The sequence below is a fragment of the Rhea pennata genome, chromosome 4 (assembly GCF_028389875.1).
Source record: "Rhea pennata isolate bPtePen1 chromosome 4, bPtePen1.pri, whole genome shotgun sequence".
In the NCBI taxonomy this organism is placed as follows: domain Eukaryota; kingdom Metazoa; phylum Chordata; class Aves; order Rheiformes; family Rheidae; genus Rhea; species Rhea pennata.
Window position 1 is genome coordinate 43,005,104 of NC_084666.1, and position 72,089 is coordinate 43,077,192.

The 72,089-nt window shown below is 36.8% G+C and overlaps 1 protein-coding gene across 1 annotated transcript; it reads left to right on the top strand.

The window, feature by feature from the left end:
* Positions 1–19,605: 19,605 nt before the first annotated feature.
* NAF1 (nuclear assembly factor 1 ribonucleoprotein) lies at positions 19,606–40,782 on the top strand. Its single transcript, XM_062574717.1, has 8 exons — positions 19,606–20,802; positions 22,637–22,778; positions 26,163–26,256; positions 29,986–30,068; positions 31,131–31,291; positions 33,197–33,248; positions 36,914–37,019; positions 40,066–40,782. The coding sequence occupies exons 1-8, from the start codon at positions 19,637–19,639 to the stop codon at positions 40,494–40,496; spliced, it is 2,235 nt and encodes a 744-aa protein (XP_062430701.1). The 5' UTR covers positions 19,606–19,636; the 3' UTR covers positions 40,497–40,782.
* Positions 40,783–72,089: the final 31,307 nt, after the last annotated feature.

Below are 72,089 nucleotides of genomic sequence, written 5' to 3' on the forward strand. Positions count from 1 at the left end.
CATACATGAATGAACATGTGGGTGAATCGTGGTGAATTTTCATGTCAGCAGTAGGATGCTAAGTCAAATAAGCAGCAGTAGAAAATGATATTTAGGTAAGTATAATAAAGGAAAGCACGTTAAAGTCAGTGATCCCTTCTGTGATGCAAGTGAGACAGATGTTTGACAGAAGGAAAGGTCTTCTGGTATATTTGAAAAGGACATTCTAGAATTAAATTAAATTGCCAGAACTTAAGTTCTCTCTGGAACTCTAACTCTTCAAAATCTTCCTCTTGATATGCTTTTGTATATATGAGACTCTGGTTATGTTTTTTAAATAATACTTATTTAGAACCTTAGATTTATTTATGAAGTATTTTACAGGGATATTTTCATTTATTCTTTTATTGCCATTTATTAACATTGTTATTAATGTAATTATTTAATGTGACACTTAAACAAAGTTAATGACTGTAACTGCAATAAATTCCCTGAATCTAGCAAGCTTCATCACTGCCAAGCTATTTTTGTTTTTTAACCTCTGAACTTTGACAGTGCTAGTTTGTAGGATTTACAAACATACACATGAATATTTTAAAACCTAGATAATGATAATCCACTATTGTAAAGACATTTACACATATAAAATGAGTATTACCATAATTTGATTTCAGAGATGGGGAATATTTAGGACATATCTCCAGAGAGCCCACTATGCCTGGAATTTAAGTAATGATAAAACCAGTATTAATACAAATTCTTATTATGTTGAACATTTATTGCATTGAACACTTCTCCATTTTTGTCTACTTTCACCTACTTAAATAATTCTAATAAATCAGAACAACATGGGTTTCCTTCTTACAGCAAACTTTTTTTTTCTCTTTTGAAGAATTCTCATTAAACCTTTCTGTAATTTTAGTTGAATTTTCTGATTCTGAAAACTTCCCCTTCTGCCTTCTCTTCCCCTTCTTTCACTCTTATCTTTCCCTTTTCCAAAGAAAACTCAGCGGATTGCAATTTCTTTTTAAAACATATTATTTACAAATCTCTTTATTTCTGACTGTATGTGGTGTTAAGACTTCTGTAAAGTACGGCCTTTGTATTTCTTAAAGAAGTCTCTGGATTTCTTAAGAGCATAACAATAATGTCTCAATTCTACTTCTTATTTTAATATGAAAAAATTGCTCACAGGGAGGTAAACCTATTTTCAGGGGCCAAGGCTGCACAAAGAAATCATATTTCAGGTGCACAATACATACTTGTATACTGTGTTTGACAATAGAGCTCTCAGATGGGAACTGAAGCAGTCAATTAATTTCATTTCTTATTAATACCAAATTGATATCAAATACAAATAAGTTAGGAATATTTCTAATTCTTCTATGATTGCTAATCTCCACACTTTTCTGCTGCAGCTAGCACATAAATGGAAGAATATGACAGTATTCAGCTTTTTCTTTTCCTCTGTGAGTAGGGTATTCCTTTCAATACAGACCTTAGTCTCACAAATGTAATTTCTGGCAGTTTGAAGTACATGATCAACATGGCACAGTGTATGTAGTTAGCCAGTTTTCTAAAATGTTTTCAGTGCAATATGGTTTGAACTTCTAACTGGCAGAAGGTAGAAGATTTGTTAATATTATGCATGATATATAGCTATAAAACACCAATAACATGATTAAGGTACTGATGCCTCATATTATTTTATTTTAATAAGATATTTTTGAGAATCTGACATCCCAAAATGTTCTTGATGTTCTGACGTATGACTGCAGTAAGCAGAATTTTCAAGACTGTGATCTTTCATACCTTACCATGCATGTAAGCTATCCAAAGGACATCCACCTTTTAGAGATAGTGTAAGAAAAATGGTTTGATGTTACGCTACAATGCACTGGGAGAGTATATGTAGTCAAAATATGAGACTTTGGCATAGTAATAATAATCTCCATATAGAGAAGAACTTACTGAGCTACACTTGTTTGGTTCCTTGTCCTTATCTAATAATTTCATTAGTTCTAGAAGAGAGGTTAAGGTACTTCAACAGTGGTTTTACTATAATCATCTGAATTCCAGAACTGGAAGTAGTTGTTACCTATTTACACCACTACCCCTCTCTCAAGTTTTACCTAGACATTCACCTTTTCTGTTTCTTATGTCCATGGTATAACACATAGCAACAAAAGCACAGCATATAAAACAGAACAACAAATTATAGCCTAACTGACAGAAAACATGCCAAGAAATTGTTAATGAATATTCCAGAAAAAAACTATATACACAGTTTGTTGTAGCAAGCTAACTTGCTATTCAGAAAAGTTTGTTTTTCCTCTTTCTGCTTCTATCAAAGATATGGACTTTTTTTCCAAATTATCTGTGCAACCTTTGGAGATATTAATCTCTCTGTTTGTATCTCTTAAAAAGAAAATAGACCCTGTTTTTTGATAGTCTCACTTGTTATTTTACAGTCTTTATAAGAACTGATAACATGTACATGAGACTGTGTCATATAAATCACAAATGTCATGTAATGAGATGCTTTTTTTTTCTTAAATATCACAGAAATGTTGTGTATAGAATGCCACTCATTTTTTCTTTTCTCTGATTTGACCATAAACAAAAACATTTTCAAGAATCTCTGTGCACAGTGCAGTGTTAAAATGTTAACAGATATTTTTTCATCTTGAACAAGCTAATTCTCACAGGACACAGTTCCATCAGCAAGACTTTCTTTAAGACCTTGAACATTTGAATTTCATAATGAAAGCTTAAAAAGGTACATTGTGGCAACTACACAAAAACTAGCATGTTATGTTGTTTCTATGTTTTCCACAATTGTTTTCCAGTGGGCCAGAGCAAGGGCAACTCGTGAACGCTGTGCTTGGCTCACTGGGCCTTGCCCTGCCCTCCCCAGCCCAGTACCACAGCTGTTTGCCATCCCCACCCACAGACACCTTGGCTGCAAGTTGCCCCTTTTTAGTCCTCCCTGGCAGCACCCCTAAATCAGCACTCTGACACCAAGCACAAGATAAGCAGCATCAGGCATAAGGTAACCCATCTGCTGGGAGGCCTCTGGGAGGGACCCTACTCCCCTGCCTCCACCTGCCCCAAAATAGGCATGATTTGCTCCCCACCCCCTCAGGCCTCCCACCCCCCCCCCCAGAACCAGTGCCCCCTAGCTGCCCACACCACCTTCTCCACCTGAGAGACAGAACAGCCCTCTGCTTGCCAGCATCAGCTGCTAAGTCCCCAAGCTGGGCCACCGCCTTTCAACTGGGGATGAAGCAGGCAGATCAGGTCTGGGACTCTGGGCCCAGATTCTAGGGCTGGGAGGTAGAAGCAGCATGAGCAGGGGCAGGAAAAAGCAGCTTCTCCCCTATATACAGCGTCTTCTTCCTTTGATTTCACTCCCTAAAACAGTCAAAACCAAAGCTGAGGATGGGACACACCTCACCCTAAAATACAGGGCTGTCCACACTGTTCCATCCATCCAAGGGCTCCCCAGTCCTCTCGGAAGGTGCAGGGAAGTATATCCCTCTTTGAGGGATGTTCCTATGGGACCTGAGGCCTGCTCAGAGCACCTGTCCTTCTCCTCCTTCTTTCTTTTTGTATTATGTAATAAATAACATAATATTATACATTTATATGTATTATATATATGTTATTATGTTCCTTGTTTCATAAACATTGTCTTGTTGGCTCTTTCTTTTTTTTTGCAGGTGCTAGAGAGACATAGAAAATGTTGTTATGAGTAGCATTATTCTTATGCTGGGAAACCTTGTTGTTAAAATACTCTTTTTGTAAAATGGTGAAAAAAAACATGTCCCAAATCCTAGACGGAGTCTGTTTTTGTGTAATTTATTTGGTCTGCTGGTATCATTCATTTGGCTGTGTTTGTTGCTGTGTGTTAACTATCTCTTTCCTTTCTGTCCTTTCTAAGAGCTACTTCACTGTTTTCCAGCTCAGCCTTCCTGTCTCACTGTCCACTGTGTGTTTAATCTGAGGCACCTCAACAGTTTTTCACAAAGCTACTTTATTTCAGTATCTCCCACATGAAAGTCTGCTATCCACTCCAAGAATCTAGTCATTTTCCACCAAAAACTCACTGCCATCATTTCTGAGGTACTTTTATCTATCCACTCAGTCCTTCTGCTGTCCCTTTGAGGATATATATCTGCTCCTCGCTGAAAACCTTTAACTTTCACCTTTCAGATACCTCAGCATTTCCCACTCAGGGCGGCTTTAGATGTCTCAGCACTCCCCCACCCTGAATCTACAATGCCCTCTCTGAGATACTTCATCTTTTCTCACTCACACTGGTCTACTCTCACCGTGAGGAACCTCAGGATTTCCCGCCCTAAATTCTCTGCTGCCCACTTCAGACACATCGAGATCTGCTCCCCCTCTGCTTCACTCTGCCCTCTGAGGAAAATTAGCTTTTCCTGCCCACAGCACTCCACCGCCCTCTTCAGATATCTCTGTTCAAAGTCGCCATGTCCCCTCTGACGGACTTCGGTCTTTCCCGGCCCGAGCCCTCCCGTGTCACAGTCGAGGGGCCGCAGCGCTCCCCTCACGGGGCTGCGCCGCCTCTTGCAGAGGCGCGAGCGCTGCCCCGCCCCGCCCCAACCGCCCCAACGGTCAAGTCTCCCGGTCCGCGGAGGTAGAGCGCCTTTTCCCGCCTGCGGCTCTGCACTGCCTCCTTCAGACACCTCTGCGTCGCCTCACCCCCTCCAAGTCCCCCCTGTCCCCTCGCAGTCACCTCAGCATTTCCCTCCCGGATCCTCTACTGCCGTACCAACTTTTCCTCAACTCTCCCTCCTGAGTTGCTTCAGCATTTTCCACCCAAATAACTTGCACTACCACCTCTGAAGGACCTCAGCATTCCCGCACATAAACTTGTACTGCCCTTCTACTTTCTCCTTAGAGGTATCACAGTATTTCTTGCTCAAATCCTCTGCTCTCCTCTCTGAGATACCTCAACACTTCCCACAAAATAATCTCTGCTTTCCCTTTGACATACTTCATTTTTTTTCTGGCCCAAACCCTGCCACTTGTCGCCTCTAAGATACCTTTGCCTTTCCTACCCCAAACCCTCTGCAGTTCGCTTGGATGTATACCATCTTCCTGCCAAAATCCTGGCACTGTCTCCTCTGAAGTACCTCAGCACTTCTTTAGAAAACTGTGGCACTTTTCCTTCTGAGGCACATTAGTATTTCAGTGCACAAAACTCTGCTCTGCCCTCTGAGCTATCACGGTGCTTCTGCCTGATAACCCAGCACTGTGCCCTCTACAGTACCTTACCACTTTCTGCCTGGATACTTCCTCTATCCCTTCTGAGAAACCTCAAAGTATTGTAGACTTGCTGAATTTTGATTACTAGAATATTAATGAAATTCTGCCTGCAGCGTTGCAAAAGAACATGTGCCCAAATGTACTCTTGTACCCTCTCTGAGATACTTCAGCATTTTCCAGCCAAACACCTGCACTGCCTTCACTGAGGTATGTCAGAGGTACTTGAGAACCTTATCTACATAAAATATAATGAAGAAGCCTAGAGAAAGGCCAGAACAGTAAATATACTAAATATTAGCAGGGATTCTTTTAATAACTTATCTCCACATGCTAGAAATTTTAACAAAGGCAAATGCCAGACCTGGGTGAGCCTGTCAATGCAGAAAACCACCAGCATTCTAAAAAGTAATTCAAGATTTAATTGTCAGTTTGCTAAAAAGAACGTTTTCTCTGGGTGGATTGACACTGTGTATTGTACATTAACAAGAAATCAATTGAAGCCTGCATATAATTCATAGTTAAGGTATATCGTTACTCAGACGACATTATTATAAAAATACTTTTGAAAGGATATAAAGAAAACAGGTGAGAACTGCCATCATACAGTTTGTTCGCTATAGCCTGCCCCTAACAACAGAAAGTAATAAAGGGATATGAACTCGTATTTTTCACCAGTCTTTTAGGGATGGGCAATAGATGGGCAACTATATAGAAAAAATTTGCCTCTCACTTCATAATTTCTTGTGGGAAGGCTGGAACAGAAAATACACAGACATGCAGACTTGTGCAATGCTCTCTGATGTTTCAATTTACATAGCCCAGTGGTATAGTAACAGTACTTTACATTATGATTTCTGCATTTGTAATAGCAAATTGTGGCAAATGGCAAACCAAGAAGCAGAGCTGTTTCTCTACCAAAGAGGAGGGAGAACCTGCCATGGATAAGGCACAGTATTGATCAGGTTCAATATTCTTGACTGAGGAGACATGCTGGAGCAATTCCTCTCTCTTGATTCTTCCTTTGTTGTTATTCTTGTGGGAGCTGTGACCATCTTTTGTACTTTCTTGTTATTTCCTTTGTGTTTTTATCATATATAGGATGTTTTATATATGTCAGGTACATATTCTTTTTTTTTTTTCTTTGTTACACCCTAAAATCATTCCTACCAGCTTTCAAAGTTGCCTTCTTTTTCTCTATAGAAATAATTGCCCTAACACTGCTGCTTCATTTCTATCTTTTTAAATCAGTGTATTCACCAGTCTGTCACATAGGATGACTTGTGCCTTGACAGCAATTCCTCTTATTTTCGGTGAATCCAATCAGTTCTATGTGGCACTAAAGGAACTGATTCCCTGGTGACAGTGTGACCTCTGATCAGATATCATTTCTATTTACTGTCTGTGCTTTCCCACTCTTGTATTAAACTCTTCAAAATACAATGATACTCCTTCCTCACTGACAGAGAGAAAAGGTATTAGTACTACTATTAATTTAAGGTACTATATTTTTGGTTCTAAAGGATGGAAAGTTGGGAAACCAGAGCAGAATCAGAAATGAATAAGATGAAGGCTGAAGATACCACGAAGTGAGTCTAGTGAAAGGGCTCCACTTATATACTTGCAGCACATGCCCTCTGCAGTTTCTTTTCTTCTTCATGAACTCCTCTGCAACTAAACTCTTTCCTCTACTCTGAAACTGAACAGAGTGGTTATGTAGGAAAGCTAAAATGCAGGGATACTCAGCTGCCTTTTCTTTGTTTGTGCGTGTAGCCATTTTGCATATACATGATTTGAGCTTTGTGGAAATAAGGAGCTAACTGATTCAAAATAAACAGACATTCCCAGATGAATAGAAAACAAATGAGTAGCTCTGGATTGTATTTCCTTTGAATATATTGAGTTACCTAAGTAAGTGAATCAATTAAGGAAATTATAGGTATCTTAGTTTTAGCAGAGACAGCCATGTTTTTTTAAAGTTCAAGAGTGTCACTTTCTGGCCACAAGATGAATGATGCCTTTTTCAGTGACAGAATTAAAATCTAATTATTTGTGAAAGAGTTCATCACAAGAGTGAGATCAGATGACATGTTACTACATGTCCGCTAACATTTTGTTTTTCTACTGAAAACTTCTGGTTTCTTAAAGTGACCTGTTTTGGGAATGCCTTACTGCCTTCTCTTCTTGCCCCCAAAGAAAACAGGACAAAACAAATTAAATATCAATATCCATCAAAGTATGATCTTGGATAGGGGCAGTCCACATCAGATAGCAATGGACACAACACTTCTAAGCTGGAAGGACTTAACTTCTAGTGAGTTTTGCTTCATTGTCCACACTGTCCCAAAGTTATGTTTCTTATGGAAGTGTATTAGTTTATATGGAGGATTTTATCCATAAAATAAGGTAATCTTTAAAGAAATACTTAAATATATAAGAAGATAATAAACTATGAGATATGATCAGCCTTAAATATGGTCACATAAGGCAAATGATTTTTTCAGCTCCACAGCAGAAAAGGAAGTCCAGAGTGTTTTTATTGCAATTAAAACAGATACCGTGCTTCTATTCTTAATTATGATTTTGTAAATGTCTTAAAAGAATGGCCACGCTGATGCAAGTGAATGCAAGTAACAAGGCTCAATTTGTATCTTTGTAGCAAGTTTTCAGAAATCACTATCATGCTTTTATTTCTATTATGAACATACTTCTTAACTGTATCCTAGTAAATATCTTTTTAAACTATCCTGTTTTTACATTAGCTAAGGGGCAAAGAGCACAGTAACTATAATTCAGACTATAATTCAGACAATTCACCCTGAGATATGCTACTAATTGGAATGGCGAATATGTATGGTAACTAACCAAACTGGCAAAAACAAGTGGTTAGAGATTTATTAGACTTCTGTTCCTAAATCAATTATAGAAAGAAAATGCAGAAATTGTCCAGACTGGAGGTAGAGACAACACAACGTTAAGTGTGATATTTATAGACACAGTCTTGAGAACCAAATATGTAAATAACTATTTTAAAACACACTGGTTACGCATTTAAAATGTGCAGTATGAGCAAAACCTTAAAATGATATCTTATAGTGCAAGTCCCTTCAAATCCCACAAACATAGTCTTCCCATTCACCTCACAAGCTGCCTACTGAGAAACAACAAAGGATGAAACTCAGTTATGCTTAAAATGCAATGGCACCTGAAGATACCATTTTGGAAAAAAGAAGAATAACTGCAAGTATTTCAAAGTCCTAGTACACTTAAATTCACAGTAACTGCTGGATAGAAAATAGAAGCTGAAGAAAAAGCCATGGCCCAAAAATACGAAGCCTCTCAGCTGAAGAGCCTTAATAAATACAGATGTAAATGAAAATAAATCTGTTCAATCATAACTCCTACTACAATATGACCATTTTTTAGCTTAACCAATAAAGCAACCAATACTTCTTTAGTTTCCCCTGAATCTATCTTCAACAGCAAAAGCAATATAAGTCTACTGTGTATCTCCCTAATTCAGAAAGTAAGCCCTAAATACTGACTAATAAATGGAATTCTGAGACATTTTGTTTTAATTAACGTAAGCAATAAGAGAAGTAAGACTATTAAGAGACACAAGCCATTTCCTGAAACAAACTAAAATCCAATCTTAATATAAGTGATGCATCTGGTAGTATACTCAATTTTTTTTGTGAGAGCATCTACTAATTATTATAGGTAAAACACAACATACAGTGTAGATGTTATACTCCTTTTTTCAATAAAAATGCTTTGTGCTTTAGAGTGCTGTATTGTGATTGAAATTAACCTTCTAAGCAGAAATAGTAAACAAACATACAGTGTAGGAAATTGATTAATATAGACAGTGTATGAAATTTATTATTTTTTTATTGTTGGGGGAAATTCTGCACAGAAATATGAGTGAATACGCCATGTAGCACATATGTAGTATGTCTGCCTCTGAGGCAATGTCAGATCAACTCTATGTACAGTAGTACATAGATTGATCTACATACGTACAATAACTCAGTACAATTTTTTATATCTGACTTACCATACATAAGCAGATTTATAGCTCTGAATAGATTTCCCCTATTGTCCTTGGAAACTTCTAGTATCAATCACATTCTGTGGAAGGCAGTTCCAAAGCTCAATTATGTGTGTTGTGTGAAGAAGCATCTTTCTCTTTTTTTCATTTTGTCCTGCCTCATGTAGTTTGTAATGTTTTAACGTCACAATGTTTTTATTGTATTGCTTTAATGCCTCTTTTTATTGTATTGTTTCTTATTCGTATCACTCATAAAGCTCTCTGACAGTACATTTTGATTATGTTTTTGCAATTTAGTACAGAACCCTTTTCATACCTTTGATCACGCTTGTCATTCTTCTCTACACGTGTTCCAGTTCCACTATATCCTCTCTGAGCTGAGGGACTGCATATAGTATTCAAGATGCAGAAATATAGTGGATTTATTCTGTGGTATAATAAAGGTTTCTGCTTTGTTCTCTGTTACATCCTTTTCCTTTTCCTTTTTCTTTTTTCCTTTTCTCTCCTTTCTTCTTTTTTCTTTCTTTTCCTGTTTCTTTTTTCCTTTTCCTTTTCTTTTTTCCTTTTCTCTCTTTTTCTTTCTTCTTTTTTTCTGTTTTTTTCCTTTTTTCTTTTCTCTATCTTTTCTTTTTTCTTTTCCTTTTCTTTTTATTTTCTCTTTTCTTTCCCTTTGTTTTTACCTTTTCCTTTTCCTTTTTCAAATTCTTACCAAGTACTCAGCTAATTATTTAATAGAACTATTTATTATAATCCTAATGTCTTTTTTGAGATTTGTAGTAGATAGGTCAGAGCCCATTACTGTAAATGTAAAATTGGGATTTTTTTTCTCGTGTGTATTATTTTACAGACTTTCATTCATTTCATGAAATTCACCTGCCATTTTATCACGCAGCCACCCAGCCTCTCAATATTCTGTGATCCTTCATAGTTGATTGTATCTTTAATATCCTCATTGATGTACTATTGTTAGCAAATGTTGCCATTTCATTATTTATACTTATGAAAATAAGTAAAGCAAAATTTTCATATATTGGCCATCTAGTGCTTCAGGCTGAGAAACATCACAGGTAGCTTAAACAGTCCAGTTCTTTTTTGTATTCAAATTCCATCTGCTAAAATAATCAGCAAACAGACCAGAGATCAGAATTCAGATCTTGAAAAGTTTCAGGAAACATAGTTCATCACTAAAATAGTAATAATAATAATAATAATAATTCAGATTATGTTTTACCAGAAGATATTGGCTTAAATTATAGGATATTGGATATTGGCAATTTTGTCCCATTTGCACTGTACCTCTCTCTCTCTCTGCCTATTCAAAACTGAGGTAACTTATATAAACAATGTCCACTTAGTACTATAGGGAGAGAGGATGTGATCATTTCATCTCGTCTGCTTTACTTTCTTTCTGAGGTACTGCAGTGACATTGCTTTTGATCTTATTGTACAGTCCATAAAACAAAATGAAATATTTTCTATTTCATAATGCAGAAAGTGGATGTTTCTCCAGTCCTAGATGAAATATGGATCACATGCTTGTCTGAGATTGCAGAACACTGGATTACGTGAGCCAGGTCTCTTCCAGATCTCTGTTCCTTGTTTCTCAAAGTGCCTTGTACCTTCAACCACAAATTACTACTATCAAAAAGGGAAAGGATTAAGTCAGACAAACAAGAAAGGAAAGTAACATGTTATGATGGGAGAAGACAGTAGAGGACAAATAAAACTCAGAAGATAGATGCAGGGGTAATGTAAAATGCAGATCCTCTGGAGAGGAGACTGAAGCTTGGGAGGGAAAGCAGATGGAGGGAATCTGAGGAAGTCCATGAAGGACAAAGAAAGCATAAATGTGTCATAAAGATAGTTTATGTGTGTGTTTCTTGAAAGAAATGGAAGCATAAAATCTGTTCCTGTGCTTTCCATAGGGAAGCAAAGTATATGATCCCTGCTGCACAAACATTCAAATTCATAATGTGGATATCAACCTCCTTCTGGCTTCTCTTGAACTAATGATATTGGATATTATTTCATATAGTAGAATCAATATCCTATGTAATATACTCAGTCTAATTTCTCTTTTCACTTTCTTTAGGTCCCTGTGGCATCCTGGGTACAACTTCTATATCTAATATGAAATGTGCTTTCTTGTTCTCTTTCTGACTCTGTTATTTCTGAATAATCTTTAGCAAGTGCTCTGAATTGTGTTTACTTCCATATGCGTCTTACTGGTGTTTATAGAAGAAGATTCTATCTAAAGGATTTCTCATTTTGTCTGAAGGTACTGGGCTCACACGTGTCCTAATCTCTCTCAATAATGAATTTAATATTTCATTAGGTGGGTTCTAGCAAAGCGACTTCTTACAGACAGAAATTTTACTCAGGAGTTTGATAATTTACTCATAGCTCTCATATGAGGGACAGTGTGATGCAGATCTTATCTATCCAGTAGCTTGGATCAGTCCAGGGTAGCTCTTTGAAGAAAAGGATTCAAATTTTGTGTTTGATCTGATGTTCAGTGAGGACTCAGTGATGAGATTTGAGCACAAAGGCAATGTGATTTCAGTAGCCATTTTTGCTAGGCAGAATAACTTCTGTGTTCTGAGATATTTTCATTTTTTGTGAAGTTTTATAATATTTTTGTAGGTATAGAGAATTATAATAATTGAGCCAAAGGCTAAACATACATTGGTTCCCTGTAGTTAAATCTGAATGCAATACAAAGATCATTGTGTTCCAGCCAAACAGATGGAAAAATCAGTATGTTTTGTGGACAGAACTCCCTGAATACCAAGAAGTATGAAGCTCATATGAAGTGTAAGTTTTGACAAAAGATTATTGCATACATATTCAAAATATATAACCAGATCATATATGGGATATGAGTTAACACTATGACTTTTGGATTACTTAAAGCAGGAACTACATTTCAGATACTACTTAAAGAGCAACCAAATATTGGTAGCAATGTATGCTTTTGATCTAGTTTAGCTTGGTGGCATAGCCATTTACAGGAACATTAGTGAAGAACATAACATACTGAGATTGTTTTGACAAAGCTGAAACGAATCGAAGATATATTATTATGATAGGAGTATCCAAGCACTACAACGACCTGGCAAGGTATTTCATCATTCTCATCTACCACTGTATGACGGTACTCCTTGAAGAGTGGTTTTGAGGGTTTAATTATCTTTGACCTGTTTTCATCTTGAATTGATTGATCACCTTCATATTAGTTCTCCAGCAATGTCAGTATGGAGGTATGAGCAAATATATTATTTAAATGCCTGTATGAAGATGTTTATTTATATCAAACTTTATAATGATACAATGGTTTTGTGAAGCAAGGCCTTAAGCAACAGTATCTGTTTAAATAGACCCTGTCTCCCTCCTACTTCTAGACGTCCCTTAATATATTCCTCTTGCTACTCATCACACCCTCAGACATACAGACACAAATGTTTGTGAAATTTCATTATGAACTAGACCAGGGTACTTTCATCCAAGATGAAAGTAGTCATTATTTTGACAGCAGGACAGAACTACCTAGCAAAACTATCTCCTGAATAAATAAGTTCTGAGGAAAAGACTGACTGTGACTGTCCTCACTGAAAAATACCAAATGATGGGACTGGTTTCAGGAACTAGCCTCTGCTGCCCAGGTAGTGTCCTCTCATCCCATGATCCCACAAGCAGTTAAATCTAGCACAGATTTGTACTTGCACCAGATGTCACAGACTTGCCTTTGCCTCTCTCCCAACTACACATTTCACATTGCCCAGCCTCCTTATGCTAGTTATAGCATCTGTAAGACTACATAGTGAAACTGGAGATCTGAGACTGACCTGGCTGAAAAAAACTAACCTGGGGGGACATAGTTTAATTTTTATTGGATAATTTTCCTGTTCACTCATGGCTGCATGAACACAAGGCACAGGCAAAAAGAACAGGAGAGAAGATGAGAACGAGGGGAAGGGCAAGACCACCCATTTTGCTGGCGGCATCAGTTTACACTGCATTAAAATGATTATGAAAGTATGGTGTAAGAAATACAACATGCAATGGGAGGTCTACAGAAATCTACAACAAATCCTATGAACACAGAGAGAAGTTTTAGATTCAGTTATTACACCAGTAAATTAAAAATTATATTCTTTAATTTCTTCACAAATTTTATGCCTCATGTCTGTCAAATACTGATGCTTTAATGAGTGCCTGTCTACCCAAAACATTATTGCAAGCACTGAAGGAATATCAGGCTGTGCAGTCAAAATGAGATGGGTTGGTTAAAGGTATATGTCGACAGAGGAAACAATTCTTTTAGGTTCCAGAGATAATCAGTAAAATGCTCTGATGGCCATGAAAACTTAACACAAGGGTATGGGAAAACTGCCTGAAGAACAAGAATTTAAGATGAACAACCAGGTTATTAAAATGTACCTTGTTCTTTTTTTCTCCCAGTCTTACATCTACGCTGAGGTCACTTTATGTATGCCACACTCAATTTTATAAAGTGTATTATTCTCTCCAAATATGACTCATGACAAACTCCAACAAGCTAATTTCAGCTATACAGACATTTGAAATTTCTGAGCTATTTATACATACCAGAATAAATCACATGTATAGATGAAGGTTGGATGCAGTTGGTTTGGCAATTAACCAAATTATGCCTATATTAGTATAATTAAAAATTTTGGAGCAAAATCGTAACAAGAAAAAGAATGTAATAGACTCTAATAAAAGAGCTGATAAATAAATTACACAAACTCTTAGAATAACTGGAGGTGAATCAGTTAACTCATCAGTGAAGGGATCTGAATAGATGAAATTGGCTGTGGGCAGCTCAATAATCAGAAAATTACTGGCCATATTTGGAAGGACAAAACAAAAGAGGAAGATGAAGTTGTGTATTTTTATAAATTTAGAAATACATTTGAGGAGAAAAGCCTTTTATACTTAGAAGTCATATAGGTTCTTTTCCTCTAGTTATAACCTGCCCAACCCTTTATACACAGAAGCAACAAAGGAATTTGTATAACTTAACTCTGTACAATTATTTGAAGCTTTGAAATGTAAAAATGTTCTGTACTGCACTGTAACTATTTTAATCGTGTTTCAAAATAAGGAATTTCAGCTGTGCAGGCTACAATATTGACTCATCTTGATAGAGGAATTGTGAATAGCAATAGTGATAGAGAAAATTCTGTTGACCTGACTTCTCTTCCTTCCCACTGCTCCTGACCATAAATACCTTAATCTCCCTCACAATACTTGGGTGATAAAAAAGCTCTGTATATGAACAGTATTTGCAAAACTGTTGCAAATCTAAGGTCATCTCAGAACACACTGTTTTAGTTGATTAATACAGTTGTATATGGATAGCTGAATCTAAAAGAGAAACTCTATATAAAACTAGTTTGAACTGGAAAATCAGGAGTGTTTTCCCTTGAAAATGAGTTATAACAATATGAATGTGCAACGGTATGAGGGCACCACAGTCATCACCAGCAAATAAATATCCCTCTATAAGAATCCAAGTAGGAGTGACCACCCATAGACCAAGTCTTTCCTACAAATTGGCACATGGGCATGTTAGTATGCAAGAATTGTCTAATAAAAGGGAAGCGTGGCTGACTAATTTTTTTCCTGATTTTGATTAGTAAGAGAAGAAATAAGAAGTAATAAGAAAGTCAGTCTCTTTCTACTCCGATGTGTGTGGAGTCCACATGAAGCTTAAGGCTACTTCTTGTAACAAAAGGAAATTATTCTTCTGAGTATTGTTTTTCTGAGTCTGCAAAGAGAACCAACCACTCAAGAAAGTTTTAAATTGATTTGTTCCCTTCCCTGGGGTATTTATTCTCAGATGTCGGAGTTACAGTTCAGATGTCAGCATTCTAACATTTCTGGTCATTGTAGAAGAAATATTCAGTTCATGCACTTAGCTATCTGTGTAGGACAGAATGAAAGCAATTTAGGAGACTGTAACAAGAATATTATTTCCTTTATTTTTTTAAAAAAGTGAAATATTGCAAGAGTTGATGTGAAATGATCCTTTAGCTCTGAGCCACTTGGGATAAGTTTACAGTGGAAACATTAAGCATGGCAAGGACACCTACAGATGTGATTTTTTGGTAGAACTGTGCTGGCAAAAACCCCTGCCGTAACTGCAGTTTTATGCATTTTAATGCTTTTCCTAGTACCATTACTTCAGTACGAATCAAACTCGTACATACTCTCTTTCTTTTTTTTCTCTCTGTATTGATAGGAGAAAGACTGGTGCTGATCTGAGCTGGAAGAGTTAGCAAACTGTATAAACATGCTCTGTCCCCACAACACGTGAAGGAGCAGGGAATGCTGTTCTGACCAGCGCTAATGAAATTCCTAAGCCTCTTCAGCTCTCCAGTTAAACCCTTACCTGTACCAAAGCATTTTTGGTGGTGATTCCCACCAAGTTTTACGCTTGAATGCACACTGTAATGGAATACCCACCATCTCTCTGCCCAAAACAGAGAAGAGTCTTCAGGAAGAGAAATGACTGGCAAATGTTTTCTGTCCATTGGTACCGTACCTCTGAATTTGTAAACATATTTCCCAGAAGTTTTATCATGTCATGCTTCCTGTACACTCCTAAAACAGCCAGGGCGTTTTCTTGTTTCCATTTAGAGCTGTGAAGTGTAATTTGCCTACTCTGAACCTGTTTAAAACTTCAGCTGGTATTGTTAGAATTGTGTGCGAGGTAAAATGAGTGGTAATAAGCAAGAGACGCTTATAAGCAAATGAAACTATCAGGAACCTGTAACAGCTCACTTTCGAATTCACTAAAACTATGTTATTATTTTCATAAAATGTAAAGTTCATGGCTAATATACCAGAAACCTTACAGTCTAAGTAGTTGCCTATTTATTGCAGATATCTAAAATGGTATTTCCAGGGTGTTCTTTTTCTTATTATTTTTAGAAACATATCTTAACTGACACAAGATCTCAAGGAAGATCTAACCAGGTAGCTGATTATACTGACGAAACACTGAAATCAGCTACACACAAAATGCTGTCAAATTACCAAAATAACCTAAACACTGAGAAAAAAAGTCTTTAGATAGATGTATATTTTTCAAATTTACTGTATTTGTTCTATTAGTTAAAGTACACTCTTCTTATACTGTCCATAATCTCTGATATCATGCTGTATAGTCCACGAAATTAAAAAAAGCATAAAATGTGTGAACGATAAATGTTACAATAGCAGTTATTTTCATATTTCAAATATATTAAGAAGAAATGTCTTCCTTTTTTATTCATGCCTTTTCTACTTTCCTCTTAAGACATAAAAGGCAGCATACTGAAATCTCCAAGCAATTTTCAACCTTCAAGTTCAGGAGAGATATCAGGATTAAACTATGGTTTTTAACATATTCCTAAATTGCATCCAAGGAAATTTAATAAAACATTGTACTAATAGTTTGAATGGTGTCATTTTAGCTATAAAAGTATGATGGAAACAATTATGCACACCTGTCTTAGCAGCAGAAATAGATAAAATAAATGTAGAAAACAACACCTACAGAGAACTTCATCAAAAGAAATCGTAGGCAGAAAACAGGCCTACAATAATTTCTAGCCCTTTTGTAACGGATGACACTGGATTCCAGTCCCAGTAGTAACATTTATTAAGCACTTAGACACTGAAAACAAGTGTTAGAGCTACCATGATTCAAGTGTACATCTATCAAATGATTCTTTTGCTAGAACATCTCAGTGCTTGTATTGCTGCGTTGCAGATTACTTAAAAATGCCCTGGTTGAATGGATAATAATGTTTATTGTGCATGATGTCTTTCACTGTCCTCATTCTGAGAGAAGTGTTATCCTGTAAGTTAAATGCTAACCTGCAGTGTTCAGACTAAATAAAGTTATCTTCTTGTTCAAAAGATGCTGCCAGTTCTGCACAAATTTGGAGGAAACTGTCAAAACACAATCTAGTTGCCAGAGTCCAACTACAAAATTCTTATTAGAACACTTTAGAAAGCAGGAAAGACATGATTCATGAGAAGAGTGAATTAGTTCGCTTACAGAAGTGCAAGGCAGAAACTTGCATATGCCTTTCCATTATCAAGAATTTTATATTTAGCACATAAGATTAATTTTTATTTCCTCATCATTCAACTAGTTCAGTCCTATCCTATCATATAGATTATTTTACTTTTTTGTTAGGAAATAACTTGATCTCCTCCCAGCCACAGTGATCAACTTCCTCACACAAACTCACAAATGCTATACTACAGTCAATTTCTGGCAAATCTTATGTCCCAATCCTGCAAAACTAAATAAATAGGTGAGCAAAAATTCCAAGCTAATGAAAAACTCTGCTTACTTAGTTTTGAAAGGAAACTGTTGCAAGATCTGTTTTGGCAGGATTGGACTTTAGCAGGACTCTGCCTCTATTTAGCCTTTAATTGCATGTAGATCTCACTTCAGTCACATCATTAAGGAGGAAAACATATCTGCGAATGAGATTCAGTACAAACCATTTTTATGAGTCTTCAACATTTAATTCCTGTTCAGCTGTTTTGGCATCAAATTGTGGTTAACATTTACTTGTGTGAATTTCTGAAGATCCTTTTTCTTAAAGAGCTTACAGTATAGGGCTGTAATATTCAAACCATGTGCCTTTATGGATCCTAAGTTCAGGATCCCAAAGTAGTCAATGGAGACAAGCAGATTCCTAATCTAGATATTTTGATTAACTGTGCGAGTTAACTAGGAGTTTACTTCTGTCTGCTGTTTATATATACAGTTTATACAGGCTCATTGCTTCAGTGCAAACAGAATCAAATACCCATAATGCTAAACCCGTTGTGGAACATACTCATGTGCCTATTCCGCTTGGCCTATATATAATTTTTGATAAATATAAAAATATTACTGAATTACTCTACATGAATACATGTATAAATTTAATTTTCAGTTTTCCTATTAAGTTCTGCTGGTTGCATCTTCTGTGTCATGTTGCAAACAAAGTAATACAGCAGAGTGGCTGCAGAGGAGGACATCTATTGACTGTTGGATGTTCACTGCTGCCTATTTTGGGGTATTTGTGAAGCACTCCTGTGACTCTTTTTTCAACATAATTTTGACATTCTGGAGTAGAATGGAATGTTGTTGAGTACCCTTTGAGCTATAAGCATGCCGCTCTCTCGGAGCTGGAGGGGAAGTTCATTACATGGAAAATGTGCACTGGGAAATGTACTTTCCTCTTCTGTGCACTTATCATATATTCAAATCCCAGTCTTATTTGGCACTCTCAAAATTATCACATGGAATACTTTACTCCTTTTTGGGATCCTCCTCCTTGGAGCTCTCTTGCACTGTTTTGTGCACCGAAAGCGGGTGGTCCGCACTGGAGAGCGTGCGATGCATTGGACAGACATCAAAAACCCCTCAAGCTACAGAAGAAGAATGGCGATTTATGATGAACCTAATAAATGGACATTTATGTTGTGGTGAATGGTTTGATGACCTTAAAGATGTGGTCAAGTGTTATCAGGTTAGGTGTTATTATAGGATTGTTACTGTAATAGATATTAACTTTCCTTAAGTGCTTCTTAAATTTTAATTGCATGAGTCTTTTGTGTAAGTTATCAGTGTATTTATGAAGTATCAGAACACACCCCAGTAGGTCCCAGTTAGAATTAAGCCCATGTAAGAGAGTAGCAGTGACCTCTAACCTTGTCTTTCTAAGGAAAACAAAACTTACCATGTTTGACTTAATCATGAAATTTACTAAGCATTAAGACTTACGAAGATGAAAATTATGACAAGACGCAAGCTGAATACATATAATTACAATTGACTACCAGTGACAATATATTCTGCCTGCCAATTAACAATACTTATCTCTCTTCAGTTTTTAACACCATAGTCTATTTTAATAAAAGGTCTATCAAAGGTCAAACGGGTCCGATAATGAATTAAAGCCCTAGAAAATCAAGTCAGCCACTTTCTACTCTTCCACGGCCTCCGCGCTCCCCGCGCCCCCAAGACCGGGGCAGCAGCCGTTGAGCTCCGCCCCTCCCTCCCCCCTAAGCCGCCCCTCGCGCCAACCCCTAGTGACGCACCGCGGTACCGCCCCCCGCCGCGCTGGCCCGCCCTCCCCGGTCCACGCATGCGTCCTGCCTTGCCCCTCGCCGTAGCCCAGACAACCTCAGTCAGCAGCCGCGCGCCTTTGGCGGCGGCCGGAAGTAGCGTAGGGCTGTGGGCGGGGCCGCTGGCCGCGTGGGGCGGCTGGAGAGAGGCGGGAGGCGCACGGGGCCATGGAGGTGGTGGCGCAGCTGGAGATGCTGACGTTTGAGCGGGACCTTGGGCCCGGCCCGCAGGCCGCGGCTGCCCCGAGCCCCGGCGGGGACCAGGGGGAAGGCGGAGACCCGCCGCCCCCAGCCGAGGAAGCGCGCTGCTCCCCGCCGCGGGAAGGCACGCCGCCGCCGCGGGGAGAGGCACCGGCACTGCTGCCATGGGAAGGCACGCCGCCGCGGGAAGGGGCAGCGGCACTGCCGCCGCGGGAAGGCACGGCGCCGCCACCGCGGGAGGAGGCACCGGCACCGCTGCCATGGGAAGGCTCGCCCCCGCCGCGGGAAGGGGCAGCGGCACTGCCGCCGCGGGAAGGCACGGCGCCGCCACCGCGGGAGGAGGCACCGGCACCGCTGCCATGGGAAGGTTCGCCCCCGCCGCGGGAAGGGGCACCGATGCCGCCGCGGGAAGGCACGGCGCCACCACCGCGGGAGGGGGCACCGGCACCGCTGCTATGGGAAGGCACACCGCCGCGGGAGGAGGCACCGGCACTGCTGCCATTGGAAGGCTCGCCCCCGCCGCGGGAGGGGGCACCGACGCCGCCGCGGGAAGTTACGCCGCCGCCGCCGCCGCCGCCGCGGGAGGGGGCACCGGCGCTGCTGCCATGGGAAGGTTCGGCCCCGCCGCGGGAAGCGGCACCGACGCCGCCGCGGGAAGGCACGCCGCCGCCACCGCGGGAGGGGGTACCGGCACCGCTGCTATGGGAAGGCACGCCGCCGCCGCCGCGGGAAGGGGCAGCGGCGCCGCCGCCGCGGGAGGAGGCACCGGCACTGCTGCCATGGGAAGGCTCGCCCCCGCCGCGGGAGGGGGCACCGACGCCGCCGCGGGAAGGCACGCCGCCGCCACCGCGGGAGGAGGCACCGGCGCTGCTGCCATGGGAAGGCACGCCGCCCCCGCCGCGGGAAGCGGCACCGATGCCGCCGCCGTCGCGGGAAGGCTCGCCCCCGCCGCCGCTGCTACCGCTGGCTGAAGAGGCGCCGTCGCCGCAGGAAGGGACCGTGTCGCCCCAAGGGGCGCCGCCGCATGAAGGGACTCCGCTGCCGCCTCAAGGGGCGCCTCCGCGGGAAGGGGAGCCGTCGGCGGCCGGCTCCGGTGGGCCTCCTGCCGCCGCCCCCGCGTCGAGCTCGGAGAGGTGGGTTTGGCCCCGGCAGCGGCGGGGCCGTGGGGCGAGGAGGCGCGGTGCTCTCCGCGGCGGCGTTTCTGGCCCCTCAGTGCGGTCCCAGGCGTCGCCGTTGGTGCCGGACGGGGTGTAGGCCCATTGCCCTGTGGCTCAAATGCGTGCAGGAGGTGTCTGACCCTCCCTTTTCCCCCAGGAGTGCCTTTGTTTTAGTGGATTTCTCTTTCCTACTGTGACTCTACTGAGAGCTGGAGAAAGAATCTCTTCAGCTTCCCAGATGATTGTGGGATTGTTTCACTCTTAGGCCCGGCTGGACTTTGTGTGCACTAAATGCACTCTGTGGTAGGATTTGTTTATCCCTCTTGTGGTATTCAAGCTACCTGTTGGTCAGCTTAACATTTTCTTAAACTGGTATTCATTTGTATCTTTGTTTTTATTACAGTTATGGTTTGATGTTTGCTTTTGTGATTAGGAGAACCAAGAAACACTTACAGATGCTGTGATTTTTCTTAAAGTTTGCGTGGAAGCACATACTGGAGGTTGTTAGTTATCTGCAAATGGTATATAACTTAAAGTGATATTTTTTGGTTATATTTAGCTAATGCTTTCATGGTAAGGCGTTGTTAGAGGCACTGTTTTGTTAATAACTCCTCAAAATAATGTTTATGAGGGTATATGATTTTGAGTGAAAGCATGACTTTGTTGTTGGTGACCTGCAGAAGATTGTGGTTAGTTGAGTCACCATGACAGTCTTAATGTTTTGTTTGACATTGTCTCTTGGGGTGTTCCTGCATCACTCATAAGACACCTTCTGTGTTTTTACTGGAAAAATGTAAGTAAGACTGAATGTAAGATTCAAGGTAAGGGTATACATTGCAAGTTTTTAACAAGTACTGAGATGTTGACATCTCAGCGGAGAAGGTGGTTCTCAAACTATGTGTGTTTGCAAAAAGGTCTATGTTCTACTTACAGCTATGCTTTTATGTTCAGTGTAGTTGGTGAAATGTAACTTTGGGTGTAGGCTATGTTACAGTCTCAGTAGCTGGCATGCTTTTTGTTTAGTTTAATGAGTTCTGTGTCTTCCTCAGGCCACTGCAGCTTTATAATAGCAGGAAGGATATGTGCTCTTTCTAACTGCTGGAGACTGATGTGAAATATAAGGATCTGCTCATAAAAAGAGGATACTGAGTTTCATCAGTGATTAACAGATTAAAGCTTGACTAGGGAAACACTTTGCTTCCTTCAAGTTTTCCTAGAACTTGATGGAGAGTGAGTGAGGTGATGGAGAGCAAGATTTCTGAAGTGTGGCTGGGGTTTCATCTGTAGTCCTTTTGCTTCCAGAATCTGTTGCTCTGATTTCCAGGTGAATATTTCAGATGAAATTTTTATAGCTTGAGCCAACTTGCCTGGCTATCTGCAGCTCATCCCTCCTTTTAAACTCTGTCTTTGGTAGTCTGACTGATTTCTATGACTATGTTTTTGTGTTGATTTTCTTCCAAGTCTATACTTAGCTTTTACAAAGGGTCTGTTCAGGGAGGTGCTCTTATTTGTTGTCTTGTCTTTTAGCATTTGTAGAAGAATAGCAGCAACAAGTAATTCAGTACCATTGGTTTGCTTGTGAAAAGGGCAATGCAATATCAAAGAATCTGAAAGGGATTTTTTTTTATCAGCTTTTTTATGATCTTAGTCAGTGACTTGTAGGTTCAGAAAAGGTTGCTGCATAAAGGTATGCATTTAAGAAAAATGTATCTGGTATTTAAATATAATTGGGTGATACATAATCTAGCCACTTCTTATATAGTTGTAATGTAGAAGTCCATATTCTAACTTCAGTGATTCCTTTATTTAGTGATACAGATTCAGATAGTTCATCAACTACGTCTTCCTCCTCTTCGCATTCTCCTTCAGTGGTATCTGATGATGATGATCATCCAAATGAAAAGGATAAGAGATCTTACAGGGTTAAAACAAAAGACGAGTTGCCTCTTGATGTAAGTAAAAATATATTATCTTTTAAGCCTTTATACAGTAAATCAACCTAATACATTGCAAAAGAACACGTTTCAAGTTACTAACAATGCTATTCCTGAACCAGTGTAAAAATGTACTCTCAATTACTATGTTTTGTGATGACTTAACTGTTTTAAGTTAACTTATATTAAGACCCCTCTGAAGTGAAGTGAACTCATTTTAGGTTCAGATATGTATAAAATTGCAGTTGGAAGAGGTCTATGAAAATAAGTTGCATGAAAAGGGTATTATAGCACCTTTTTCATTGTTTGCATATTGCAGGCTCTTACTGCCCTTATCTCGTGAGGGATACCTTAAGGTCTGATGCATCTTGCAGATAAAATTCAAATATGTAAAAATTTTAGAAGCCTTCTCAAAGCCACCAAAGATTAAATTGTATTACCTCTTTCTCGCTTAATCAAAGCTGAGTGGTCATAGAACTCTTACTGTGCTTGTTACAATTTGTAATTTTTATTATCTTTATTACAGTTCTGTTCCAGGTATGGCAGATCAGAATCTTAGATTGCATCAAGATACTGTCTTTTGCTCATAAATACTAGTTAACAATTGCCACTGATATTGCTCACAACTCAAAATTAAGTGATTTAAAAAATGAATTGTAGTGATTATCTGGTAATGGATACATCATTTATGATAGATTATGAATAAAAGGATAAGAAAACACTTTAATGTCAACTTACACATTAACAGTACATCTTCATCAGTTATTCTGTGTGGAGTAGATCTTTCCTCCTCATAAAAAATATATTCTAGAATTAGAAGGAAGCCCAAAGAAGGGTACAAGAAATGATTAAAATGTGGAAAAAAAGTCTGAAGAGCCGATATTACTCAGATACAGTTATTTGACTTTAGTACTCTGTAAGAGTTTGTTCTGAAGTCCTAGATGACTGTCTGGAAAGGCTGAGGTGTGGACACACAAAAGTAGTAACAACGATAGTAGGCCATAAACAATTGTGACCAACAAATTGTTCTTTTAGAGCCACTAAGTATACTGCAGTCAGGAAAAGCTGTAAGGACGTTGTTTTATCCCTGAGATTGAGAGACAGATATACCGTTGCGTACTGAGATTTTCTTTTTGGGTTACAAGAGCTTTTCTCAAGGTAAATCAAGAAACTACGTGACTGGGAGGATGTTACTATTTTTTCTTTTTTACGCGACTCTCACGTCGTAGACGTCTGATGGATCTTGAATGTTACTTCCTTTGTCTGTGCTCACTGTTGGTGAAACTTCACATTTGCACTATTTCTTATGGAAGATCTGTGACTAACATTAAAATGCAAGACATTAGGGATTTGTATTTTTGTCCGAACGTATTCAACCAGGAACTTAGCTGCACTGAAGAAACATAGAAGGATATTTTGACATAAGTTACAGAAAGATTTTTAGCTTTCTAAAGCTAGCAACTAATTAAAGGAGTGAAGTGCCAGGGCAGTTTCTGCTTACGTGTGCTTACACACACATTTCAAATTGTGATAATACTAGAAGCATAAATGCTTCCATGACAACTGTTTTCAACGGCACAGGACTTCCAAACAAAAATACCTGCTCAAGTAGATTTACTTAATAACTTTTATTTACCAATTTCTGTGCACTGATTTAAATAAAATTCATGTTAATGTGAAAGTGCTCTGATCTGCTGTTTTATCTTGTTATCTTGCTATCTACAAATCCAGACGATTACTCTGAAAAGAGTATTTAAAATTAAGCCTTTTTTTGTAATTTCGGTGGTTATACAAAACTAATTTTAAGTTCGTGATAGCTAGTTCTAGCAACTAGATTTACTGTGTCTTGTACTAAGCTATAATACAGTAATAGAAATTAGTCCATGTGAAGATGTAGCTCAACTGATGTTAATTTTAATTTTAAAAATAATACACATCTATTAAAATTAAACTTTTCTTTTTGTATGATGCTGTGCTTTTACCAAAAAGTCTCCAATAGCTGATTTACTGAAATGTGAGTCAAAGTAAAGAGTAAGAAAGTCTGTTTCACTCAAATATGTACATAGGGGAAAAATCTGTTTATATTAAGAAATGCTAATGGAACTACCTTAGAAAACTTCCTACTTTTGAAGTACAGGATTGGCAGACACTGAACATAGTATGACAGATGACACTGTTTCAGAGTTTGAAATTTGTGATCAAAATCTTATTCTTTCTGGTCTTTGACTTGTTCTAACAACTATGATTAAGTTAAGTCTTAGGAGTGGATTTGGTTTAATGTTAGAAAAGTTACTGTCCTCTAAGTGCGTGTGTGGGTGTTTCTATCTGAATTCCCATCTTATTTCTAAGTGCTAAATTGTATGACCTGGAAGAAACTTGGGCTCAGTTTGGTTTTTGAGTTGCTCTAGCAGTCTTTGCCAAGGACTTAGGTTAGAAATAAAGATCAGGTGAAGTTCTAGTAAGAGATAAGATTCTGCTATTGGGGGCGTTCCATTTTAGAAATGGGAGATAAGTTTTAAAAATGCAATTCATTGCTAAGCTTTGGATCTCCATTTTCAGAAGTTTGAAGATAATACCTACAAGGAAAGATTGCCTTTACCTTGTGAATACATGCAGTCCATATTGAATTTGCAGCACTGTAGTAAATGCATAGAAATCTTGTGTATAATGAACCTCAGATCATGAATTTTGCTTTACAGAATCTTTAATAGCAGATTTTGATCCTTTCATTTAAGGAAAGTTTAATTTGAAGAATATTCACTGCACAGTACTCATTTGTAACTGTATATCTGAAACATGATATTTTTTCAGAACAGTTCTCTAAGATTACTGTCGTGTACCAAATAAAACTTTCATCTAAAAATCACTTCTTGTAGGTTATTGTGATCTTGGCATCTTCTATAATGGTTTAAGTCAAGGAGTTAATGGACACCGTTTTGTCAAATCAGATTATATGTATTGTGTACTTCCTACTATGTTAGCTCTTGCTATATAATCTTTTTTTGTCATTCACTGAATGTGGTTATCAGTTATCTGATTTGTGATTAACGTTAAGTAGTTACTGTGTCATATATTGAACTTGATTTATCTAACTTGAAAGTTCACAAAAATGAACAAAAGTCCTGCCTGTTCTTAGTTTTCTCCAGTTGAATAAAACTGACTTCTACTTTAGTGACAGTGGAAATATGTAGAGCAGTGTCTTAACAGAGAGGATGTCTTCAAAGTTAATGTTTTGCAAAAAATGAGTTCATTTAGAATTATTCTAAAGCAGGCATTTCATACTGTAGATTTCTAATCTTCAGAATGCTAGCAGGCTTTAAGGATGGTCAAGTTTATACAGCAACAAAGTGATGAATGTCTTACTGTGAAAAGATTGTACTCTGAATATTTACTTACTTTCAGGAACTGCCTCCTGTTGAAGACTTACAAATAATTCTGCCTGATGAGGTTGAACTGAAGCTCTTTGGGACAGTTTCAAGCATTATTGGACAGCTGGGTAGGCAAGAAATGTTTACTTTCTGTTTTTAATTACAATGCTTTTGAATCTCTTTATATTAATTGTACATATAGTTGTTCCCTCCAAATGTTGGTGCTGCAGCATTCTGTTTCATAATACCGTTAAGTATTTGATATCTTGTCCTTGTACAGGAAAGGGATATAGATTGCTGAAAGAGGATTCATTTAATGGATAGGCTAAAAGTTATATTTGCACTGAATCTTTTAGTTGGTTATTCATAATTCACTTTTAAAAATGTAAGGTATTATGAGTATTAACTGCATATGGTTCAGTGGAACTCTCATGTTCTAATTTTTTCATAAACTTTTTTAACCTTGTATTATGCCTTTTGTATTACTTCTAGGAACAACAGGATTTGAGCATTTACAATACATTAAAAAGTTTCAGTTCTACATGCTATATCTAAATTGTTTTTGAGATAGGAGGTGGATAATTGAAAGCACAGATACAGTACAACTCAGTCCCAAGTGCTTGCTCTTTAATGATGACCAAAAAAGGCTTGTTTCTATAGCAGTGCTTATGAGGTAATTTGTGTATTGTGTAAGTTCATCTTTTTATCTCTTCATCCCAGTTCTGGCCCCTTGACCAAATACAAGCTAGTGGTGTCAGCAATCATAGGGCAGCACGACTAATATGATTTATAGATGCTGGAGGGTAAGCTTAAAGAGGATTGAAACATACAGTGAACATAAGCTTAGTTGTAAACAGCAAGCATTTGGGGATGCTTCCAGGTCTGCCTGGACCTCAGACTTTGATATGTGAAATCCAAGTTTCGCAGAGACTGATATTAATAATAATAAAAAAGAATCTTTATAATATATTTGTCCTTAAGCTTCTTTGAATATTCCATACTGCTTGAACTGTTTTCAAAGCAATTTTTTAATACAGATGGAAATTGAAAAGTAATTCTGAAGTTTAGTTTGAGCAAGGTAGCAAAAAATTAAATCAGATAGCCTTTGCTATTAAGGTTTGTTTTACTGTAAAATACTCCCGGTAATTCCTTTAAAGACAGACAATTCCTTTGCTATAACTTCATTGCTGGTGTTGGTTTTGAATGAGGCTTGCTGGTGTTGGTTTTGAATGAGGCTTACTCTTACTCATGGGACAGAAATTGGCTTGAAAGAACTGAAGATGGTGGTCTGGTTATTACCTTCTTATTCTACTTGTCCTTTCTTACTTGTTGAAAAAAATAGGGATTTCAATAGGGCTGTTTTCAGCTAGAACAAAAGTTGGAAGAGAGATTAAAAGAGAAATGGGTGAGTGATAGTTCGCTGTTATTCCTATTTGTGATCAAATTATGTTAATGGTTAAAGTTTTTTTTTCCAAAGATTTAAATTTTGAAGGTCAGCCTTAATTTCTAATCCTTATTGGTGAGTTGAACCTTTTCTAATGTGTCAGTTTGCTAACAAATGAATTCTTGGATTTGCATTCTGCTTTATTTAACTCAAGTACATGAACTGTTGAGTTTACATTGATTGTTTTCAAGTTAAGAAACAGAATAATAATCGTACAAGAAATAAACTCATGAGTATGGAATAAAACTCAGTATATCTCTGTGTTATTTTTAGATTTTACTAGCTTGTTTTGTTAATTTTTCTGTGTGTATGTGCTGCTTTTCTCTTCCTCTCTTTTGGAAAGGGGTGCCTGAGCAGCCTTAGTTTAAATTGATTTGTAGCCATGTTAGGGACTGTCAGCTAACACTTATTTTATTTCGAACTAAATTGATACCTGAGTGTATACAGGTTTTTTTCTAATATGGGACAGGGGTTCGAGTCCCATTTGGAACTTGTAAGTATTTTGACAAGATAAATCCTTTGTATCGAAATTTGCTACAGAGAACAGTGGAGATTTCTGAAGTTCATCAATCTGCAGTGTGATAATGTCTTAGAAATAGGCTATTTCATACTATAAAGTGAATTTAAAGCTAGAATGAATAATACAGATTTATGTTTGCTTCACAGTAGCTAAAAGCAAGAGAGAAAAACTTTCTGTGAACGTCTAACTTAACATACCAGCATTTCACAGAACTTTGCAATATTTTGCTGCAAGATACTTAAAGAGAATAGAGAAATTCAGAGTGTGGGTTGTAGCCTGGAAGTAAAACAGCTTGGGTGTATATGAGAAACCTGCCCTGGAACTGTGCTTTGGGTTATGGAAAAGCTGAAGCTGAGGGTTTTGGGTGGTATGGGGGAGTTATAAGCCAAATAGGCTGTAGGTGGTAACATTTCTCTTGTGTTTCATGGGACTGGCATGAGTTGTGTTTGCAGAATGTTTTCTGTAGCCTGTTTGAAGGCTGGGAGCTATAAATGATTATTGCAAGCTGGGAGTGTTCTCTGAGGTTTCCTTGTTTGTTTTTTTTTTCGGGACATTTTTCTCATGAGAGTTAAGCAATATATTGGCTACTTTTATTGTATATATTGTATATGTGTCTTACAAGTGGGCAGAAAATAAACCAATATCCCTACTTGTATGTCATTCAATAAATTAGTCTATAGCATTATCACAGCTTGACATGTCACAAGATGTTTGTGTATTGAAGTAGTACTGAAGCTTAAGGGTTTTAGCATGATGTGTTCATTGCTTTAAGTCCTTTTATGTGAATTTAGCAAAGGTAATTTTGTTTATTTGTTTTCAGTGGAGTCTTACAGCAACACAGTGTGCTTGAGTGACTTTTTTGATGGTGGAGAGGTATTGAGAATGCTTAATTGAGCATTATGCTGTCTTAAAGGTAGAAAAAATTACCTTCAGAATCTGAATTCAGAATTTTTTAGTGCAGTGCCGCTAGACCTCTGTATTGACAACTTTAAACAGAATTCTTGCTGAATTTAAAGGAAGACTCAAATACTTCTGTAGACTAAAGCAACAGATGTTAAGCAAAAATCAAATACAAGAACAAACTATCTTCAAGATTTCAGCAAATAAACTTTACTTTTTTGAATCTGGAAAACCAAACAATACTGTAAATTCATAACATACTTCAAATTGTGTATTCGTTATAGCAAGAACACACTTCTGTGTCCCTTTGTAAGTATGTAAGTCTGAAGTGTTAAGATTTCATCTTTGAGTTAATAGAAGGACTTATTTTATCTGACTGCTCAGTTTCAGTAATCATAGATTAGGCTAGATAGAGCGTAAGACAATTACATGACATTAAAATTTAGGAATGTGTTTCAAATTGTGCATCTTCATAAGTGGATGATACCACCAGTGACTATACTGATTGGACTGCCACGCATCCTTTGCATTCTGGTGTGAGTCTTATGACTTACAAGGAAAAGCTATAGCATAGTTACTTCCATTCTGTTTTTCTGGGGGATTTTTTTTGGAATATCAGGAAGGCAGAATGTAGTTGAGCATTCAGACTTGGGGAAAAAAAAAGTTACTGCTGTTGTGCTCTCAAATATGAAATAGCTTGGGGAAATAAAATGGATATTCCACATATATGAATCTGATGCTCCTTTTCTGTACCTATACCTGTCTCCTTTCTTCTTCCCTCGCTGGAAAAGAGTAATTTTGTAAACCAATGTGAATCTTGGCACTTGGAGAAGGAGTTCACAATTGTAAGCAGTTTAGTGCATGTGCAAGAATTTTTGGGCGAAGCCTAATTAAAAAAAAAAGGGTGCTTTTTTAAATTTCCCTACAGTTATCTACATACTGCTGTTTGTTAGAGCATAAAACTCTAAAAGTTTTTTTTTTTCTCCATTTTAGTAATAATTGAATCTCTGAGAGGTCTACCTCCAGTAAATGAAGAAAGCATAATTTTTAAAGAAGATCGGCAAGCAGCAGGAAAGGTGTGTGTAAAGCATGAAAACTGTTACGCTAATGTAAAATTCAGAATATTTTATGTTCCAACGAATAGTCTTGAAATCAACTCAATAAAAGATTTAAGTGTTTCCTTGATTTCTAGCTTTTTGTTGTGCTTTTGACTGTTTGTAGTCACTTTCTCTTTAGTCATTTATTAATCTCTAAAATTGTCAGCTTGTGACCCCTTTTTTGAATTGCAAGGTGTGATAAGTGTCTGCTGTTTTAGGAGAGGGCTTGCGGAAAGGGAATGGTTACTTTCAGATAGATGATATATTAATAGGTTGTGCTCTTTCACTGTCGGGAGTTGGAGGAAAGATTGGAGAATTTGGAATCTACTTGCACAAAAAATAGGAAAGGTTTACACAGCTGTATTTTGCTGGTGTTTCATTTCTAGGCCAATGTGTGCTGTATACAAGTATAATGAAGGATATTTGCTGAGAGGGATATTGCATTGTATTTTGTGTATTTTCCGGTGAAAGAAGGATATCATTCAGAACTATCTCTAATATTCTTTTATACTAGATGCGAGTGAAATACAGGAGAACACAGGCTGAAATTTTGCATATTCCCTAGAACAGCTCTGAATTCGCTGCTTATCATGGAATTGGGAAACATGCCTGAGAACTTCTGTAATAGCTTATTGTGGCAATGAATTTTGAGGAATAAACAATCAGGAGATTGTTCTGTGTGTAAAAGATTTGAAAACCGAAGTGGAGAGGGAAGAATAGAGATTTGACAAAATGAAAAGATTATTATGATAAAGGAAATAGGCAGAGAAAGTGGTTCAGTTGGATAGGTGGAGGCAATATCAATGGCTGCACACACTACTCTTTAACATTATGACTTTAAAACAGTTGAGGAAATACACAGCAAAGAAAATGAGGTTATAGAATGATAGTATGAAAATGACTTTGCTGCAGTTTAAAAAGATATCAAGCACTGTCCTTAAATACAAAATATTTTAAAGCTTGACAGTTGTCTACAATGAAATTAACTATCTATTCTTGGTAGTTAATTTAAATTATATCTTAATTTTGTTTATATTTCAGATATTTGAGATATTTGGACCTGTTTTACATCCCTTTTACGTACTGAGGTTTAACAACTCTGAGCATATCAAAGCAAAAGGTATTAATGTGCAAGATAGCATGTATTTTGCTCCATCAGTGGAGGATTTCACCCAGTACATATTTGCTGAGAAACTAACACAGTAAGTCTGACTTCTTTTCTAATCTGGTTAGAATTTTTTTAATGTAGCTAAAAATACTGAATTTAAGTACAGCCTTGATGAATGAGAAACTGTAAGACATAGGTTTGATGCTAAAACTCAGCTGTACTGTAATAATATTGTACTGTTTTTGCTTTTGAAAAAAGTGCAGAATAATTGTAAACTGCAGTTTATTAAAATGTTATAATTATTGAAGTTTAGTAGCTCCTTATTCAAATTAATATATTAATCTTTTATTTTCATGTTATGCTATCTAAAATGTAACTGGAAGCAGTTTCTTTGAAGAAAATTGATTGATGTTTCCTTCCCCCACCCTCAGACACATATACACGCGTGTTCTGCAAGATGAACTTTTTTCAATTTTGTTATTTTTCAAGTTCTTGTTATATAGCACTACTGTTAGGCTTTAGTGAGACCACCATTATGGCCCAATACCTGATAGTAAACTTGAGCATAATAAATTCTGAACAAGATGACGTATTTGTGTTCATTTACTATAATTATTTCATGTTACAAGGCCAGAATTGAAACTTAATTATCAATAAAACTGTTGTGCAGATGGAGAATAACTATTTTTATGTAACAAATTACCTGCCCTAAACTTAGAGGAAGGGACAGGGTTTGAGTGACAATGTAGGATGATGTTCAGAAACTTCTTGATAGTGTTGTCTCATCTTCTGCCTGAATAAAATAGAACATATGAATAGATGCTTCTTGGTAGTATTTGTGTCTCATAATCTACTTGAGTAAAATAGAACATATGAATAAATGAGGAGTACTTTGTACCATTTCAGAAGAGGCCTACTCAAAGATTAAGAAAGAATATAATAAATGACTACTAGATATTTCAAGTTATAAATTATTGTCTGAAATAACTACAGTTTCTAAAAGAGAAATTTCTTCATAATGAGAGAGGAATGTTACTCTCCATCATTGCATAGGTAAATATTTTTCTACAGCTTAGAAATTAGTCACATGAAGTCCTCATATTTCTTTTCCCTTTAATCTTTTCTTCTAATCATACTTTAGAGTGGTTTGCATGCTAATATGAATTACACATAATCACAAACAAGTTGTGCCTTTTTGGTATTCTAGTGATACGTGAAGACTGAGCTTCAGTTTTATGCACAAAGATTGAGGCACAAAGTACGTCCAAATGACTTTCCCAGGTTCTTTGGATGATCTTTGCCTTTCAGCCTTTTGAGTCCAGGCTGTCTAGAGCTGATTGTTACATATTTTGATCTTGTTATTGCTGCTTGATTGTCACTGGTTTGTTGAATACATGAAACTTGTGTTTATTACACCTATTGAAGGCCTAAAGCCTTAGTTTTTACCAGTCCCGTTTTGCAAGTAGTAAGAGTTTTAATTCCAAGCTTACTTTCACTTAAGGCTTGTATTTTCCTGGACTACCTCATTTTCCTTTTTAACTGAAAATGTGTTTTGAATACGAAGGAGTGAAAGGGAAGAATAAGGAAAGCTTGTGACTGTAGGCAGCATAAGAAAGTTGCAGTGAACAATCTCAGTTGAATTGGATAATCTGGGTTCAGCAAGATGTGTTGAGAGAATATTGATCAAAGCTTAGTATTAGTTATGTAAAATGTTCCATCTTCAGCCAAAGTAGGAACATTTTTCAAGTGGCATATATTCTGAAGACAAGTTCACAAATACTACTATTAGCTTAGAAATAACATTAAAAAACAAATACTTCTTTTAAAATGGGTAACTTTGTTTTAAGAGATCTAATACCTTGAAAAAAATGTTGCTCTATTTGCTACAGTACAGTTCTTGTAAATTGTTTCTAACCTGGCATATATTGTGTTACTTTTCTCATTCTTCTTTTGACAATTTCCCTTCTCCTTGAAAGGCTAACTTGTGCCTTTTTTTTAGGGAAAAAGGGTCAGATGCATCGTGGAAGAATGACCAAGAACCACCACCTGAGGTAATGATGGCGTGTTTGATTTTCCAATTTTGATTGCACAACATGTACATAGAAAAATGTCTGTGCAGAGTAACTGTGTAGTTAGCAAGCTTACTTTTTGTGCAGTGAAGAGTTGGGTATAGTTTTTATTAATTGAAAAGATGACATGTTTTCATTTGAACTGGCCTCCTAGTCAGTGTAGAGTGAACTAGTTGTCTTATTTTTTGCAATTAGATAAATGTATGTCTTTATCTTCAGTTCCTCTGGTGCTTCAAGAACATGTTTGTCAATTTGAGTATTCAGCTTTGAGTAGCAGTGCTTTTTAGCTTGCCTCATAGTTCTACTTCTGACAGCGATTTTTTTTTGTCCTGTCCTTGCTGTTCTTTCAGTGCAGCTCTTTCACCCTACCACAAGCAATTATTTTACTTAAAGGTCAAAACAGTATGCTTTGCAGAGTACTGGCAGGATGTTCAAGTTGCCTGCTCTGTTAGATTGACTTGACCCCTCTTCTGTTGCCTTCTTCTTGGCTCCTTGGTAAGGTTTGCCTACTGCTTCCTCTTACGGAATGCTGGTTCTGAGAGCTGCTTTGGTGCAAAGGCAGTCCTACAGGATCGTGTAGGAGGGAGAGCTCCTTGCTCGCATCCATTGACGGGTTTAGGGACCCCTTCCTGTACGGTCCCTAAAGGCTTGTTCAGGGACCTCCAGGCTTTTTGTCCAGTACTCCTTAATCACACTAACTACACTTTTTACGATCATTCTCTTAGTAAGAGGCCCAGGGCTGATGATTTCATTGAGATGTTTCTATGAGACTGATATGTTTTCTAGCTCAAAACTTGAGTCATTTTTCCTTGCAATTTTTACTTCAAGCCTACTTTATCCAAAGAAAATAGTTAATCTCTGAAAGCATTGACTCTCCTGAGAAGAGATCTATGTAGGTGCTTCATGTGAATTTTATGAAAGTTTGTAAGGTTAACATAATTCTTTAAGTGTTTCTCATTTAACTTTTTAAATAGGTAGGAAAAATTTTCCTCTTAACCAATTTTTGCATTCGCAGTTCTTGCTCCTGGAGAGTTGTTTTGGCTTGATGAAGAAATGCTGTGACACAGGCTTTATTATGCTTGAAAATGTCTTATAATGGCATTACAATCTGTCAGTCCAGAACATCACTTTTTCCAGTATTGTGAGGGTGTGTTTTGAAACCTTAAACCATTCTTAAAGAATGCTTGTTTGACAATTCTGACTGAGATTGTTTTCCTTTCTTGTTTCAACATCGTCATTTGAGAATTAGAAGTGTTAGAATTAGACTGTATATATGTGCTATAGAGTTTTAGAAATTTGTATATACTTGAATTATATTTTCCTTGTAACTAATCTTGAATAACTTAATTTCATAGAGTGACTTTCTCGTGTTGGTGTTAAAGTGTGCTTTTTGGCTAATGGTAAAGTATTCTTAGTTTTAGCAATGTTTTTAAAGCTCTCCAGGAGATAAGCCTTTAAATGCTTATTTTGAATTTGTGATTTGGCTATGTAGAGTCGAGTCTTTTACATATGTGGAATCATGGCTTTTTCCAAAGCTGATATTGGTGTCAGTGCTATCTTTTTTAATACCTTAGAAACTTTCTTATAATCTGATTGCAAGCTTCTGAGGCCAGAATTGTCCTGTGTTCTGTTAATGTTACAGGCTATTTGGTGCATGGTCAAATTTGATTCCTTTTTTCCTGCCGTGAACGTGAATGTGGAGAGGGAACTTGAGATCTACTGTCCTTTGCTTTAGGAGGGAAATTTGAAAGAAGTTTGTGATGAACAAGGGCAGTCAAACTTAGCTGCTTTGTGTGACACTTTTGTTACAGTGCTTGTTCGGACTGTGTGATATGTCTGCTCTTTTGGAGAAAACAACCCGAGTCTAACATGTTGTAATGATAATCTAGACTCTGGACAGCTTTAGTGAATATAGTATAAGCTAAGATGTGGATGGCAGCCATTGATGAGGTGGTACAGAGTTGCTTTTGCTTCAAAGGCACTAGCCATTGGAAGGGATATAGATAAAGTTTTATGTTAGTGATATTTGAAACAGTCTCATGACTACAATCTTTTAGAGCCCTCAACTGGCAGTTGATTCTTACAGGTTTTCTGGTCAACTCCCATGGTGAATTTGCAAAGTTTCTGGACTCAGTTTTTCTGTTTATACTGTGAATATGCATATTTTTGTGTGAACCTTAAATTAATCCATATTGGGCCTTTATCTTTGATAATTTTTAAGATAGGGTTTAAATTTTCCTTTTCTGACAGGCTTGTAATTAACCATGTTTAACCGTAGACATAATAATACAGTCTCTCTAGGCCTTATCTTTGGGATCACAGGAGAGCAATACGTGATCTATTTGCTGCAAGGCTAACAAGAGATACTGTAGTTTCTCTGAGATAGTTTTTGTGGAATGTCAGGTGAAAATTAGCTGGGAACAGAAGGTGGCCCTTGTATATCATTTCTGGTCTATCAGAGGATGGTGTATTGAAGTCCTTACAACAGGAGTTAATAAAATTTCTCTTGGAGATGCATAGCATATTGTTGCATTCTTCATGGCTTTGGTTGCATGTGTAAGAATATAATCTGGTTATGCAGAACAGGAAATCACTGTTAGCACAATGCTCTTGAGGTGTATTCTCTGACTGTATATACTGAAACTAGATATTAGTAAGCAGTAAAAATATTTCTTTCAGAATGTGAAGAATGTTGGAGGGGACACCCCCAAAACCTTACTCCCTTAAATCAGTCACTAATATCCTTTCCTCATCATAACTGTAAGCTAGCATTCTAAAGGTAGCAGAACTTTGCATGGCTGGTACAAAATGGTGCAGTTGCATTGAATATATTGTAAGTGACATCACTTTTCAAAGCGGAAATACAGAAATTTTCTGCAATGTATTTTTTAATGCACTTTAATGTAGTTAAATTAAAATGTACTGCGTTCATTGGCTTAATATTAATAGCTTATTAATATTTTAATTTATTAATAATCCTTATTTTAATTTACCTAGTCTGCAATTTGGATAGTTTATAGATACTTGAAAGCTTCCCCCCCACCCTTGCCTCCCGAGAATTACTGGCAAACTTCCTCAGAGCTCTCTCAGCTGCTTTACTTTTTACTCTTATTTTGAGTAAGAATCAAGTGATTTCTTGTTTTGATAGAGGCTGCTTCTTGGGGAGAGTGAAATAGAATTCTTGGTAAACTCTTTTGAATTACCTACATGTCCTAAAATCTTCACTGCTGTTTTTGGCAGTACCTGTAGAAAACAAAAATAATTTGGGTACAGACTTGTTTTTTTGTAGTTAAATGGCAGAAATAAGTTCTTTAAATATTTATTGTGTAAATAGTTGATCTTTTTTGTCACTAATGTCTAAACAATCAAAAATCAACAATTTGTGTTCAGTACTTGAATATTGTCATTGCAGGAAAATGAGAAGGCATAACACAGTCTGCTTGTCCTAGGAGAAACTTGTGAAGTGCTAGGTTTTTGATTGTGTTGAGAAGCCAGTTGAACACTCTTTGAATAGTAAAAGGAAAGCGCAATCTTAATATCTTCAAAATTGACTACATGATGGAATCCTTTCTAAATAATGATTTACTGCTAGAACTGAAGTTTTTTATGCAATCTTTATATGGCTTCCTTTGATTTTCTTAAATCAGGCATTGGATTTTAGTGATGATGAAAAAGAAAGAGAAGCAAAACAAAAGAAAAAGAAGCCTCCAAATCAAGTATGGAAGAAACTGAAATCAGAAACAAGTGAATCAGGTGAGTGAATACTATGGCAACTTAACTTCATTATTTTAAACTTGGTTTGAAATCCACAATGATATCATAGTTAATGATTTTTGTTTTTCAAAGTTTTATTTATGAATTTGTGGCTACATTCCTCTAGCTCTTTATTTTATTTCTAGAGAATGAATTTTTTCTCCAAGTAAATTGAAAAAGGGGAAGTAGTATAGGGATATGGCTTTCCTCAGGAAGGACTCAAAGACTCTTAAGACAGTGTCAGCTGACACAGAGCATATATGGAGTGTGGAGTTTGTTTATTGCAGAGGTCCCTGGGGCATGAGTTCAACCTAAGCATTTGAATACAGGGAAAAGATAGAGGAGACCTACCTCCTGAAATCCCATTTTTTTTTTCTGACATTCAGGGAGAGAACATGAGTTGTAGATGAGGATTTTCTTCCTCTACCCATAAAGCAAGCTCTGCCTGACCTAAGACAGATTAGTACCTCTCCTTTAAAACTAAGCTACCTGTGTAGCTTAGTTCAACCAACACAGTCATTAAGTGAATTAATCTATAGTAGTTTAATGAACTAAGTAAAGTTTTTTCAGTTCTCTTCACCCTCCTTTCTTCTGATGCCTGCAGATCTATTTCAGACATATGCTTGCTGTTGTGGTTCTTTGGTGGGTGTTCTGGTTGCAACAACCAAATTTTCTAATCTCTTGCCCTTATGCTTGTCTTCGATCTGCTTTTGGCTGCGATGTTGGTTGAAAATCTTAATGTACTTTCTTTCTTCTCACTAACCTGCCTCTCTTGCCTGCTTTCTCCATCATTCCCTTTATACACTATATCATGCCCCACTTCCTGTTCTCCTACTGTTTGTGTATCAGCTTGCTTCTTCTGTCTTTAGCTTCTCTACCACAGTGTTCCCCCCATGATTTTCTTGGACTAATTCCATCCAAAGATTTGATACTGCTTTTCCCTTTTTACAGAAAGCAATCCTTCCTGCCCACCCTCTGAACCTCCGCCACACCTTAACCCTTTTTCTCTTGAACTCGGATGTCAGCAAACGGTTTTATTAGCTGTTTTCCTCTGTATACAGTTTGTCCCTCCCTTCTACTCCTTAAATAAAGCTGTAGACTTTCTTGGACTGACTTGTGCCGTGTGCGTTTGGCAGTTTTCCCATAGGAGAAAGGTCTGAACCTTATGTGACAATTTTCCTTCTTTGGTGCTGATTCTTCTCTCCTAATCTCTGCTTCTCTACAGTTCATGTAGCCTATTTTCCACCACATCCTTATTCTGCCAGCTTGTTGCAGACCAGCCTCTGCCTTGGGCTTGTTGAGGCTCTTCCTGAACTATGTTCAGAGAACAGGAGGAGCTGTTTCAATCTGTCAAGGGAGCACAAATGAACATTTACTGTGTATCTCCAGAAATAACATGCGTTAAAATTGATGTTGCAGACAATTGGCTTCATCTGTGGAGTTCAATAGCAAGGATAGCTGGCAAGTTGGTGCACAGACTCCGTTGGAGGCTTACTCGATTACATCTTCATAAAACTCTAATACTAAGTACGTTAAAATTGGTTCATTGCTAACAACTTTGATAGGAAAAAGAAGAACAAGAATAGTTATTGCAGTACTTCGACCTCAGAGCTTCCCAGAGGACTAGATGCACAAAGCAGTCCAAGTCCTAATCCCACCTTGAAAATGAACAGGAATTTTGGTATCTGGCTGTCTTCACAGATTTAATTTTTTAAAAATGAAAATGCTTTTATATAATCTAATGCAAACGATTAGGTCCATATAGGTTCCTCAAATTCACTGATTTTATGTAATATTGTGTACCTAAATGCATTTGTGCTTCTAACCTTAAAATCCTTCTGATATCGTGTTTCAATTCTACAGGCTTTTGAATGTCTTAGCTATTTGGAACATTATTTCAGTGCTCTTACTATAGTCCTCTTACACTTTTGTAGTGCTTATCCTGTTAATACTCTTATAGCATTTATATATAAAATGGTAATACATTTGTTATGAACCTTAAATATATGCTTATGATGTGACCTATACAGTAAAACAAAAATGTCTTTGAAAAATGAATGCTGAAAGTTAATTGACTAAAGATACAGCCTGACTTTCTTCTGTCAGACTAAGCTATTTAAGCTTAAATCATCTCCATAAAACAGCTGTATAAGGGTTCATTGATATGTTGTTTTTTTAATGATGACATAAAACTAGAATACCAATTTAACTTTGAATGTTAAGAAAGCATTTAAATTTCAGATAGTCTCCTGTGTGTCTGCTATAATACCAACATGGATATGAAAGCTTTATACCACTTGTAGTACAGTGCTGTGGGTGGTGTGCCTGCTGTGAACACAGATGATTTCATGTCTGTCATACCTATCTGTGTAGATATAACTTAAATAATAAGTTGTTACAAAGGTAATTTTTGACATTACGCTTTCATTAGAAAATTATCTTTTGCATTCTCTTTTCCTGTGTATAAGTACAAGGGTTTTTAACTCCACCAAAGATTTTGGAAGACTGCGAATGTATGCTTATATACTTAATTTTGGGATAGGTTTGGTAGCAATTAACAGCCTAATGAAAATTTGAAAACCTATTGACAGAATAATGAATGCTGACTTAAATTTTCAATTTTAAAATTTGTTGCTCCTAAACTTTTTTTTTAACCTAAGATTTGAAAATACTCAGTTTGAATGTCCCAGTGGTGCATTAATTGAAATGAAAATCCATAGAGGGAAAGAAGGTGAAATTTCATTTTAATGCCTGAATTTGCAGCCCTTGGGATTATTTTTTGTATGTTACTCTGGTAAATCAAGATGAATAGCTAAACAGACTTGCCAATGTTTTTTCTTCTTTTTTGAAAGCATTACTTTTCAGTTTTCCTTGACTTCTTGCTTTGTGATTTAAAAACTGGGTCTATAGTCCTAGTTTTAGACCATCTTAATATAGCCTAAGTATTTGTGTTCATATTTGAAGACAAAGGGGTCTTGCAAGACTTCTGAAGATTAAACCTGATTTTTTTCAAAATACTAGTAAAACTATATTTTTCTTTTTTAAGATGAGAATAATGGACTTCATCAGTCAATGCCACAACCTTCTTCAAGTTACTCAAGGGGATACCATGGCAGATCAAAGGATCCATTTCCTCCTCGATCTGCCCCTCCGGGCTTTTTGAGACCACAAGCAAGACCTCCACAGCTGTATGCTTCAGACAACAGAATGCCTCAGGAGTCTTCCATGTTTGCACAACCTCATAGAAAAGAAAGTCCAATAATGCAACAGTATGCATATCCTCCCTTTCCTCCTCCTCCTCCTCCTCCAGTTTTTGGCTCTGTTAATGAAATGCATCACCTTCCACCTTCAAATCTGAATATGATTTGGACAGGTCCAAATATGTACAACCCATCGTACCCATTTTTGCCACCTCCACCTCCGCCGCCTCCTCCACCACCTCCAGATAGCAGTCCTTCTCAATTCAGACCTTACTAAATTTTCATAAAGTCCATACAGAGAGTTGCAATTTGTGAGGAGGAAGAAAAGGCTGTCAAGACCTCACTCCAGGTTTTGGAGATGCTTCAGTTTTCAGCAAGAACAGAACAAATCTAGAGTTGTGATGCCTTATGGAACATTCATAGAAAATTATTTTTTTGAATATCTGTTTTTTTGCTTTTTTAAAAGTTATGTGATTAAAAATAACCAAGTATTAAGTAATGGTTTATTTTTATAGTGTCTACCAGGCTGGGATGATAACAAATAAAGACCTTCTGGAAAGTGATATATAGTGGTTGAAATCTGTTTTGCAACAAATGAAAGAATTTTTGTAAGTACTATCTGATAGTGATGAGGATGTTTGGCATAGATGATATTAGAATATTTTTAGGTCAGTTGTATGTTGCTGTGTTAAACCATCATTCCTTTATGTAACCATCATTCAATTATTTGTATATTTTGAAAGCATGTAAATCATGTGGGAAACACCACTATTAAGCAGGACACGCAAACACTTGTTACACATATTTTAGTGTGAAGTTAATGAAATATGGAAAAGCTGAAACTGGATGGCCTATCTTAAGTAGGTGGTGTAACTGAGGTCTAAATTTGGACCAGGAACTTAATTGCTCTGTCAGACTTAATACTGTGTGGTAGGTACAGAACAACAAAACAGTAATCTATGGGATAGATGTTTTGAAATTAAATTCAGCATGTAAAACTGCATGGCTTGGGAAGATAGAGCCAGTGCAATTCTACTAGCTGCTTTTTGTTGCTAATGGAGAAATGCTTGCAGAGAGACCCAGTAGGTGTTCAGCCTTTGTAGGAAGAGATCATTAGACCTGACAGGAGGAGAAAGTATGTCATTTCAGAACTTCCTTGTTTAATTTTGTATCCAAAATGCAGATAGAGCTTGATTGCTGTAAAAATCTTACAGTCAAAACTGTCTTTTCTAAAAGATCAAGGTCTATCAACTTTCTCAGCTTGCTGCTTGAAGGAGAGTGGTGAAATTATCACCCAAAGAGAGCCTAGAGCAAGCTGATTCTGCCAAAAGGGTCAGTCCTACAGTTGTGCTTTCTCAGCTTCCAAAGAAGTGCTCCAACTGATCTACTAGACTAGAATCTCTTTGCTTTGCATGAAGAGCAAAAAAGTAGTGTGTGGGGGGGAAATATCTCAAAGAGGGTTTTCCTACTGAAGAATCATGACTAGTGTCATGTGAGGTTGAAAAAGCTGTCACTGATAGAAGTGTGTGGTAAGTATTTCTCTTCTCAAAGTCTTACTGGCTTATTTAGGTCCTTTAGGTATGTATTTGAAGGCTAATAAAGTTCTGCAGATGGTTAGTATAATGACTTTTAGTCTAATTCCAAGTAACTTGAGAATTAAGCAAAAATTTAGTGTACGGATGTAGATGCTGTCTTGTCAAGGTGCTGTTACTGAGAACCAGAATTTCTCCTCAATCTGAGACTTCTGAAGTTTCATGTTTTATAAATGTTTATAGTTTTAGTATAATGAGGTAGAAGAATACAGGCCTGAAGAGAGAGCAGAGGCTTAGGGAAGTGAGGGCAGTGAGATGTGGTGGTGCATAGGCATCCAGCATGGAATGACAAGAGACCGGGCATGGGCTGGCACTAGGGACCCCAGGGCTACAACAGTGCTGGTAAGCTGAGGAATGCAAACCTGGACAAAACTGGTTTGGGAAATAACAGAACAAAGAATAAGTAATAATAAAGAGTAAGTATCCTATAAATATCAAAGTGTCTATTCTATGAGAATAAATAGTATCTAATATACTTAAAATGCACTGTATAAAGTAAAATCAGATGTAATGTGAACTTGCAGACTGATGAAGAAAGAGCAAGGTGTGCAAGAGTGTTAGTAACCCTAAAACTGACTCCAAGCAGATTGAGAAGGAAGAAACCATTGCCATCAACCTTATCCTCAGGCTTGGGATGTTGATGACTTGCTGTATTCTCCCCACTGGCCCAGACTGAAGCCGTCAGTGTCAAGATCCAAAGGAGCAGTTGAATGGTAAGTATACATCAGAAGAAGGAAAGATAGGAAATATGTCTACAATTTAACTGTATTTTTACTATTGATACTTTGTTCTGTATAGTAATATTCACTACTTTATTTTCAGTAATAATTAGATCTGGACTAATAATTTTTTGACTAGACTATTAAGATTTCAGTTATGCTAAGGCACTTCTTTTTTTGTCTATAGTAAGGTTTTTGCATGTAACAAAACCTAATACAAAGATTACATAATATAGTTGGATAGAAGCTTACTGTAGTACAGGTCATTTTGTTAATGCTTGATAGTTAGCTGCAATACAAAATAAATGAGTGCACACCAGATACTATTATGTAGAAATACAAATTTTATGGTCTTCTGCATTTAGTGAGTATGGATCACATTAAAGCAATAGTTAATTGAATTCATCAAAAATTGATCATGATCACTGTTTGAAATACTTGGAGGATTGAGTTCATTGCCCTAAAACAGGATAAACATGCAGGTTTTGTGCAGCTTCTCATGGAAGACTTGAACAAGTATTTTAATAGATTTTTAAAGTAACACCATCTTAATTTGAAGTTAGAGCTAATGCAGCTGCCCTTTCTTTTTCTATCTTGAATGTAATCAAATTGTTTATTAAATTTCATCAGATACCTGTTTGAAGCCAATAGTGTTCAGAGAGATTTAGACCCTTATTTTGTGCGATGGATTCTTACTATTGGTAGTGTAAGCTGTGTAAACATGGAATAATTTGGGGAGGTTAGAAATGGGTGTCTTTGAGTTCAGCAGTTTGAGGAAGGGACATAAAACTCAATATATTTGATTTTAAAAAAAGTGTCTGTCGTGGAAATATTGCTAGCTTTTCTCTTTAATTGTCAGATAGCTCTTATTTTTGTCCCCAGGTCTGTGAAACCCTAGTTGTGAAGCCTAGCAGAATTTGCTTGACAGATTCTAGCAGCAAGAATAGCTATTTGTGTTTGGCTTAATAGCTCTCAGCTACATTTTGTCATTTTTTTTTTTCCTGAACTGTAATCGCTGTTACTGCACTTCTGTGTTACATTAAACACATCACTACTTTAAAGTGTTACTGTAATCCTATTACAAGCACATTACTCTAACTTGGGAACTGAACTTAACTCCTTTGTTTCTGGGATGCTAAGTCAGTCATAGATTCAGATTCATGGCAAATGAGGTACTTGAAGTGCATCCTCCTTTTCCTTCTCTCTTGCTGTAGTATACTGCAGCTCAATCCTTAGTCAGTACTACCTAGGAGGAAGTTGAGGTTTTTAATCTGAATTGATTTGATGTATAACCCAGACAACTTAAAAAGCCAGCCAGCCAATAGAAACTATGAAATACATACTGAGTGGACATCAGGTCCTGAGCACAAACACTCTTTCTCTAGCCCACATTATTTGCTAATGTAGACTTAGCTTTAATGTCATGTGTTCAACACACATTGCAGTAAAACATTTTCTATAGGTGCTCCTTAGGCATTACTGTAATTAACGTATTTATTAAGCAGCCCAGTAACACCTCAGTGTCCTCTGGCTATCAGTAGCGTCCAAACCTGATGTCTATTGAAAATACTAGCAAGCAGACATTTGCTAGGAATTCAGCAATGACGTATGTCTCAGCAGCTACTTAGTTGCTGGGTTTGTACTGTGATAACAGAGGAAGTGTTGAAGCTGGCATTTTGTTGAGCAAAGTGGTTGAAATATAGGTTATCAAAAGATGCATTTTACAAGAGAGCTGAATTCCCAAACTTTACAGGAGAGCTGAATTCCCAAATTTTACCTTTCATACATATGCATATCACTTTGCAACTCTACTGGGTAGTGATTTGTCTTACTCTCCCTGCTTTTAGTATAAGAAACTTCTAGTTATGCTGCTCAGTGATGAAGATTAACAGGACTGGTAGAAAAATGTCGTCATGCCACACCTTCCCTCTGGAGTAACTTCACCTGTGAATTCACTTCTTATGCTCATTATTACTAACTGTTCTATGCTACTATTTATTTCTGAATACCATCTTTTTAAAATAAATGTTTGTGGTATGGGAGTACTAACTGTTCTCCACTGTAAGGGGGGATATAGCAGTGCCAGCATCAGAAGTTTTGAGTCCAGAACAGAATTTTCAGAAGGCTGATGGGAGTCAACTCAATGAGCCAAAAGTAGCAAGTAGCTCAGTGACTTTTAGACATCTGAGCTGTGATAGGGTCAGGTGCAAGTCTTCAATAAAGCACTATCTTTTAGTGGGGCAATACTATTTATTTATGATTTGGATGTCTATTTTCTGATCCAGCCTGGAGAACTGTAGTAGAATCCTCTCACTTCTACAGTGTTTTTAGTTATTTCCTCATGTCATTTCACATTTCTTCATGGCCTACTGTACAGAGTAGGCTTAAGGCATGGGGTGAATGGAGAGTCAAGAAGGGAAAAAGTCAAGTGAGAGGAAAACAGCCATAAGGAGAGGGTTGACCATAACTATTCAAAGTTGAGAGTTAACCCATAAATACATACCCATATGACTATATGGTAAAATGGGAAAAATTGAAATCGGAGGCATATACTTGACAAGATTCCTCTTAAATTTGTAAAGAAACAACTTTGCAGCTTACATTTTTAATGTCTTAATTCTAATTTGAACATGAGTCAACAGTCAGTAAGAGGCAGACTTTTCATGGAGTTGAACAGTAAAGGAACAATGGGCAGCAAACACCTGCCCAGGGAAAATTCTGGTTAGCCCTAAGGGTAGGGGGAAACTCACACTGCAAAGGTTGCTCAGAGGTAGTGGAACCTACCTTCCAGAGGGATTCAGAAGCTGACTTTGTGCCTTGTGTGATATAATGCCCCAGTTAGCTCTTTTTTGAGTGGAGAGTTAGGCCAGAGGACCATGTGAGGTCCCTTCCAAACTAAATTATTCTTTTATTTTATGTTAATACATAGTCATTCTTCTGGAGTTCTCTCTTCTCTAAATATTAAAAATAATAAAAATATTAAAAGGCATGACTAATATATTCTGAATTACTGTTGTTTAAGCCCAGCTTTTCATTTGTGCTATTGTGCTGTTCATTATCCTACAAATATAAATTTCTGAAATATACGTGCTGCACTAGAAGTTGGACTTGCTGTGGAAGTTAATGACTACTTCTGTTTCCCTCAATGTAAGCTGATTTGAAGAATTGTTCTTGTATTAGTTGTTTGGGGACTATTGGTAGTGAAAATCTCATTGCTGTCATTTTCCCTTAGGGGGTAAAACACAATTTACACTGAGAATGATGCAATGTATAAGAGCTCCTTCCCCCAAAAGAAGAGTAACTGAGAATGATTTTTAACTGTTACTTAGCTCCCTGTGGGGAGACCTTTTGAATCGAGCTGGTCAATCATGCTAGAGCCACACAGATGAAAAGTAGAAGCAAGCAGTTTTTTTATAAGTTATTTATCTATTTCCAGATTTTTCCACATCTGTGTGCAAGTCAGTTATAGTCAGTTATTCTTGCATACAACATTTATCAATGCACATAGTCTGACTTGCAGGTAATGAAGAAATACTGCAGCTCTACAGAACAGTTGTAATAAAATCTGCTATAGTGACAGGTAAAAATATGGAAAATACTGTCAAGGATAGCAAATAAAAGGATTAGTATTGACATAATGCCACACACTTACAGTACTGCTGATAACCCTTCAGGGCAAAAATAGAATTTTGGAAAGCAAATATAATGAATTTTCTTTACCAGGATCACTTGAAAGTTTATTCAGCATTATTGAATGACAGTGTAGAGTAATCTTAATTTGCTGTAAACAAAATCTTTGATTACTATGAAAGAATATTAGTTTCTTTTTTCTGTGGATCTGAAGCATTTATTTTTTTTTTATACATGTTGCTGAAACACTGCATTAGAAATTCCTGTATGATTTCTGAGGTGTAACCTAATGGCAATTATGCGTAATGCCTGCCATTTTCTAACACAAAGGCAGACCCCTGTTCTCAGAGACAGTTATGAGACTGTCGCATACTCTGCCTTTCAATTTGGAAATAGAGCTTTCTTTCTCTGCCTCTTCTGTGGCCACCTGAGTAAAGTGAGTATACCTTTCACAAACGTAAAATAACTTACTGCAAATGCTAAACCTAATGTGGAAGTGATAATAGGTATGAAGTAGCTAAGTATGTTTATATTAAGTCTCAAAGGCATTTTGTCTCAGTTTGCGTTATGTTCTATTTGGGAAGATGTGATCATTCTTTAGGTCCTGTGATAAATAGGAACTCAAAAATCTAGGAATATCTTAATCATCAAGAATAAAATGCTACTTAATTACAAACTAGTTTTCTTTAGATGTTTTTTGAAAGAAGTGATGCAGAGATAGTATTTCTTAACAAGAAGGAAAATGTCATTACCTATTTTCATTTAATACTCTTTACTCAATTTTTAATATGTGTATTAGCTAATCTTAGATCTCTTTTGTGAGATTTACATGGATAAGTTTTGATAAGTTTGAGATAAGTTTTGAAATAACAAAATACTTTCTTTAATATAGAGCTGAAAAGAACATCTTTTGTGGGTTTTCAGTTGAACACTTTAGTTGAATGCTTTGACTAAAAATGGATATACTAGATATACTTTTCAGTTATAAAATGAATATTTAAATTCTACAAGATAAGTTAAACGAGTAGTTGTCTGAAACATTTTCAAACATTTGCTTCCACAGTTTCTAGGTTATCCTGTATTACAGTATCCCCCCAAGAAAGCCAAGCAAACTTGATTAAAAGTGCAAGGAAGAGGCTTATTTATCACCAATTTTTCTCAAAAATTCAACTTGTCATTCAGTTTCTTGGTACACCCTTTACCATGATGCATTTTTTTCACAGATAGTTTTATGTATGTCTATATAAACTTGCAAGCCTTGGGCTTCAGCTTTACCTTGTCACTTAGCAAGGTATTTAATCTTTGGCCTTGGTTAAAGCATTCTGAGAAGTAGAGAGTAGACCAGTATGCTTATGCTTCTTGATGTTTCACAACACTCACTTTTCCCATTTCATATCAAGAAGCAGTAGGTGCTGTATTATCCATTTGCCTTAATCTTCTGCTTTTGGTGGCTGACTGGTTTGTTGCTTTCCCTTACAGTACAGTGAATATATATACACATCATATTCTTTCTCTTGCAGGATACCTGCTTTTTGTTGTCAATACAATCGATATCTCAAGTTGCTCAGACAGTCAAGACTTGTTGCATAAGGTGATGAAGTGGTGATTTTAGTTTGAGATGGAAACGATTACTGTGCCTAGAGCAAAATAAAGACTTGGGTAAGTTACGTAGGTCATGCTGCTTTCATTGTGAGTAGAGAATGCTGTTTGCTGTTTGTTTTACTGCTCCAGTGTGGTGAAAAAAAGAAAGTGACTTTATTGGGAAGGAGATTAGCATACCACAAAAGGTAGAGATCTGTCTGGGGGTGTCAGAGTAGGACTCTCAGATGATCATTCTGTCACCCTCAACCTTTTAAGTAAATCATCCATTCCTTTAATTGGAGAAAACGCAGGAATAGAAGAACAGCAAAAAGCTGTCAAGTCTTGTGTTCCCAAGGTAAAATATTCCCTATTATGTTCAAACTACTTTTGGTGGAGTGTATAATGTGTTCAAAGTGAGTTTGTTGCAGCCAACCAGAGAGTAACTGTGCTTTTCTAAAAGTGATCATTCCAGTTTATCATAGATTAGGTCAGTGTGTTATACTCCTGATTTGGGGATTCCATTTAAATTGTGATTCCACACAGATTTAATCTGGCTAGTATGGGTGTCTCTAAAACACTAAACTTCTTTTCTTGAGAGGAATTCAATTTGGATTTCAGGTACAACTCAAGGCGAGTTACTAGGTTTCTCTTTTCTCATGAATGCTCATGAATCTAAACCAGATAGAAGCTACTAAAGCCCCATCTTTAAACATTTGTGTGACATCACGAATATATTGTGGAAAGGCGTGTAAAATACTTTTATTAAGTGGATCTTTTATCATCTTTACACAAAATTTGGAAGAGCATAATCTTTGAATAAAGATATTTACTTCTGATATAATTTATAGGGGGTTGTATAGTAAACAAATGTATAATTGTCTAAAAATGTACGGTATCGTATGTCTATGAAAATATATTTTATATGATTTAAAAACAGCTACATATAGGAGACTCAGAAGTAAGACAAATGCATTCTGCAATACTTAAATATTAAATATTGAGTACTATGAAATACCCATGACAGGTAGTAAAACTAGCAACAAAATCCTTATGGATTCTCTGAATAGGCAGAAAATGGATAATACCTATTCAGAGTTTTACAATTAAGTGTCCTACTTAGACATTGATTTAGTCTGACTAAGCTAACTTACAGTTCTGATTTGGGTATTTCTTGACATTTATATGTTGTTTATTCTGTTGTGTTAAGAAAGCTGTTAAAGATCAGAGGTGTGTGAAGCAAAGGACTAGAAGGTAGAAATTGAGTTACTTCTGATCTCTGATGCTCACTATAGCTGAGGCTCGAGAAAAAGCAAATTAACTCAGCATTTTTTAAAGAAGTTTAAAGGATTTAGATTTATATCTTCCTGGGAGGTTAATAGAAAACCTGTCTAAATCCCATAACTTTATCTTCTTGTAGTGCTCAATGGAAATGGTAATGTAAAATTGCTTTGAGAGAGGAGACTGACCTAAAAAAAATCGTTTAAAATACTAGCAAATCAGATGTTTGCTTTTAAAAAAATTTATAATAGGAATAAAATAATACTTGCTTTGAATATTGGTGCAAGTGAGACCTTAAAATATAGGATTTGTTAATATATATTTTTTCAGGGAACGATTTTCTTTTTGAAAATTAGACTAATCCACTTTGCCTTTTTTTAGGTCTCAGGTACTGTTTTTTTGATTAATAACTTGGAGTAAGTCTTTGCGTGATGTATTTTATATGTAGATTCCAAATTGCAACTATATAGTGTTGCTTTCAATAATCTTCCATGCAGGACTTCAACTTCAGAGTCTCTAATCCAAAAGCCATTATACCTCAGCTTGTTTTGTATCATCCTGTGGATGTAAAAATCTGTAGAGAAGCAGGATCAAGGCTGCTTGATATATCTAATCTTGATATTCTGAAATTTTGGGGTTATTGTTCACTATCCAATGATGATGATGTTTCTTAGATGTGGATTTTTCTATAGATTATGACCAAAAATAGGTAAACCTGAAGGTAAGACTATAGCGCATGAAGTAAAGCACAGAGGGACTTTAAAATAAGAACTCTAACCCGTGTTTGGAGGAAAAAGCTTAAACAAACAAACTCTTTTTCAACAGGCATCTAAGGACTTTGAGTTCTGTAGCACTGGCTTAGGATTTAAAACCCTAGAACCAAGTAGTATTGAAAGCATCCACCTGTTAACCACTTAAGTGTAGGGATGCAGATATCTCAATTTCAAACTGATTCCCAACTTTGCAGTCATAGCTAGAAAGCGTTCTCTATTTCTCTGCTAGATTTCTAAGCCTAGCCACATTTTTTTAAATTAAAGTAAAAAAAAAAAATCTAGCTAAAATGGCTGAGTTCCTACAGGTCACTGTAAGTCACTAATTCAGTGAAGTTGTGTCCTGCTTTGGTCTCAGGGTAGAATACAGAATATAAGAGAGTAAACAAAGAATAATCAGGACCAACTCTGACCTAGCTATAATGTAATAAAAGAGGCAACATGGAAAATCACTGAAGTATCTTTTATGCTTTGTTTAGATTCTCATTTTCAGAAGTAACTTTGAAAAGTAAATTTTCTTTTTTTTTATCAAGGAAGAATTCTTTTGGTGGACTTCACTTACTGGAATAAAATATTAGATCTCATGTTTTAGTATCAACATAAAGAAATTGATAGATGTGTAGACACAGACACCCGTGTGCATTAGTAGTTCTGAACTAACGTAACATGGCTGTAGACAGAAAATTGCAAAACACCGAGTTACTACTGCTTAACAAGTTCCCTCTAGGCTGCCGACTCCAAATGGCTAAGCATGTTCATGCTCTTACAACGTGGCATTGTGGAGTAAAATATTATTTTAAATTATCTCATCCCTCAAGACATGCAAATGCCTGCACAGAAGGGGTCCACGCTTCTCTCACTCCAGGCCCCTTCTATAGTAGTTCCTTGTTCTGGTCCATGCAGTATGTCAGCAGCTCAGCGCAGTCTTGTTACCACGTGGAAGTTGTTCTGCCCCCTCTTCTTTCTTTCTTTTGGCAGTATTTAGGGTGTGATTTCGTGAGTGGTTTAAGTAGATGTAAGAATACACTGATGCTGAGAGTGTGATTGTGCTTGTTCCACTGTCTTCCTGTCCATTCTTTCCTTGCTTGTTTTTATCAGTGCGATCTGTTTTCTGATCCAGCCAAAGAGTGAACCTATTAATAAGAGAAAAGATTTCAGGCAGTCCTCAAAATGTGGGCGATCTTCTGTATTGTAGATACTGTTCTTGTTTGGGGGTTTTTTAATATCCACATGTCAGTATGATGAAGCTGCAGTTTCTTTATAGTAGTGCAATTTTCTTTCTAGATTATTAGCACAGTTAAACTGTCAGTGATAATCAAGAAATGATAATCTGGAGATTCAGTTTTACTGCTACTCTTTTGAAATGATTAATTTAATTTTCCTATCATAACTTGTTTCCTATACTCAATTCTGTTGGCATGCATTATTGCATGCATGCATTTCTAATTCCATTACAGTTGTGATTATAAAAGGTGATTATAAAAGCAATTTGATATCTTTCAGATGTAATTACAGTACTTCTTGATGATCAAGTAGTCTTGATGATCAAGAATACTACTTGACAAGTATTTTCTTATTTTCACTTACAATATCAAGCACAAACCAAAGACACATCAAGTAGAACAATCACATTGTAATACATAAGCAGAAAAACTTAGAAAATTCAACATGGAAAGACAGAAACTCTACATTTAGAAAAATGTTGTTCACTACCTAATTTTAAATTCTGCATCCGATTACATTTATTAGAATTTGCTTTGGATGCAGTAGAAGCAGAATCAAACTTTATTTAATTCTCCTTTCCTGACCCCTCAGACATAGAGTAATTGTCTGAATCAATATTAAAAAAAGGTACAAACATAGCGAGCATGAGAGAGACAGCAAGCGAGCAAGAGCTCTCTATTTGCATCCATTAAAAAGCACAGCACAACACACACACACACACACACACAAATCCCCATAGAATTTGTATATACATTTTCTTGTCAGGGCCTAAGAAAGCTGAATTTTTCAAATGCATTAAAAAAACAACACTTCTAAATAATCTTCGTTTGTTAGTACCTCCTGAAGTGTTTTCTGAATATTAGTTTTTTACAGGAAATTACAATTAGATACACACAGTTAGAAAACTGAATGAAGGCAAGATTCAGTAGGCAGCCACATGAGTCGTCAGCACTTATTTATTCCTCTACATTAAAACTTATTTATTCCAATAGGCTTTGTATCAAAATCAACGTCTTTTTTCCCTTTTTTACATATTATGTTTCAAACTCATCCATCTAATTTCAAGCCTTTTCAAATAGGAAACTTTGAGGTTTTGGCTCTTTAAATTATCCTTAATATATTTTTCCAGTTAAATACTTTATTAATATGTAGTATAGGAACTTGCTATGCTTCAAATATCTTGAGCCTCTTCTGGCTCTGTCTCCTATATAGAAGCTTCTTGAGGTAATATATAGTCAATATGAAAGCTAAGGTTACATTTACTGAAACTTCATTTTCCTTCTGTACTTCATTCATCTTATTTTCTTTATTAAGAATGCAACAGTGTATGTTTCGTCAGGAGTCTATGCTTCTTGGCATAGCTTCAATAATTGACTAATTTATATTTCCTTTTATTCTCTTTTAGGTATGGCAAATAATTGGAAAGGGAGAAAATTAAAACATTTCAGCAGTGTTAATGTACCAATAGTAGCAACAAGACTATCCAAAGTATTCTCTCATAAAATGTATTTTTACTGTTTGCCACTTATTGACAGTTTTGGAAAGCTTCTGTATTTGTTTAGTCCATTTTATATATATATATATATATATATATAATAAAGAGTGGTGAGATATTTTTGAAGTGTTCTATTGGTTTTGTGTGTTTTTTGCTACATTCTGTTTCAAGCATCTCACATTAGGTGCTTTGTATTGTCTTTTTTGGAGAGGAGGTTCAGAATCTACAAAATGTATATGGGGGCTTTTGTGTGTTTAAAATTACAAAATGAGAATATATATCTACTTACAAGTGTTATGCTGCCAGTGATAAAATCCACTAATGAGGACAAAGAAGTGGAATGCTTGCAAATATCTGTAAGGATAAGCATATAAATGCCCATTTGATAAATGCGTCTTACTTTATTTTGACTTCAAAGATCTGTATGAAATACTGAATGTTTTAATCTAGATAATTAAAAAAATAATAGTAACATTTTACTTTACTTTAGTGCTTCACTTATGTGGTAAACAATGGTTTTCTTACTTGGAAAAAAACCAAATCACATAATGGAGTCCTTCAAAAGCAGAAGTTTGTATAGTCCTTGAACTGGAAGACTCAGAGGCCATAGAAAGAATAATATGATTTCCTACCATTGCTGTTACTATATTTTGATTTAAGTCCCATGGTAAAATGAATCAGTGAGTTTTTATGTGCATAGGTGTATTTTCATGCAAAGTCTGGTGATTACTTAAGAAGAAAAATATGTTGCAGTTGTGACATGCTGTTATTTATTGAAATGCCTTTGTAGTTAGGGCCATTTCAAACATTATTCTTTTTATTTGTATAGGTTAATAAATAATGCTACACTATAAATGTCTTATACAAGACAAGAAAATGCAGATGAACTTTGGAGAAGGTAGAGAGCTAATTACAGGCACTCATAAGAAGGATAATCATCAGTCCAGTGAGATCTTAAAGTTTGGATTCAAATTCACAGATGGTCCAAATATGTAATAGGATCTGACTTTTAATGTTTGGCTTAATCCTAAACAATTTTGATATGCATCTAAATAGAAAGTAATGTGATATGTTGTATCGTAATAACAGACAAATATCACTTGGGCAAACATCCCTTTTTTATATAATGAACATATATCATCTTTTGAAGATGAAAACTTGCAAACATAATCTTTATAAGTAAATGTTTTGTAATACAGCTGAGTTGAAAAATTATGCGAAGAAATACTTGATCATAAGGCTTTTAAAAATTATTTATTTATTTTAACACCCTTGAATATTTAATCTGTTCCAGGGCTTATATTGCTGTCAAACCCTCTCATTTATATTTGACTCCACTATTCTTTTGTGGGCAGAATAATTAGGATGAGATGCTTTTTGATTCATAATCAGAAGGAATAACCCTTCTGAAATGGAAAAGCTAAACCATTTATAGGCTAGCCAAACTCAGGCATGGTGCTGAAAAAGATAATTGTAACTGCAGTCTAGTTTAACTCTTGTAGCAGCTCAATGCTTAAAAAGGGGGATATTGTTTTCTGCTAACAAAAAAACTATCAAGTTGAAATAAAATCCAGGCTGAGGTTTTTTTGAAATAGATGGGATGTTTGTGTAATAGGCAAGTATTTGTTTTTAGATTTATAAGCTTACTACATTGTGCTCCTTTGATGAAAAGAAGAGGGTAAGAATGCAGGCTAGGAGCACTGGGGGGTGGTTAAGATCACCTCTTGATAGTAAAATGGCTTACGCTTCCTAGGAAATCTCACTCTTGGTCACGTTTAGCAGTGTTCATGTCAATGGAAATTCCCTTGGATAAAAAACTGGATGCACGGCGTTGGAAAGACTTGTATTATTAGCTGTCTTTTTATTGGTGAGAAGTCCAAATGAATTCCATAGAATCATAGAATCAGTAAGGTTGGAAGGGGGCCTCTGGAGATCATCTAGTCCAACCCCCTTGCTCAGCAGGGTCACCTAGAGTATGTTAGACAGGGTTGCATCCAGGTGGGCCTTGAAGATCTCCAGAGAAGGAGACTCCACAACCTCTCTGGGCAACCTGGTCCAGGGCTCCGGCACTCTCACAGGGAAGAAATTCCCCCTCACGGTCAGGCGGAACTTCCTGTGCTTCAGTTTCTGCCCATTGCCTCTTGTCCTGTCACCTGGGACAACTGAAAAGAGTTTGTCCCCATCCCCTTGACACCCTCCCTTCAGGTACTTGTGCGCATTGATAAGATCCCTCGTCAGTCTGCTCTTCCCCAGGCTGAAGAGGCCCAGCTCTCGCAGCCGTTCCTCCTAGGGCAGGTGCTCCAGCCCTCTGACCATCTTTGCAGCCTTACGCTGGACTCTCTCCAGTAGCTCCATGTCTCTCTTGTCCTGGGGAGCCCAGAACTGGACACAGTAATTTGCCAGCCTTGTTCGCTTTTCTTTCTTGCCCTTCCAACATCCTATGTTCTTGCTGCAAAATCAGAGCATAGGAATGCCACTGATATGTTATGAATACTGAGATGGGTCATTTAACGTGTGAAGATTTAAATGTTATGCTGTTTTTAGTAGGTGAACAAGACAAAATAGGATGTTGTTAATGAGTTCTCCTACTCGGTTGGGTGAATCATGGATACTTGTTAAAGTAGACTGAAGTTCTGGTAGTTTTAAAGAAGGTAATTCTCTTGCCTCCCCATATTTCTCCTTTCATTTCTCTTCACACAAGATCTAGATTTTTATCTACAGTTTACTTATAACAACCATAGACATGTTGGAATACACAGATAAGCAGATACTGCACCAAACTTCACTGTGTTACAAGTTTGGGAATATCACAATATGCTGCTAGCAAAGCACTTCTAGGGTAGAGCCAGCTGTGCTTTCAAAGCTGTACTTCGAAACAGCAGAGCGAAATTACTCTTTACAAACGATACTGAATGATCACAATTTTTTCAGTGCTATGGATTCAGCAATACAGATTTAGCCTTCAGTGCAGATCCTGCAAAAACTTATGCACAGATGTAAACCTGTAATCATATAAGAGGTTGAGAGGATCCATTAATATCTGCATAACTGTGCCCTGTTTTATCTCCTCAAAAAGGGATCGCTAAATGACCTGCCCGAGGCAAATCTTAGTAATGGGGAAGATCATAGGAGGAGGTAGGGTGCATATGTGCAGCTCCTGGCCTAGGAGGAGATTGCATGAAGATGTGACTTAGGGTCTTGGGGAAGAGAAGGAAAGGTATGAAGAGTTTCTAGTGTATGCAGTAAATCTTCACAATAGATTTCGGTCTTTTTAGTCTTGCAGCTTCAAATGTGTTATTTCTTGCCTCATTTTACCTTTGATCTCTCATATACTTGAGATATAGTTTGCTTTTATATTTGAAGAATGTGGTACTTTGATGAAAAGGTATCACTCATGAATGTTAGAGGCCTGACTTCTGACTAGAAGTTTTATGCTAGTTAGTTGTTTTCATATGCACATATGTGTGCATACATATCCTTGATTTGTGAGGAAGCCAAAGTTTGTTTTTAGGTGGAGAAAAGAAACATTTTTTTGAATTTGTTTTGTTTTTTTAAAAAAAGTGTTGCAGCATCAGTGAGGCCAGACTAATTTGGAGCCTGCTTGTGCTGAGATTATATTAAGTTGGGTGCTCAGAGAATGTTAATTGGGTTGGTTTTGTAATGGAAACCAGTTTCATCTTAGGTGGAAACAGTAGAATGTGCAAGGATATGAGACAGCTGGGGTTCAACAGTTCATGACCAAAGGTCTAGTTTGGTGCTGCAGAGCTATGTGACCTCGGCTTGCTTCTTCTGTGAAAACTAAGGTGTAAGTTATTTTAATCCTGAAGGGTTCAAGAGGAAGAACACTGACATGAAAAGGTATTAAAACATAAGGGACAAAATGAGAAATTAGAAGATGACAACTCAGCAAGTTTGAGGATTAGCCTATTTTGAGGACCGATAAAGACCTTTTCTTTTTTTTTCCTTCCTCTCACTGACTGGTGTCTGACCAGCAAAGACTCATCCAGTTTCTCAAGGGTGATGAGCACGTTAATGCCTAGCTGCTTCTCGTTAGTCTTAGATGTCTATTTTGTGTATTTGCTGATAAATAATTGCAAAGTACGGATTCAATGCAAGTAGAGGAAAATGCCTTCAGATGAGTCTTGTACCTAAAGAAGAATTTGGACCTACTAAAAATCTGGGTCTTCTCCAAGGCTGAAATTTGATCAATGTCAATTTGACCAAATTAGGGTCAATTTAAGCAGACTAACCACTTTCTTTTGCTAAATAGTTTTTTTTGAGCTTCAGTAATGTCCCAGTCTGGCTCGCTGCATAGCTGCACAAATGCTTGTGCTGGCCCAGCGTAGTGGGAGGAACGAAACAGGAAAGAATAAATGCATGTAGAGTTAGAGCTGTAGAAGCATCAAGAGCCTGGAGAGTCAGGTGTAGAGGTAAGAAGTAAAGAAAGAACAAGTTTGTTGTCTTGGCATATGGCTCTCTGGAGTGACAGTTACGGAGACTTTTAAACACAAAGTAGCTCTTTATTTTTATGGTCTTGTGGAAATAAGATTGCATACTTTATTATTCCTCTGTGTGGAAGAAATATTACACTAGTTTATTATTATCTTCTTTAGAAAGGAGATTATGCTAAGTAATATGTCTGACTCAATTTGCTTGCTACTGCAGCAAAACTAAGTTTGCATATTAGCTGTCTACTTGAACCATAGTGAGTAATATAGAATAAAATCTACTAGATGTAGTAGAAAAAGTGCTATCTCTACTGCTACATATGGAAGAGGCTGGAAGCTGTGTAACTTTAAGTGATAGAAAAGACAGACTGGATTAAATAAAAATAGGTCTTTCAAAATTTACATCCAGTGCTCCTATTGTATTCAGTGATTAAATCCAAAAGCATAGATCTTTCAAGCAGAAACTAACTTCCAGATTAAGAATGAGGTGAATATTGAGTTAATGTCTAGAGGAACAAAAATAAGGTACGACCTCTGGCTAACTTAAATAGCTTTTGAGTTTTCATGCAATATAAAGATTTTTCTTGTTATCTTATATTGCTCTAAGATGATGCAATATAAACCATGTGAGTATCTGCTTGTTCATACAAGCATTTATGCTCTATTTGCTCTACTGTTATAAGTTTTCTTATTCATTGGTGAAGGCAGAGGTAGTTAATTGTATGAGTGCAGTCCGTGTTCCTCTAGCTTGAATGTAAAACAGCTAACCAGTTGGGATTTTGTCCAGTACGCAGATAGTTTTGAAAAATAGAAGATTTTATTCATGGTCAAAGTAAAATATATTTGAAAAATGAGCGAATTTTAGACTTGCTCACCTTTAGAAATTAAGTGGAAATAAAGGAATAATGTCTTGCTTGTGATCACTTTGGAAACAGAAGCATTTCCAAACAGTGAGAAATACAAATTAGAGATCCAAGAGAAGAGCTTTGTCAGACAAAACTAAATCAAAGAGGGGAGAGGGGAGGAGGAACCCTCTGCAGATAAATTTCTGAAGACATTTATGCAGGTCAAACAAGTGAAAGAACAAAGGGACAACTAGCAGAAAACTACTAAAGAAAGCTGTGAAAGAAAAAAAGTAGAGACCTTACCTGAGAAGATATATCTAAGTAGCAGAGAACTATTGCAATGTACTATAATTCATAAGAAACAGCAAAAGATAAGAATAAAATTAGCTCCTTACTGGTAGAAAAAGATGTAAAAAATAGAAGAAAAAACAATTAGAAGCTGGTGGACACTAAATAAGCCACTCCTGGGCATTTTGCAGAGGAGGAGCCAGACACACCATGTAATTACTTTATGAAGCTGTAGAAGTAACAACTGGATACAGTCCTGTGGATGATCTCATCTACTCTGCAGGGGACACTGATGGTACCTTGAGAAGTTATTAGAGAAATCATTTAAAAGACTTACCATAAAGATTCAAGGTTTTGTGTGGTTCAGGAGAGCTGTAAAATGATTCTCATTAAAGTGATCTAGACTTGGGACTTTGCCAGATGCAGCAGGTGCAGAAGATTTAGGAAGACTTTGATTTGAAAAAAAAAAAAAAAAAAAAAAAGAAGATTAAAAAAAAGAAGATAAAACCATAAAGGGCCTGAAAAAACCACCACATATATTTTCCTAGAAAAGTTTTTAATTCTAACAAGCAAATTCTTCCCTGCTCCCTTACCAAGTACAATTCAGTGATGTGAACTTTCATTCTGTTTCAGCTCATTATCCATTACTTCTATCTCTTTTTTGAGCTTGCTATTTGAGCAACATCCTGCTATGCAAGTTCATCTGTAAGTTTATTTTCTGAATCTTTGCGTATATCAATTTTGCTGTACTACTTACAAGGTCCTAAATAGATCTTCATTGCCATGCGTGTGGATGTAACATTATTTTCAGTGACAGCATCAGTCTAATAACTACTGACCTTTCTATGGTCTCTCTCTTTCCTCCTATTCTGACAAATAATTTTAAGGAGGGTGTAAAGCCTTGTTTACTTTTAATGCTAGATATTTGCTGTAGAAACATACAATAGATATTAGCATCATTTAAAAATTAGTGGAGTAGGCTACCTTTTTACAGTTGCTTACTAGGTAATCAAGCACAGTAACTCTTACTGTGGTCACTAAACACTGAAGCATTGAATGCTTACCAATAAGCGTTGGAAAAGACACAGAATGACTACTTCGCTCCCCTGAAAAGGCAAGAGAGAGAGACTGAAATACCAGTGAAGAGCAAGATATAGGCATCCATAGCTATGAATTACTTCAGATTAATTCATAGCTATGAATTATTTCATTCCCTCTGTAGACCATGCTAAGAGAATCACTAGTCATCTTAGACAAAGTATAAAGCTGCTTTTGTGCTCCTTTAACACACTACACAGCAGTTGCAGTTTGTCTTTATTTCCCCAAATAAGTAGCTCAATTTCTATTGTGTCATCCATACAGAAAATGTTGATTAGGCATGTGAAACATTCCATAATGACTGGGTAGACCATAAAGAAGATATGGCAAGAGAAAAATCCTTCTCATAGATGACTATGAGGAAAATCTGTGGAATAATACAGTCTCTTTCCTGTTCAGGAGCCTACTATAGGGCTTCGTGAAGATCGTAATGCATGAATAGAATCCAGTGTCATATCTATTTAAGCAAAGTTCTTCCACAGGCTTAAATGACTTCAGGATGGTAGCCACAGTCAGGGCCTTAGGTGACTAAATGCTTTGTAAATATAAATCTACTGTTCCATGTGGCTACATGTTTCTAGCTGTCTCGTGTATGTGGAACTGGAATAATCCTATTCAAAGCCACTAGCTGCAAAGCAGCTTCTGTGCTGTGGTGAGACTACCAAAGTTAACAGAAGACTAGTTATAGCTATAGTGCTATTGCCATGATTTTTAACATCTTTCTTCAAAGTACTTAGAATCACCTTCTTCAGCACCTGTGGTAAGAGCTGTGTGTTTAAGATGCTATTGCTTAGTTGCTAACATAAATTCAGTGTTGTGCTAAGAGCATCTAGACTAGCACTGTATTCAGTGCTTTGAGCTAAAATGTCAGCTCTGGATGGCCTAACCTATTCTTTTTTTTTTTTTTTTTTGTTATGCAATTTCTCTTTTACATCACCTGGATTTGTAAGTGGAAAGAAGATAGTGTTTATAGGACTGCATCAAAAAAATTTCCTGAACTCGCTAAAGGTAAAATAGATACGTTACACTAGCAGTTGTTAGCAGTAATATGGAAGCAGCATTTGGGTACCTAGCAGAAGCTGACCTGCATTTATGTTGCAAGAACCTGTCTCCTGTTAAAGTGTAGCTTAATTCTGAGAGAGTTTCATGGCACAGAGGTGGAAGGGAGGTGAATTACTGAAGGTTGCACAGCAGGTCAGAAGCAGAGCTAGATTGAGAGCAAGTTGTGACAGTGCTATGAAGATAAGCCTTTGACAAATTTATTTCCCTAGAGGCATACTAATCCATTCTTTGATTTTGATTTGTTTGTACTTCAATAGGGCTAAGATGTAGCCTATCATATTTACAAAAGAGGCTTTATGATGTAGTTCTGAAGTGTCTGTCACTGTGATATTTTGGTTGATTCGGTGGAATTTGATCTTTGTAAGGAGTGATGATGACAGAACTCATACTCTACTTGTTTGTAAGCTCTAAATTCACTAAGGACTCTAAGAGAGAAAAGTTGCGGTTTTACCAACTTTGAAAGTGTTTGTGAGTTGAATTAATTCACCTAAAGCTGGCAACTTTCACACAATGACACCAGAAGTTCCAGTTCTATCAGGAATTTCAGCCCTTTCAAAGTAAGGATTCCTGCAGAGGAAAAGCAAGTTTTTACTCATGAACTGACAATGGCTTTATAGGAATTGAAGTGGGAGGAAAATACAGAAAGAGGTCAGAATGGTTCCTTTCTCTCCACTACTCCTGTGATTTCAGCTTTTGCAGTTCTCCCTTTCTTCTGCTTCTCAGGGATGCCCAGTCTGGAAAGGGCAGAAGCTCTGCTTTTAAAAAGGGGGTACGGGTGGGAGTTGACCAGATACTTTTCTGACAGAAAGGTTTTTGAGACACACAGTCCTGTCTTTTGATCAGTCTTTGTTTTTCAGGTTGGAGAGAAGAATTTAAAACTCCCAAGACAGAAGTAACTAATACTAAAAAAAAAAAAAAAAATCATGTTTAGGAATTAATTTCTTGTCTTGGGACTGGAGAGATGGCCTCCTATGGTTTTGAACAATTGTAACACTACTGTTTAATTTCGGATATGTTCTTTGCATATTAGTTGCTCAGTTAATAGCTGTCACTCAGCATACGTATGCAAAATTAGGAATCTGTAGACTGTAAAAATATTATTGTTAAAATAGGCCTAATGAAAGCAAGTACAAGTGATAGCCGTGATGTTAAAGTTAATTTTAAGGACTTCTGAATATAGTATCAATTTTTGTGTAGAACATGCAAAAATTGCATTTTGCAAGCTAGCAATAGTATCGCTCAAAATTCAACATTTGATAAAATCTCTCCATTGTACAATGTAATTTTTAACATTTTCTGATGTATAGCCTGTAGACTGTCTGCATTTTCCTAAACATTTTGAACAGCTCACAAATGAGACCTGACAAGAAATGCTGATAGCTAACTGCATTTATAAATTATTATATATTATGGCTAATTTGCTCTATGCCATTTTCTCATTCAGAGATTGTATCAAATTTGTAAGTGCTATCAGTCAACCTTCTGATTTCTTTTAATGGTTGGAGATGTTATATGTAAATGAGCTTGGAAATGATGATAAAAATGAGCCCACACATTCTTTGAGAAATATTGGGGAGGGGATTTCTGGAGGCAGGGGGGTTGATTTTTATTTGTATTCTACTGAGATGCCATTATTTCAAGGAAATAGTAAAGAATTAAAGCCTACCCTGAACTAACACTATAATTTAGGGATACAATACTGTAGAAATAAATCTCTGCAGGAGTCTTCTGGGTAGCAGCTAGTCAGCACTAACTTGAAAATTTAAGTAATTAAAAAAACATACCAAATGTTTTTCAGAAGTTCTGTATTACATTCAATGATTCTAAATGTGTTTTATTTCATTTTAAATTGATCAGTGACTGTAGATGCTGCCCTATCACTTTTAAAAGCAGCCTCAGCACACTAAGGGTCCTCTTCCTGAGGAGTTAAATGGATGAAGTTTTAAAGATTACTTGTATCACTGTTGCCAGGCTACCTCCTCTGCACTTGCTGACTAGGGCAGCAAATACCAGTATTTTCCTTGCTCTGTTGCTGTGCAGGTATTGACTCAGCACAGAGAAGGATTAGTGTTCAAAAGATGTAGCATGAAACATTAAATTCAGATATGATTGAGTTTTTTTTTCTTTTCCTGAACAGTTCACCTTCGTTATTACAAGCACTTTTTCTGAGCAGAAGGTGAATTTTCTGGCTTCTGTATGTATCATTGTTTATATCTTTTTCATCCTATGGGAGTATTTTGTTTGAACCGTACAATTTTAAAATCACCCCTCTTTCGTGAAGGAATGCATGTGTTTTAACTAACCATTGGTGCTGATCAAAGTAGTTAATCTTATCCTAATATATTTACTCATTATGCCCCAGTTCTTTGCAATTTCATGTCAACTTTTACTTTTTGCCTGGTAACTTGTATTGTCATCTTCACAGAAATCGGCAATTATTTGATATTTATTCAGCCTATTGAACAATGGATCACAATTTGCATGAGCTCAGGAATATCGTGGAACACAAGTGAGCATTAACAATAATTCTAATATACTACATTGTGCTGACCTAAGAGAAAAAAGCTGCTTCAGTTTGAAACACTCATTTTGTTTATCTGATATAATAAAACAAAAAGACTCAGTTCTTGGTCAAAAGTTTGCTTTTGGAAAGTGTAATGCAGTTAAGAGTCTTATTGTCCTTACCTTTTTGTAGGTGGAGACCTAATCTTTTCATGCTTATAAGGATTATTCTCAATCTTTTCATAGCCCTGTAGTCGCACAGTACCAGAAAGACAATAAAAATTCTCCTGAACAGTTTCCCCTTTTTTCTGAAACTGAGAAGCCAAATGCTTGCAAGCTTTTCAAGAAGTTTAAATCTTTCTGTAAACATCTCTTCAGTATTCTGAACTTGTGGCTCTTAAAACTCCCACAGGGTTATTTTGGAGAGTTTGAATCTAGCAAGAGTTGAAAATGATTTTATGAGCAGTTAGAAATAGGTCATGAATCATAATACAATTTTTTTTATATGTTTTATCTCTGATTCATCTGCAGAGAGTAGTTCAAAACTATTGAAGAAATAGTTAAAAGTTAAACCATTTATAATTTAAGACTAATTGGAACTGTAGTGTAGAAGGTAAAACACTTTCTACGGGGAAATATGTGAGAAATGTTATTTTTTATTTCCATAGATAAAGTAAGATTGCCTTTCCTGAGGATCCATTCTGTGTTCTGAGGTGAGGACAATACTATAGACTAGCAGCAAAAATGATCAGTGCGAGATTTATATCAGTGAAAATTACGTTTTTAATGCCCTGTACACTGTATAAAAATGCTTATTCTTAATTTCTTTGTTGTAGATCTTCTGCCTGAGAATGCTTACGTTACTGAGTTAACTGTACATTGTTTTCACTCCATGCTCTGAGGGAGTCTTATCCATTCTTGTAGACAACAAATCTGTAGTGTCTCTAGCACTAGATTAGAACTGGGATAGAAATTGGACAGTCGGTTGCTGTGAATGTCCAGCTGAGTTTGGGATATCCATATTTTTCCTTCTGGGTGTTTAGACTAAGTGAAGAAAATGAGTGAAAATACTCTAGCAGAAGGAACTAACCATTTAGGGGGAAAAATTAGAACAACAGTTTTTATATATTTTACTGATGGATTTTCCCTGATAATGACCTGAGCTAGTCATGAGGTGGTTGTAGCTTCTTGCTTTCCCTGCATTTAAATCCTTGGTTACTCTGATGAAAATTAATAATGGTGAGGAAATGACAAATTCTGGCATATAACATATGTACGCTTGGTATGTATGTATGTAGGTGCTATTCATTTCACATTGTGCCTCGTGCACAAAACAGCAATGGCAAAAATTTTGGATCACTAACAGACTATTCACATGGTGTAAATTATGTGCCTGAACTATCTAGGCTTCTGCTAAACTTCCTGTAAGGTTATGTCTCTTCATTTTTCATACGTATGGCTCTTTCTCTTGTCTGACCTGGATGCTCATTTCACAGGATTCTTATGTCTGCTGTTAGGCTGTATCGCTAGAAGGACTCACAGTTGGTAACTGCAGCCCTTCTTCCTTAGCCTTCTCTCCCAGAAATCGTGCTGCTTGATGGGGAAGAGGCAGGGATGCAGAAGAGGTCTTGAGTCCTCAACAATGCTGTGCTAAGTATGTGGGTTTTTTTTACTGACTTAATTGTGAGAGAGAACACTGTGATGATACCTTGCTAAGATCCTGACCAGATCAGACCCTAGTGCAAAAAAGAGTATCATCCAATACATGTCTGAGGGACACTTTTGAGCACATGTCCTAGCACTTCTTAAGAAGCTAGCTGCACCTCAGTGTGTCACAAGATGTAGAAGGTTAACGTTCATTACAGAAAAATGGAGCAATCTGGTGGCATCATGTATTGGGTAGGTCATAACCCAAGAGTATCTAATCCTGGAAGAGTATAACGTGAGATAGGAATGAACCTGCAAAAAGCCGTGCAAGATTTTCAGGGAAATTCTTTAGTATCTCATTCAGAAGAAGCCTGAGAGTTTGTGGTTTTATTTTTTTTTTGTTTGTTTGTTTTTTCCTGGTAGATTCAAGCAGACATTTGCTTAAAAGCAGTTTAGTGTCATGCATTTCCTTCCTTTTTTCTTAATTTCTTTTCAGTCCTTGCTCTCCATACGTAATGGAGAGCATCTTTATCTCTCTCATCTTTTGTTTGAGATGGACATTTTTAATCTTATCAACATCATCATAATGTTTTGAAATCTAGACTACAAACTGACTATGATACTGGCTGCCAAGCAACCAACAATGTATGTTTTGAGAAGTTGTGCCTTTTGCCTACAAAGCAATTCACAAGGCTGGTATTTTATGTGACATTTGTATACCTGATTTAGCCACTAACTTAGACTGAAAATATCTAGGTTTTTGGCATATGAACTGCAATCCTCAGATACCAGTGCATATCTCAAGTGGACCCAGAAGAAGAAAGCTGTTCTTCCTAGAGAAACTAAGTTCTCAGATTTACAGCCAGGAAGTGTTGGGATGAAAAGATTTTTATGCCTAGAAGTGGTAATTGATCTGTATATCTACAAAATAATGTATGAATAAGCATGACCTCCCAGTAAGGCCCCTCCATAGATTGACAGGACCAAGAACAGATGCTGTATGGGATTAGGAGTGAACTGGATGCCTTGGCAAACAAAGATGGTGTTATTAGCAGAAGAGGACAGGGTGGTAATGATACAGAAAAATGTGTGCCAGAGAACTACTGGAGAAGAACACCAGAGTTTCTCAAGAAGCAGTGCCTGCTTTCTCAGATGTGCCACCCCGTGTGCCTCCACCGTCTGAGAGTTGCACCTTCAAAAACTATAGCTGAGGTATTGAAGGTATAAAAGGCAGTAACTTGTTTCAGTGTCTTTCAAATATTGGGCAGTGTACTATTTTGACTCGATTGGTTCACTTTACACCATTAGAGAGAAAACAGATTCATGATGTTATTCCCAGACATCCTTCATCCTTACATGCTACTTGCCTGCAGTGTTGTTCTGGGGATCATCATCTGCAAACTGTTGTTGCACATCTACAAGCAGTACAGTGTAGGTTTAGTTTATAATACCACAAAGAAGAAATATAAAAATTAATCTATAATTTTTCATCTGCAGGATTTCCTTTGAGTGAATTCTCCAGTCTACAGGCTGCCTTCTCATAGTATATGATATAAAGCCTTAATAGGTGTCAACTACTTCCTTCAAGGCTCTTGGGTAAGTCATCTTAGTATGTGAGGTCTTACCACATAGTTATAATGGCTTATGGGATTTTGTGTGCATGTTTCTTCACTGACAGTTGGGCCAACCTTACTGAGGGGCTGAAGTATCATGAACCTTGCTTATGTGCCTACTGAATGTACTGATAGCACTATGAATTTCTTTCTCTTTGCAGTGCTGAGCCTTGAAACAGAAGACAAGTAATAAAGGCTCTGGCTTGACTGGATGATCCAGCACAGCTAGGTGTCTGCCATAGGAGGAGAATCTCTTTTGTCACAATCCAGGTTCTCAAAAATTTACTGCAGGGCATATCAGCAGCTACACTAGCAGTGTACTAGGAGCAGTGCAGAGCTATCATGTGTCTCTGTACTTGAAAAATATTTTGATAGTAAAATAAAGGATTGCTGAGAGAGTGACTCCATCCCTGGAGGCTTCTTTTTTGCTATTCTGCTTATACTGAGAGACTAGCTTGTTATTTATAAGGCTTTTGTGAACCATAGTCTGAACATAAATTAGTTACTTGCAAATATTAAGTGTTTTCAGGAAGAATATATCTTCACAAATAAAAAGCTAAATTCATAATGAAATTTCAGACTAATGGAGATCCAATTGTATTATCGTTCAGAAACTTGCATTTAGCATCAGTCATGGATAATGGTAGTATCTTTAGCCCCAGCAGCTTGATGAAAGAAGAAAAAAACTATTGGAAAAGGTTGGCTCAAACTGAACGGATTCATAATGTCATGCATGTTATCACTGGTTCTCATGGAACTAAAATGACAAGCTTAAAGACACACTTTTTGGGGCCTCAGCATATATCGCAGTTACAGGCCTGATATAAAGCTATTTAAGAAGAATGGGAGTAGTTTATTCTCTTTGAAAGCTTAATCTCGTTGGTATGATTCAAAATAAATCTCTATTGGAAACATCAAAACTGAGTCTGAAGCTTTCAGACACTGAATTTCCCATAGCTAGATTATCATCACACAAGTTCCCAAACTGAAGTAAGACTGATTTTAAGCAATAACTTTATTGTTATACGTAGAAGAAAATTAATATGTCTTTAACACATCATCTGAGATCTTAAGTAACTTATGACAATATTATTTTAGCATTTGTTAGATGTTGTAAATAACCTGAAAAGATTACAAATGCCCTTCATATTTCTAGTAATGAAGGGTTTCCAGTAATCAATGATGTTAATGTTTCTATTAATCGTCAGTAAAATAAGCCAGTTCTTTACACTGTAGCCACAGAGGAGAACCATTATATTCTTACCAAATGAGAATGGGACAGAATTTCTTTATAGGAAGAAAGCAGAGCAACTGTTGGGTATCACAGTCCGTGTTGTTAACTGCTAATGTAAATCAATAGAAGAATTTCCTTGATATGCCACCTGTAGTTTCAAAGATCTCTGCTTCCCCTTCACAACACATGAAAGGAGTATGAGGGATATCTTAAGCTTTGAAATTCTTTGGAATCTTGTCACTTACTTTTAAAAAAACACGAATATGCGTGTGTATGTGCGTGCGCACACACACAGTAATAATGTTGTATTTTTTTGTGAGGCATAACATGAAGCATGGCATATCCATCTTATAAAGTTAATTAAGATCGTAAGTCACATGATTAAATCAAGCTGATTTAAAATCTGAAATGCCTATTCTCATCTTCTCCTGTGATTTATGGCATCACACAGCACAGAACAAATTTTCAAATAATTTTACATAGACCTCTAATTGCTATAGCTATTAAAATAATCTAGTTTTAATGGGAAAACCTCAAGCAGGGAAGAATTCACTACTAACAAAATTTTCTTCAGTGTTAAATTACCCTAATTAAAAAATGTGCTACATATTTGTAATCCAAATTTTTTTTTTTGTCAGCAGATTGTGTCAAAAGCCCTTTCTGCTTGAATTTCTTTGGAGGTGATGGTTGCCTATCTGTGTGAATGAAGAAATAGTTAACAGAAAACAGAAGACTGAAGAGACCAAAGGTATATGTTGAGAAGTGTGCGATAGTCTCCCAAGAACTGGTAAGCTCCAGAGACTAATGGTCCTGCTGAATCTACAAGAATCGCTAAACTCGGGACACCAAGAGTCAGCTGAATCTGTGCAAGGCCATCAGCACACTCTGGCGTCAGCAACGGGACTACATCCAAGGTGACGTTACATGCAGACAAAGACTGCAGATTATATATACACCCAGTGAAACAAAGGACTTTAGAGAGACTTTCTGACCACCTACCTAGAAGCCACTGGTGAGTCAGTGTGACCCTCTACTTATCAGTAAGCAACTGAGGGTGACGTCCCCACTGTCGCTCCAGTCAGGTAACCATAACTGTGTGCATGCCCCTCAGCTACATGAGGGGATAAGTGAATGCACTGAGTGTGAGAGGTCCTCTGCGATTAATACTGGATTAATTCTACAAGTAATAACATTTGTTAACTGGAAGGTGTTCTAAATACAGGTTGAAATCTGTGTCTCCTCTGACTTGACCCCTTTTCAGGAAAAAGGGGATTTATAACAATTGTGATCGTATCTTGTTTTTCCCTGTTTAAAGAATACTTACTATCAGAAATCATCTTTCCGTGTAGATGGTAAAAGATCATTATGAGTCATTCCTTTAGACAGATAAATAGCTTAGGTTCTTAATTAAAAAGCAGATTTCCCAGATCCTGAAGCGTTTGTGAAACTATTTCCAAAACCAAATCTGTTTTTAACATCTTATAAATTAGCCTTAGGGAAGGACATCATAGTTTAATAATATTCTCCCTGTACCTATGTAGAAATAATACATTCTTTCTCTGATTTGATACTCCACTTTTTCAGCATCAACAGACAGTTTTCCTTCTTGATCATGTAATAATGCAGTTCTTTCTAAACTAGTTCTTTATTTCAGAGTATTCTGCTTTTTGGAAAAGTAAATGAAATTTCTGTATGAGTTATCTGGAGCTCTGATAATACCCCTTTGTAAGTTAAAAGAAATTTTCTAGTTAAAAGAAACTAGAAAGTAGTTTTCCTTCACAGCACACTATAGATAAGATCAATGCTTGTTTTATTTTCTTTGGGGCCTTCTGTAATTGCAGATGTATGTTTCTATATGTATATTCCTATATCTTCTATAATAATATAACCTACATGGGGAAAGTCTGAATGAAGTTTAGATTATTCATCTTCAAGTGACACAGTACCTTAGTACTTAAATTGGCTCACAGGTTTTACCTAGCTGAAGCACGACTTGCAACATATCAGTATTGTATAGTAGTCTTGGATCTGAAGACAAGCAGGCATGTCTTTTCTGCTAGGCTAGGGAATAAGAACATTTACTCTGAAGGGAAAATAAGCATAATGTAGTTTTTCTTTAAGATAGAAACCCCCCAGATTCCTTGTAAAAACATGGCGAGGAAAATGAAAAATATTCAGATACATAAGGAAGGAGTGTCTGCTTGAGAACAAAAGCCAATTTCTCATTTCTTTGCCAGCATTAATTAAAAAAAAATAAAAATAAAAATAAAAAACATAAAAGAAAGAAAGAAAAAAGAAAAAAAAAAAAAAGAAAAGAAAATAATCAAGCAAAACCACTCCTAAGTTTCTAGGTTGATGTGTTATGAGTGACTTCTTTAGGATGAGTGAAATTTGAAAAAGCTACTCCTTTCCTTTAAAAATAAAAGTGGAATAATTATGTTACAATGAGCAGAATAACAAAAGTTTTTAAACAATAGGAAAAGAGAATCAGCTTCCATTTACTAGACTTCCTCGAGCTGGAGCCTGCAGAATGACCTATATATGGCATCAGTCTTACCAGCTGTGCTTAAATTCTGTGGTAGCTCCTCAGTTTGAGTCCCCCACATTTTGAGTCCTCTGATTGCCTGCCCTAGAGACCTGTTGAAGTACATTGTACTCCTGGTCCATACTTCCTTCAAAAGGGATCTAGTATGTGTAGGAGAATTTTGGTTTTCTGTATCTTGTCCTGATGTGCTGTTTAGGCACAGCAATGAAACCTGGACCTGAGAACTGAGAAATCTTCTTGGGTTCTCTGGCTTTGCGTGCAACTTTTACAGCACAACTCTGGCCTACTTCTGAGTTGAGAGTATCAGTGCTCTTTATGCCCAGTAAACACCGACAAGGATGTTTCATATCCTGTATTTAATCTAACTGTTTAGTAGAGCTTGTTCACTTTAATAAATCCAGTTAAAAAATTTACATCTCTTTTCTTGCAGGAAACAGTCACATCAGGCTATGCTTAGCCATAAGTACTGGCCTGAAATGAAGATAAGCAGTAGGAGAGGGGAAATGCTTTCTATCAGTTGTGTTGATTTTCATCACTGTAGATGGAATTTAATAGTGTGAATGGTAATGTTAGCAGAGATTTCTGAAATCGTAGTTGATTTTTAGTCATAGCTTGATGATGCAGAATTACTTCCAACATACTCTTGTAGCTGCATATGAGTTGGTGTCAGATATGAGATTAAACCTATATTCACATAAGCAGTAAGAACTTCTCCATGTTAAATCTTTTCCCCATCTTCCACTCTTGCTGCATCCAGGAATGGAGGAACACTTGCAAAGACTTAAAAAGAACGAAGTGCTGTTCAAGAACAAAAGATTCTTTTTATTGACTGTTTCTTGGCAGCAAGCAAAACCGTATGTTAAGATTACAAAGGAAAACAGGAATAAGCAGTAATTCTTCACTGGATGTTTTAATATAATGTGACTTAGTTTTGCTGCACAATTGAGCTGTCACCTCAGTAATTTCTTTTCTCTTTCTTGCTATTGTTAAAACATTAGGCTGGGAAAATTGAAATATTATAGAATGGCAGCACTTGATAGCTCTGATAATTAGTCTGCTTAAGCCTCTATGCTTCTACTTTTAAAATGCACCATGACCTATTTGTTAGAATTTTCCGTGTAGAACTCAGTCTTGGAAAACTATGTGTAATGTGCATTTTCAGTACTGGACGTACATGTGTACTCACATCTTGGACGAGTGAAAACGAGTTTGTATTATTGCAGTCAGCTACGGATGTGTCCATATCACATCTTTAGTGCACGAAGTCTTATTAATTACAACATAAAGCAACATTTGACTTGAATATCCCCATGGCTTTAAATTCTTTAGTTTGCAGGAAACTGCAGGATTCTAGCCAGTGTTCAGCAAGGTTCTCACACTGTGCTTCTGGTTCTGGGGATGTGTTCTAACCACTGGCACAAAGAAGGCAAGTATTTGCCTCCAGTGCTCTTCTATGAGAGAATGACAAGAATCACATATTAGTCCTTAAAATACTTTTTTTTTTTTTTTTTTTTTTTTTTATCATGTAGGTAATATTTATTTTGAGTTTGGAGAAAGAGTTAAGTATTTGAGTGAATGCGGTGGCTGAATGGAAGCATTAGGAGATCTGAAGTGCGTTGTGCATGCTGAATGTTTTTTACCGTATTGCGTGGAGCTACTGACCTAAATAGCTTAAGATTTACAGATATTCAGATGTTGTTCTGCTCTGCATCACAGCTCAAACGACATAACAATGTTCCATCACCAGGATTAGATAAGTCTATTGATTAGTCATGCCTTAATGGTTTAAATGAATAATGAACAATATAGATTGCTTATTTTTGTAAAATATCACCTTTGTTTTTCAGAGAAGTATTTCTGGAAAACAAGTCATAAAAATTAGACAGCACAATTACAAAATAAATGCAATGGTCTAAACAGTTCTGAAATCTTCCAGGAAACTTGCAAGACTTTCACTTTTGCTGAATAATTCTCTGCTTCATTTATCTGAATACTGATAAGAACAAGTTTTTTACCTTGCCTTCCTATAGCATGATGTCCAGTTAGAGTTGACTTATTTCGGATTACCAGCAGTAATCTTCACAGAGTTTCTTATATTTTTGTGATGATGACTGTAGATTCAATGAAGGTTTAAGAAATTTAAAAATACATCACTCAAAAGTCTGAGTCAAGTATTGCTTATGATTGTACATTTTCAAGGAGGATGTGTATTTGACAGACTTGTTTGCAGAGTTTCTTGATAACTCTTTTCAAATTCAATGGTTGTCATTGAATTATTTCATCAATAACATTGAAAATG

Coding starts and splice junctions, on each gene's coding strand:
- NAF1 (XM_062574717.1), top strand. CDS start 19,637: ATGGAGGTGGTGGCGCAGCTGGAGATGCTGACGTTTGAGCGGGACCTT. Junction 20,803..22,636: donor CCCGCGTCGAGCTCGGAGAG/GTGGGTTTGGCC, acceptor TCCTTTATTTAG/TGATACAGATTCAGATAGTT. Junction 26,257..29,985: donor AAGCATTATTGGACAGCTGG/GTAGGCAAGAAA, acceptor TCTCCATTTTAG/TAATAATTGAATCTCTGAGA.